A 62571-nucleotide genomic window follows, 5' to 3' on the forward strand; every position below is an offset into this window, starting at 1 on the left:
TTCTGTGAGCCTTTATAACCAAACACTTGTTGATTCGTGCTCATTTCATACTCTCGGTTCCAACATCATGCATATGTGTGGATGTGAGTGACTGAGGCTGACTCCCTAATGAATCAGCAACCTGTAATCATTCCTTCTACTCATTGCCCAACTATGGCCAGTTGTTCCTTCCTGCTTAGAGACTAAATGCAAATTCACACCAGTACCACTTGATTCCATGAAACCACTGAGCTTGTGGCATTCATCACCTCATCTATCATTTTTAGGTTGTTTGTCAGTCTACATGCCAACTGTCTGTCCATCTGGCTACACTTCCACTAACATCCCGTCCCACAGTTCGATCGTTTCCAAAAGAGTACAAGAATCTTGACACGTGACATATTTTTAGTTGTGATACCTGGAAAGCTTAAGTTAGACTTCACACAGCAGTGACATCATGGAGGATATATAAAGCCAACATGGCACCGGTGCTGTAACCTGGCAAGCTCCTGATGGGTGGCCGTCTGCCTGCTAGGTAAAGGACATCATGTCAGGGAGTCACTAACACAGCGCTACGTCTCTATAAACCCACCTGAGTGGACATCTACTGTATCTTAGTTCTATCTGCTGAAAGCTACAACAATTATAGCTCCACATCTACAGCATTAGCAGAGATGATATTAAGCACTGCTTGTAGACAGTCTGTTACTCAACACAACACAATCAGAGGCAGTTAAAAAAAAAAAAAAAGCTGTGTACTGACATATGCCTCCCTGTAGTTAACCAACAGCTTCTAGAGCGCCTGCTCTAATGCACCTCCAGGGACTTAAATACACTCCTGAGTGGATCTGTGTTACCTCACACAACCTGCAGGCAGTTGCCATTACTCACAAATAGACTTCACGATGAAAATGTCTCCTTACAAAAAGGATCCACGCCAGCTGCTGCTGCAGACTCCAGTCGCAACCGTTACACATCAACACAGCGGCTATGTTTGTGTCATTGTTTTAACATGGGTTGGATGTGGGTGCCAGTGAACAAGCAGCAACAAAACCTCATATCCATCTCTAATTTAAAAGCACTATTACAACAACACCACCCTGGAGCCATATCTAGTAATAACACAGGCCTGTGTGGCCAACTACAAAACCATTATACCCACGCTTACTTTAAAAAGCATCCTCAAGGGTGCTAGAGCCTTCTTCAAACAGCTGTCAGATGCATATATACAGTCCTAAAATACATTAGACACTAAATAACCTCATGAAAAGCACCAACAGACGTGCGCTTGATGATAATTAATACATCACAGTAGTTATGTTTATGGAATCAAATATACACGGACGAAGGGAACAGGCTTTTAGAATCTGTTCCATAGCCAGTTACAGACCAGACCCCTGCCAATGCAGTGCATTATATTCATATATTTATTACATTCAACTAAACTTTAACCTCAAACCTGACTCGGCTGCTTTTCAAAGGCATCAACAGGCAAAATGTTGTCTCGTGGTAACTTAGAAATCTGCTCACAAGTAGTCACAAGTTGTACTCTATGAAGCCAAGACAGACGCATGAGTGTGCATTTGTGGGAACCTGTGCTACAGTGAGGGGTACAGTGTGCTTTGGGGGAAAGTGGTATGTTAATATTGTAAATGTTACTATGCACTTAATGTGATTGTCCCACACAGACACACACACACACACACTCGCAAACGCACTTCCTGTGACAACATCCATAAACATTCCTCTGACTGACTCACATCCCTACATGCCTCTGTTTCTTAATCCATACCCTGTCTCTCTGGGTATTCCTAACTTCCTTCCGATCTTACTCATACACTAAACAAAACACACATTAGCCTCTCTGATTTCTAACTTGGTTGGTTTATTCACTTAGTGTCTTCACACTGCTCACATGGTCAGTCAGAGGTCCAGGCTACAGTAGTCCACATGCTGACTCACCCTCAATTAAACAGGAAAAGAGCTGTGTTCCCCACATAGAACCACATGCAACCTATTACCAAGGCATGTGCGTGTCCACTGTGTGTGTGTGTGTGTGTGTGTGTGTGTGTGTGTGTGTGTGTGTGTGTTGCTGGGGGATGTTTACAAAGACACACTAGGGTCTTTCACTCCTGCTGTTTAACAACCACTCTTTGTAGTCTCCCTCTTACGCGCCCTGAGTAAAACAGGGTAATGCTGATTGGTATTCAGACTTTAAAGTGTACGGTTCAGGCAACTGCTGCACACTCTGTGCGTGTATGTTATGTGCCTGTGTGCACTTTCCCTGTGTGAGCAAAAGGAGCCAACTTAATCCATCACACAGCTATGAAATTACAGCTGTTCTCACGGCCAGGCTTCCCCCAACACGTCCACCTGGCTCACACAAACTCTGCTTGTGTTTTTACTGACAAAGGGGTCGGATTCACTTCTTTATTCATCTGCTGTGCGATACCACAAAAAAAACTGAAAGTGAAAACGAGACAACTCTATTAAGGAATTAGCTATTTGCAAGCTTCCTCATGAGACAAAATACAACCAGAAGAGCAAGTACTGCTCATTAATATGTTTGTAAAGTTCAGTATATACTACTACAGTAGTACAGTAAAGTGTGTCCTGTTGTGCTAAACAGTGAAGATAGCATTTAAAAGCTTTATAGCTGAGATTATTACTATTAGGGATACAAATGAATACCTCCCATGTTATCCTTCCAAATTCTTCTGCCTCATGGTAAGAGCTGTTAACATGTGTTTTTGTGAGTCAGTGTTCTGTGCATGTTTCCCTCTGTGCTGATGTGTAACATTTAAACCAAGTTAAAAAAAAAGAAGCCTCCTAACTCTTTGTTGATTTTGGTTTTGATCCAAACTGTCTTGTCTGGTTTGCACAGGTTTTATGCAAATGAGTCTTCCACCACTGTGGATGGTCCGCTGTGATCATTTATATTTTTCTACCTTGTTTACATCAGCATTTTTAAATGGTTTAGCTACTGTTTCCCTGCAGAAATCAATTAACTACAGGACATAACACACAGTTAGATCCACTCCATTTGCATTTTTTACAGGCTCAGGTATCTATTGGGATATAATGGAAATCTCCCAACAACACCCTAACACCACTGGCTGATTAATGTCAACATTGCAAAATTGAACATTTCACCAGTGGAAAACACTGAAATGGGATTTCCCAAATCATCAGTGTCTTGTTCAGTTTCACTAATGTTTTTAATAAACTACCGTTTAATAAACTAAAGCCAAATGACGTTAAAGGGATGTTCTGTGTGCTCTATTGGTCTGCTTTGTTTTTAATACATAAAGGAAATCCCTGGGTGATGTTTATAGAACCATGCCCTGGAAAATAATAACCAACCAACTGTAAAAGGAGATTTGAGAGCACAGAAAAACCTCTCCTCTCCAAAAGACAGTACAGTGTTCGATTATTCATCTGTCGGAGGTCACTGAGTTGTTTTCAGAGCTCAATCACATGCTACAGCACTTCGAAAACTGAATTTTAGTGACTATCACTGTGTTTCCAGAGTGTGTGTAGCATCTAATAACAGGAGACAGTTTTACAAAAACACTTTCTCTCTGTGACATTGCTGCCAACTCCTACTACATTTTCCTTCTCTTGTTACTGTCCCCTTTAGTCCCCCCCACCGCTTCTCTTCCTCCGTTTATTGCATTCCTGCTCACCAATCCTGCCTCTGTTCTCACTCATATCCCCATCTGTGTGTGTGTGTGTGTGTGTGTGTGTGTGTGTGTGTGTGTGTGTGTGTGTGTGTGTGTGTGGCCACGTAGGATCCTGGAGTTTGGGGACTGCTCTGCCTACTCGCTCCACTGTTAACTGTGTAGCTACTGGTCAGCTCCACTGTACTATGAGAAAATATATCTTTACAGACAAATAAACACTTAACAACGCAGTTACCATGGAAATGATACAGAGACTGAATAAAAATGTTATCATTTTACTAGTGTTGAGTTTATGAGTCATTTCCTTTTCCTTAGAGAGAGCTTACACTCACTTAGCATCTTCTACACAAAGCAGGTTATAGAGTTAAGGCTCAATTAGAAATGCGCCTCATAACACTCACAAAAGTTATCTATCATTAGATCGTTATATCAGCCGTGTGATCAGAACTGCTGGGTTTACAATTTTAACTGTGAGACTGACAGGAACTGTGGGGTTTCCAGGCGTTCTTGCAGCACTCGTGGCTTGCTGATGTGTAGCCGCATGTCTACATTCAAGAGCCACCGATCTCAGTTGATCTAGAGTCGACGAGAAACCGAAGCTGAGCTAAAACCTGAACTAGCAGCTGGATGGTCAGTAAGCTGCTCTTGTTCTGTTGTCATTTTTTATCTCTCCACCCACAACTTGTAGCTCACAGTTTAGATGTCAACAACACCAAGTAATGTTAAAATGTTACACTGACTCAATATGTAAATATACTGTACGTTTTTAAATATATTTTCCACATATCTCTTACCAACTGCAGAAATACTCTAGACTATGTGGTAGGAAATCTCTGCCACCGGCTGGGTATGATTGCTCTATAACAAAGGGATTGTTTCATTAACAAAAGAAATGCCACATTATCATCCACTGCAGGTATTCACTAAGGCCCCGTTAATACAAGAACTGAATGTCTCTAATTCTGACCTTTCTTTGAAAGAGAATATAATACTGGGGCTCTTTGCATTATGCTTTCTATTACAAAATGGACCCATCTCTTCAATTGCATGGTTAACCAACATAAACATTTAACAGGCCTTGTTGCCATGGAATCCTCCTAAGGCTCGGCTCCTCACCATTACCCTTGGCGACTCTGACTGATAGGCTGACTAAATGGCTGGATGAAAATCTGACAAGCTGGCTGGCAGAAATGACTGGATGCCTGCTTGTAGCATGTTTAAAGGGATTATACGAATATGAGAAGGGCTCATTATAAATTCCCTGTTGAACAAACTATGAGTATTATTAATAGTCATAATTTACATCCGCAAAAGGAGAGGGAGAGAGAGAGAAGAGGGGCTGATAGACTGAAAATAATGAAGGAAAATGACAATATTCAGAGCAAAAAGACAGACATGGCAAGAAAAAGGATGAGGCAATGGAGGTGAAAGACAAAAGCCACATGCTGCTTGGTTTTCGTCAGTGAACAGGGTTCTCCCAGTCCTCGCTCTGCTCCCTGACCGGCTAAAGCTGCCTCTCCAGTTACACTGCTTAAGAGCACGTGCTCCACATTTCCCTGTCTAAGTCAGCCCAATGTGTCTCCATCAGTGAACCGACTGTAAATTAATCTCTTTGTTGTCTAACAGCCTAGGCAGGCACTGGATCAGGACAATGAAAAGGGGGAACTACTGTGGATGAGTGCCAGAAACGGGCATCGTTGTTAAAGATGTGTGTACAAAACTGTTAAATTATTAATATGCAATATACACGAGTATAACCTGATGTACCTATTGTCAAATCGTAACAAATCATTACTGCTCTAGTGTCTTACAACAACATACTGACCTTGTGTGTCCCTTGGCAAGTTTTTTTCTGCAATTTCTGACCCGGTTTACATGGTTGAAAAATAGAATAACAAAGCACAAGTGCACCAGTCGTGCAAGCACCTGAACAGGTTAGAGAATGAAATTAGAGGAATTAGCAGATGATGAATTAATAAATCTACACTGTGACAGAGAAATGTCTATTAAACTGAACACTGTACTATTAATAGCTGAGGGTAGTGGGATTATTCTTATTCCAAATCGATTCCTGATTGTCTTCTGATTAAATATACAGCTCATACTTGATTTTTGTCTCTGCGACTCTCCAACACGTAACATATTAATCCATTATTGGCAGACCAACAAAGCACAGTGATTTTTAAAATCCTCTCTAGGCCATTTAATCACCTCAGCTGGCGTGTCTGTCGTACCCCTGCTACTTTATTATTATCCACACCTCATGGGACATACCGGTAACTGCCAGAGAAACTACTGTGAATGTAGGAGACAAACTTAGCAGACTTAACAACCACGGACGTGGCTGACCTTCTTACATCACATGATAAGAGCGGTATCAGTTGTTAGCCGCCCCTGAGATCATTCACACTCTCTGTAAACTGTGGCTTGGATTAATATGTGGTTACAGTGAGTTACAGATAGACTGTGAATTGGATTTTGGACTTTCAGGTGCAACTGTGGAACAGATAGAGCCCCTGAAAAGTATTTGCCGTTGATGGCCAACATGTTTGTAACAAGAACACACGTTCTTGTTAGGCAGGCTCTGTGCAGCAGTGGAGGCGAATCCAGTCCTGCAACTACAAAAACGAACTCTTCAGTCTAAAAAGCATCGGCTGTGCTGGTTGCACGACTGCGCGTCCAACAAACAACCTCTTAGCATACTAGGAACTCTCCAAACCCGTTAAGTTGCTGTATTGCTCACACCAGGAATAGAATGTGGGTCAATGCCAGCTCAGTAGAGTTGACATGAGCTTACCAACTACTGACGCCAGCAGCTAGTCTACACCACAGCTGCCGCCTGGCTGCATTGGAAGTGTCCTGGGACTCAGTCCCAGTCATCACTACAACCTCATGACAAGATGTATGACTGAACCCCCACCTCCTCCCAAACAAATCAGTACCTCCTCCTCTGTCCCTTGTTGCCCCTCCACCCCTGGTTGATCATGTCAGTAGCTCCCTCGGCCTCTGCTCTTCTTTTCTTGAGATTTTGCAGTTAGAAGAACTTCAGTGTTGTAACCAAACCCCCATGTGCTGCATCACCACAGGTGGAAGTTGTTGTTTCCTGTCTGTTATCAATACTGGCTCACGGAGCAGAGGGGCTGTCTATTTCAAGATGAGCCTATAAAGCTGTGTGTGCTGCTTCTTCAGCCTACCTGTGGGTGGAGGACTGAAGTTTAACCACAAAGATGTCCTCTGGCACGGGCTACATTACTTATTATAATGTCCACGCAGCTTCCTACATTTCCGCCTCAGTTACTTCACACAGCTCAGATACTACAAGCTATAAAAAAAAAAAAAAAACACGCTAGGCCAAAAGCAACAGCGACAAAGGGCCTCTTGATGTTTCTTTCTGAACAGTTTGCTTCAACACTGCACACACACACACACACACACACACACACACACACACACACACACACACACACACACACACACAGGCCCGGAGCAGATCAGCGCACTTGGAGCCCTATTACTTAGCAGAGCCGCCTGATCGATACTCTCGATCGGTTTATTGTTAGTGTCTTTACCTCACAGTCGTACAGATCCGTTAGCTGGTCGATAATCCACTCCTCCAGGTTCAGCCTCTTCCTCAGCTCCTTGCGGTCGTATTTGACGGTAACGCGCCCCTGCTTCCGAACGGGGGTCTCCGGTTCCTCCGTGGTGCCGGCCGGCGTCTGGAAATATACCCGGGGCTGAGGGCTCGTCTCCGGGCTCGTTACAGCAGCCATGGTCGCTCGGTTTTGGGGAGAGAGGAGTGGGGGGGGGGGGAGAGAGAGAGAGAGAGAAAAGAAATCGCCCCGGAGGTGTGAAAGTATGAAAGGGCGGCGGAGAGGAGGCGAAAAGCGGTGTGAGGACGCGCGGCTGCTCGCTTCTTCTTCCGCACTGGTAAACCCCGACTGAGCGACGAGGGAGTTAAAAAAAAGCGCCGAGCTAACGTCGCTGGACCCGCTGCTATTGTTGTCCACAAACAGCTCAGAGGGACTCAACAAAAAAAGGGGGTGGAAACGTGAAGCGGAGTGTGCAGCACGCAGACCGAGCTGGAGCTGGAGACGGTGCCGGAGCTCTGCTCAGACTACAAAGACGAAGCTCGCGTCCCGTCGCCGGAGCTGCGTGCGCGCTCTCTGCCTGGACGTAGCGCACCAGAGGAACAGACGGGGAGAAACGCACATGTCGGCCTCTCATTTTATTTATTTATTTTAATTTTGTTACACTCTTTCGTTTATTCCCCCCTCTATTGCTCCTCACTTTCATCCTGTTGTCATCTGATCCACAGCCGTTCACCACAGTGCGGTCATCAAACACTAAACTTCAAACACAGACGTTTGGCCCTCTCTTTGTGCTCTTGACCCACTTTAAATGACCTTTTTAGACCTAGACAATAGCCTGACGTTTGACACACGTTTTGAACTTCCTAATAGCCCATGGTTTACTATTGTGTCCAACTTCAGGCTGCTACAGACAAACTATTATCTACTAAAGACCTGCTCGGTTTTCATTGTGCTGCACTGTGTCCACACACAGTGTGCAGAGAAACCCAGGGGCCCTTGAATGTTCATCTGACAACAAACAAAATGTCTCTTCTGTAACGTGTGAAATGTATACAGGAAAAACAAATTCACACCTCGATTTCACAGTTTCTGAAACTGGAAGAATATATTTCACCATATTCAGAATGTAACTAAGGTTTGCAAAGATTCATTCTTTCTCTCTCCGCTTCACACGCTGTACTGAGCTCTAGGTGGAGAGCAGCTGGAACAGCTGCATTTTCTAGTTTGTGATCGATTTCAAAATTGAACTTTTATGCTTCGTCCCCCGGCTATGGCAGAGATAAAACTACTGAAGGTGTTCCATTAACAGGAAGCCACTCGCATTTTTTCACAGTCTGGCCATTGTGCTGGAACAGCAGGGGTCCCCACACCCCGCCGGGCTGCTTAATAACAAGACTTTTAATAAGAATAGGAGTGAGAAGTGAAGGGGAAGGTAAAGGCAGGGGAGCGAATTCCCTGTCTCTCCGTCGTTTGGAGTGTGTACGGGGGCGTTCACATCTGTCAACATGCCCCTATATTGGTGTGTGTGTGTGTGTGTGAGTGTGAGTGAGGGTATGTACTGGTCTGGGCAACCATTTCACCATCAGCCATGGCAACAAGACATAAAAACCTGAATTATTCAGAGAGCATGTCTGAAACTTACAGTTGAGTAAGCACAGACAGACCAACACACACACACACACACACACACACACACACACTGTGGTAGCATAGACGATAGTCACACACACACTCTCACTATTGCACAAAGCCTATGTGTCACCAGGTAGAAGAATAAAATGCATATGCAAACAAGCTGTGTGCTTCTGCATCCGTAAACCAAGTGGGCTTGAATGACCTGTCAGTGATTTCTGGGTCTTCGTGTCTGGCGCAGACCTCAGGAGGGGAAAAGTCACGATCATGTTAGCATGGAATATTAAAACTGTGTTGGCCTTGGGGAACACATAAAGGCACGAGAACAGTTTGCAAATAGCAGGAGAGCTGAGCTTAGTGGAGTCTGCAGTGAGAAGAAGGAGCAGACATTGTTGCATGTGTTTGTCAGCGTGTTGCAGAGTGTAAGATGTTCAGCTGTTACCCCAGGAGGATTTAAACACCATGGGAGTCCTAAGCATGACGCAGATCTGTTGTCGCCCAAAAACTTGCATAGCTGTGTCATGTGCAGCATTTTCTGCTCAGTTCGTGGTGATGTGGTGTTCATGTCGGGAGATTAGTTAACTCCAGTGAACACCTTCTGGTGTAAGTGCACGACCCAAAGTATTAAAAATGCTGCTGCTATGATGTAACAACAAACACAGGTTTACTTTTGCTTTGTTTGCACAAATATGAAAGATACAAAGTGCTCTTCCTACTCTAACATCGTGATGTTTAATTAGCAGCAACATGTGCTTAATGGAGATAAGTAAGGCCAGTCAATCTAAATACTCTGATTCAATGCAGTTTTGGGGAACTACTTTTATATTTCTACTTCAGTATATTTCTGTGAATATTGCCCTTTCTACTCCTTCTATTTATTTGAAGAACATTAAAAACATGTAAGTGTATGAGCTCATTATCAGATTATAACAGTGGTTACCAACTTTTTTTGGTTTGTGATCCATTGCAAGATGACTGTATGTGCATGCAAGACATTGGCCTATAGCCAAAAGATGTTAAAAGTTAACTGTATTTATTTTAAAAACATCAACCATGAGGGAATATATTTTTCCATTTCCTACCCTTGCCTGACCCCTAGTTTGGAAATGGAGGAATGCAGTTAAAGCCAGCTCCACAGCACAATGCAACATGTTCACGCCACACTGGCATAGGTTGACTGTAGAGTGAGTACTTTTACTTTGAGGTGTATGTGTTTTACTGCTAATTTCCTGTATTTGTACTTTAGCAAGTAATATATATTTTCACATTGTTACATTCTGTATGTAAAAGAGAATAGAGGGGAAGAGAGTGATGCCTGTTGTCTGCTCTCAGTCTCTACTTCGACCTCCACTACGAACATGTACCAACGCTACAACTCAGTGAAAGTGGCTTTATTGATGTTTATATTTGCTGATGCACATGGACTGAGTGAACTCTCTCTGAAACAGACTCATTTTACTACAAGGACACAAGAGCTTTCCATCCACATGAGGGAGCTGTTGATCTATTTCTCTAGTGTTGTCAATCTGTTAAATATTGTTTCAGTGAATTCGCTTTCACTTCACTGTGTGATATGAAGTCAGTGTCTTGCCTTTGGATATTTTTCCATAACTAAGATTAAGGTCACATTTTATTGGCAACATAATTATTGAATTTTGAAAAGGAAGTCAGAGTGAAACGTCCCTTGAGACCAACCACATCAGATAAACCAAAATGGACACTCACCATAACAGATGATGTTGGCAACAAGAGAAATACTCAGGAAAAGAAAGTATATCCCATTTCACACATCGATTGCCATCAGACCACACTTCAAATCACTTTTTCTCTTTCTGTGTGCCTTCCCTCAGTGTAATAAATCAAATTGTACCTCTGTATCCTCTATTGTACATGTGCTGTTATATACACAATGGTTTTACCCTAATTGACTTGTGCAAATAAATCAGATTGCTGTGACTGACCCATGTGCACATAGAAAGGCAGGTTACACCCGCATTGCTCTCAAGTTCCCACAGCCGAGGACAACCGATGCAGAGCTCAAACTTGTATGTCCACATTCCTAACTGTTGCACAATCAAGCCAACACTGTGCTGAGGGAGAAGGGTAGTGGCACCCCACAGCCCTTAGATGGCAGTATTGGATCACACTGCAGCTCCACAGGGGCAGTGGCTGTGTAAAATAATTAAAACCAATGGTCAGCAGGAATACGTCAACCATGTGAAGTATTTTGGGGCTGTAGGGGAACAGCTAATTTCACTGGAAAGGATGTGGACTGTGATCGATGTAACTATGACTACCCTTTCTAGAGGGAAGATCTACAATCAGCACTTCGCCAACACGCCCACATGTTCGCGTTTCTCCAAAACACATGAACAGTAACCCTGCAAAGTTAGACAGACAGATGGATCCAGTCAGCAACTTTGGGCCAAAATCTGAGCAGCGCTGTGGAGAATAATCTGATCAAGTTTCATGGCTACTGTTCACTGAATCAGGGCTTTCTCATTAAAGCTGGTGTGCTACTGTACATGTATGTGCCTCGTGTCTGTGTGTGTGTGTGTGTGTGTGTGGAGAGTGGGGGCAGTGTGTGGACAGACAGTGAATGTGCCTGTGTGTCTGCATACAATGTGTCTTTGTGAGTCCTTGGCTTTGCGTTGGAGAGAAAGATCTGGCTGTTGGGAGAGAGAGGGAGAGATAGTGAGAGATGAATGGTTGGGGGGTCTTCCCTTGCTCCACAACATCTTTTTCATGTGTCTCTGTGTCTCGCTTTGTTCCATTTTTAACCTCTGCGTGCCCCTTCTTGTGTCTTTAACCCTCTTTAGTAACATGACATTAAGAGTCCTCCATTTAGAATAATTTGGAGCCCTTCTCCTTCGACAACTCTTCGCCTGCTTTCCTTACTCACTTAGATTTCTTCCTCGTTGCACTGAGACCACAAAGCTTAATGCCTGGACACGATTAGATCTCTTATTCCTTCGAGTCCCATTTCCCATAAATGTAAACTATGTTCATTTCATTCCCCCCATTCTCCTTTTAAATTCCTATCTTTTTCAATTTCTTATTTACTAAAAGATACTTCCTTTGGCTCTGTTGCAATCCCACAAGGGATGCTGTGAAGTAAAAGCAAAGACGAACCCAGTTTATGCTGAACATTTTATAATGGGTAAACTCAACGTGCTTTACGTGAAATTGCCACCAGTAATAAGTAAGGTCTAAAGATATACTAGCAGAGGCTATTTAGCTGAGGGCTGTGATTTCAACTAAATGCTAAAAGTAAAAAGTGAAGCTAATGCTAACATGCAGTATAAGGTTTATCATGTTCGCCACCTTAGTTCAGCATGTCAGCATACCCTCTGATTAGTGCTGAACGTAAGAACAGCTGAGGCGATGGACACACTAGTCATTTTGCAGCCATCTTGTGTGGACCATATTTCATGACCACCCACCCAGAACTTTTAACCTGTGCTACAGGAAAAGTCCTGATTCTTCAGTGTCTTTAGGCGTCATCATCAGCCAACCATGCATTTGAGTTAAATAAAGTGGATGTTGAGATAGTTGACAGGTCGAGTGAACTCTTTGGCCTGATGTGTTGCATAAAGAGGCCCAAATGCAGGATGTGCAAAAAAACACAAAACAAAGGAGGTCAGAGGGGGTAAATGTAACAGAGAAAGGATGGAGAGACATACAGAGAATATGAATCGAGAGAGAGAGAGTGAACAAGAAGAAAGAGAGTGAGGGGGGGAGTGGAGGGAGGAGCTGGTCTATTGACACCACAGGTGTGTGCACTTCAGATGCAGTGCTCACCAACATTGTTGTGTGTGTGTGTGTGTGTGTGTGTGTGTGTGTGTGTCACCATCTTATCACGCATCAGCGAAACACAATATGCGTCTGTGCTGTTCAGTGGATGAATATGCATGTGTCCATCTTGTTTTTGTTTGTTGCCATCTGAGAGGTTGTGGTTGTGTGTCTGTGTGTAGTTCAAGATCAGATGAATCAACAGGTCTACCTGGACTCAGTTACAGCTCAAATATACTGAGGCACAACACAAACACACCATTGTCAGTCTGTCTAGGTGCTAAATTGTTTAACGATCTACCTCCTCGGTATCATGTAACGCTGACACCAACGCTTTCTAGACACAATTATGTAGCTGTGTGTTTGCGATGGAGCGTTTCGAACTACATCACGCGGATTGTTCTTTGGATCTCTCTATGGTTTTTGTGAAGGAAAAACACACCGGCAGTCAGTCACTCAGTCAGCGGGCTGCAGCATAGCAGACATTCCTGCTGGGTGTAGTTAGGGAGTTGGAGAATGGCCCTAGTTGCCAAAAAAATCTGTTGCTCTGTAACATTTTTTATGAGAAACCCAAGTTGTAATGTGCTTGGCAGGAGGCAAGCAGGATTTTAGGGAGGCAGCTGTGGCGCCTCCTTTGCTCTCACACTTCTTAAAACCTGATACGCTGCCACTGACCTGGATGATGCAGGGGAAAGTTACCCGATTACTTTCGGTGGCTATCTCAGCTCACCACACCCTCTAAATGATTTCCTCTGCATGTAATGCAGATTTAATGTCATCGTTTTCGAAGAAAAAAGGATATCTTTGATCTGACAAGCTGGCTGCATGAGCATCACTTATCTCATTTTGCTTTAAAATGACCACTAAGTTGATTACTGTGCATTTCCATTAACTGTGATAACTGCTAGCATGCTTCTGCCATTTTCAACGTCAAGGGATATAATATTAAAGCAAATAAAGGCAACTGTAATCGGAATAATTAAAATGTTTGCACCCTGCAGTAAGTTACTCCAGTAAGTAGAAATTACTCTACTAGAAATTGACTGTACATTTCAATTTATATCATGGTTCAGGGGTTCACAACCTTTTTGACTAACTTCCTCTTAAAGGAATAGTTTGGCATTTTGGGAAATACACATATTTGCTTAATTGCAGATGCAGATGATTCTGTTGGAACTGATGATACCACTCATATCTGCTCTGAGCCTACAGCTACTCGGTTAGCTGTGCTTAGCATCAAGACTAGAAATAAAGAAAGCAGCAAATCAAGTGCTGTGTTTTACACTTTATGTAAAGTTGAAATAAACAAGCTGGTTTTAGTATTTGGGTTTTTTGTAGCCTCCATGCAGGTGAGATGTTTCCCTTGTGTCTTTACGGGAATATCATGTGTAGACATAGGGTTTACACTGAACAAACAAATAGAAATCAGTTTCTCTGTAAATGTTCTAACTTCTTTTAAAATAAATGTGCCAAGTGTCATGATATATTTGTGAATCAAAACGAGTAATTCTTTATTCACTCAGATGCACTGATGGACGGTGGAAACATGTCCACGTTTCAGCTTGTTTATGGGGAAAATAGACATTGGGAAAGGAAAGGTGATGTAACGCATTGGTAAACTTGTCTGTCCTAACTTTCTTTTGCAGGCATCACACTCAAAATTTGCTTATATCCAGGATAAATTTAGGTTGGTCAGTGACTGAATGACAATGGTAAAGGTCACTAACGTTCTTCTATTAGCGTCAGACAACGGACTTCTCTCTATACTCGTCATGTTAGATCTTAGTGCTACATTAGACACTATAGTTCACAACATTTTATTACACAGACTGGAACATTTTGTAAGATCTTAAACCTTAAGCACTGTAAAGCACCTTTAAATGACCTCTTTTGCGATTTGACACTAAATAAATAAAATTGGATTGAATTAAAATTTGATTTTGTCAGAAGAAGGTTCAATCTAAGTATATATAGTAGTATATTTCTACATGGTTTCGTATATTGCTACTGAACTGGTACATGGGTTGTATCCTAAATAAGAGTCTGTTTCAGTCTGTTTTGCCGAAGGCACACAAGGACTCACCACAGACTTTACATGTCAAGGCCAGTGGAGCTGTAATGGGATGTAATAGACTATCTGTGAAAACAGTCATAGATTGTTCTCCCTGGTGCCAGAGAAGCTTTCAAAACCTTATCCTGTGTGACATCACCACAGTTAGCTCAGCCTGACCCTGTAGATTACACAATATTAAAGGAGAACGTGCATCCAACAATGTGCCAAAAGCCTTGAACGTTGGGAGAAGGGACTAACAAAATAACAGGGTTGCATCATGGGAAATATAGGTTCGTGTTTGTTTTCTTTTAGTTTGAATCCATATGGACCAAAAGTCAGGATATCTCTGCATGTGCGGCACTGATTCTGACTTTTTAGTGTAGCTTTAAGTTGCAGCAGACAGTTGTAGAGAAGCAAACATGTAAAGCAGTAGAATCACATACATGAAGGAGGCATTACTGTTCCAGAGAGATGGAGCCAGTACAGTGTCATGCTCATGTCCTGGAAGACAAGCACACCACCACACGAGCAGAGGAACACAGTTCAAACACACACGAAGGGAGGAGGAGGAGAAAAGAAGAAACGCGTCGGAGGCGACGAGAGAGAGAGAGAGAGAGAGAGAGAGGAAGCAGAGAAAGTTGGTAGAGGAGCGAGAGGAGAGAGGTCGAGCAGAGCAGATGGGAGGAAGGAAGGAAGGAAGGGATATCTCTGCGGGCTCAAGTGCGCAATTAAAGGATTCGGCACAAATAAACACATAAATGAATCAAAGCCTGTTATAAGAAGAAGGTGGGGGGGGGGGGGGGGCGCAGAGGCACGTCACCGCGGTGCGTGGACGCGGAGCAGGCGGCGGCGGAGCGCGCCGACAGCAGCCGAGTCCCGTGTTTCTCTGCGTGGATCTCGCTCCTCATGTTCTTCAAAGTCTTCGGGGAACTTCGCTAACTTTTGAAGCCGCCGTCCGGGAGGGGGAACAAACCCCTCCCTTCAATTGACTTTCTCCCCGGAAAAGAAGAGGAAGCTCTGGGGTGGAAGTGGAGCAAGGAAAGGCGTTTTGGTGTCTTTCCGAGGAGTCCAGCTTGTCGTAGCCTGGTTTTAGGAGTTGGCACCCGGGCTGGGAGTCCCTCGCCATGGCTGGGGCCAAGCCGGGAGTCCACGCGTTGCAGCTCAAACCGGTGTCCGTCCACCCTGAGCTGCAGAGGGGGGGCAAGTTCATCAAATGGGACGAGGTGAGAACCAAAATGCTTGAAACGTGCTTTGAACTCGGGACAGGACAGGACGTGACGGGACGCGTCGCCGTAACGCGCGTAAAGCGAGGAAAACGCGTGAGAGGGTGGTGGTGAGGTGGTGGTGGTGGTGGTGGAGGAGCTGGAGCTGGTGATCTGTAGAGGGACAGTAGAGCCACTGTGTCCAGGTGACACGGGAGACGTCTGCAGCGTGTCTGCGGCGAGATACGAGCTCGGATAGTTGACGTGGGCGTGCAGGTGTGTGCACCAAACCTGCGGCCAGCACAGGAGCCCACTGTATTTGCGTGTGTGCGTGTGTGTGTGTGTGAGTGTGTGTGTGCGCGCAGCAGAAAGTCCCACAGGGCTGCCAGCAGGCAACAGAGCTTCAATGCGTGTGTTGTGTTGAATTGTTGTCGAGCCGGTTTTCCTCCAGCTCGGGTTCAGCTCAGACGCCCTTCTTCCACCCTCTGTCTCCCACTTTTTGTTGTGTTGTACTTTCCCTTCTCTTCCCCACGGATCACTGAGGAAAAACACCTGAGTGGGAGTGAGGAGAAGTGGAGTGCAGGGGGAGCTGCAAAGCACCCAACTGAATGTTGTTGTTTATTTATTGTTTTCACTCTAAATCACGTCAACACTAATCTTTGAATCATTTTTGCCTTCAGTGTATTTCTGCACATGTCTACCAGTGTTGGTAATAATCATATGTGTGTGTGTGTGTGTGTTGGTTTCTGTGTGCGGCAGGAGTTCTGCAGTCTTCTCCACAGGGGAAAGTAGGGGTGTGTGTCCATGTGTCTGAATGACCATCAATGATTAACTGAGTGGCTGACAGACCCACTGTAACGGTGTCTCTCATTTGGAGCTCCAGGGTTGACGATACAACCCCAGTACACGAGAGGTGTGTGTGTGTGTGTGTGTGTGTGTGTGTGTGTCTGTGAAAGTGTGCGGCCTAAGAAGAATCTTACAAGGAGAGGGATTGTAGTTTGAACTGGCCTCTTATCATAAGTGTACTTTGCAGATATGAGGTCAGGTGTGGTGTGTACATACACACACACACACACACACACACACACACACACACACACACACACACACACACACACACACACTACAACTGCAAAGAGCTGCTAAGAGCCAGAAAAAAACATGAGTGTTTGAAAATAAAGCAACTTATCAGCAACAGAGTCTTACACACATTTTAATGATGACATGTTGTGTGTGTGTGTGTGTGTGTGTGTGTGTCTCTGGCCTTCGAAGAACAGTCTTGTCACGCAAGCAGTGAAAACCATCCCTTCTGATTAGATTCCTTTCTCTCCGTCTCTCACACACACTAACTCTCCATGCATCTCTCTCTCTCTCTCTCTCTCTCTCTCTCTCTCTCTCTCTCTCTCTCTCTCAAAGGGAATACCCAGGAAATGGTTGTGCTGGTGATTAAGCGTGTGAACACTCAAAAACATGTGCATGCTTTCGCCCTATCTTTCGTTCCCATTTCCCCCTGATTGGCCATTTCCCCGATGAACTGTGGAAAATAAGAGGATCCAGTTGTTTGTGCAAATTTCACACTATCCAAGAGGTTGGAGTGTGTGGTGGCAACATCGCTGCCTTCCATGCAGGAGACTGGGGTTCAAATCCCATCTGTGGTCTACCTCCAGTAGGCAAAACCTCCTTACGCTTACCCTGCCTGCCTTTGTACTTTGGATAAAAGCGTCTGCTAAATGTAAATTTATGAAAAATCGACAGCTGAAATCTTTCATTCAGGCATTCACACAGTTAATTCAGTCCTGTGTAGAAGCCCCTTGGGCAGTAATTACAGCTCCGAGTCATTTTGGTTGAGTCTCTACAAGCTTCTCACACCTGGATTTGGGAGGTTTACCCCACTCTTCGTGGCAGATCCTTTCAGGCTCCGTCAGATAGGTTTGAAAGTTTCTGAATCACACAATCTTCTTCTATAAGCCTGGAACTTGCTTCCTGTCACCGCGTTATTATTTCCAGGCGGTGTTGCGGGTGCTGACCAATGAACCAGTCACCAACAGGCAGGGACCTGCTGTCTTGACGCAGTTTCAAAAAAATGAGAGGCACATGCCTGACGTGGCCACCGAGGCACCGGCTTCAGCGACGTAGTAACAGAGGTCTGCCTTTAAATACGGCTTTCTGTGGCTTTTGTCTAACTAGTCTGTCAACCTCCTGCTTTGTGGAGTGTTATTGAGCAGGTTCTCCCATCTCTGCAGAAGAGTTTTAGGTTTCCGGTCACCTCCCTGGTCTTTCTTGCCAGGTTAGTCAGTTTAGGTGGACGACTCGCTGTAGGAGGAGTCTCGGTGCTTCTAGACTTCTTCCACTTCAGTTATTGACCCTGTTCTGCTCCTTTTTGTCTCCTCTGTGTGCTTCTGTTTATACTCTTGTCTTGACTCATTTTTATCGTGGAGGTCTACAGAGAGCTGCTTGGTTTCCCGCTCTGACGCGCAGTGTAAAACGTTTGCTACAGGTGGACTCCTGTGATTGGATAATTAAAGCAAACAGGATGCGTCTGAGAACAATTTGGAGTGCCAGAGCAAAGGGTCTGAGTGCTTTTGATTTTTAATAAATTAGTATTCACTTAATCACTGTAGCGTGAAAGGCATTTCAAATTAAATGGACCACACAGTAAAGTGTGCAAACAGTTAGGGAATCTGAAACGTTGGTTTGCTCCTTCAGTAATAAAGACACAGTCACCAGGAAGTGCCTGAGGGCCGTGCACTTTGTTGACATGAAATCCCCACTTTTGACCCAATCATTCATTTTTTTTTTTTTTTACCCCCTTCTCCATCTTGCCATCCTCCCTTCACATGGCTATTTTCCTTAAGTCTCCTGTTCTGTCTCGTCCTACAATCCCCTCGTGCTTGACTTGAGTTTATTTTCTTCGTTCATTCACTCCTCTCATGTCCAGTATTCACGTTGTCGTTCAGCTGCCACCGTCATGTCTTTCATGTCTTTTGCTTTCACAAGCAAATGTCTGTTTCCGTATGCTCCTCTGTATTCTACTGTAGGTCCATCAAATGACACACACACACACACAGCCATGCACTGACTCATGCCGGGAGGTGGGTGGAGGAGGAGGAGCACATTCCAAATTGACCCTCTTTCTTCTGCATTTCGGCTTGTGTACACATGTGCGCTCATATGTGTGTGTTTGCATGTGGGGTTGTTTTGTCCTGGCTGTGTGTTTCGCGTCAAATGACTTCCTGTTTGAGCTTGTTGCAAGGTTCCAGAGCCAAACCATTTTCCTGCTCTCTCTCCCGCCCTGTCTTTGCTGCTGCCGCTCCGCCCTCTGCAGCTCGCCCGCAATTCAATTTAGACGAGTTCCTACTGGAATTCAGTTAAAATTCCTCCTAGACATCCAATTAAACAAACACACAGACAGTTTGTCTGCAGCCGGCTCGATGTCAATGTGCCGCGGACTGTCTTGATAAGAAACTTAGTACACACATGTTAAATAAATAATCAGCATAACACTGGCCTGTTTGTAGGTTTTCTGCAGCTGGATCATATTTGCCCCAGATATTCAAATACACTGTGTGTACATTTTCCATAGTTTAATTTGATCTGTTTATATCCACATTGCACAATTACAAGCAACCCAAGGCTTGTAAACAAAGTCACATGGGATCACAAGCTGTGCAATTAATTGGGCAGAGGTTTGGGAATGTTGCATCCTTTTGAGATTAGAGGTTTTGACTCCGCTTCAAATCCCTGTAACTTGATGGGCCATAAAACGTTGCAAGCCAGTGGTGCTTTCTGCAATTTGGCCGGGATTATTTTGTCCGACCCTACAGACGGTCCCACTGTTCACTTAGAGGAGCTAAAGAGCTAAACACTAAAGACACTCCAGCGCTCCTCATGCCAGTGTTTATCAGTGCTCTGATGTCAAATCACACTAACAACAACAGTTTTCCATTCACGAATAGCCTGTAGAGGCTTTTTTGCCTTCATTGTTTTTCCTACCTCCCCCTGTCTTCTTAAAATGTAAAAACTGCTGCTTTGAGGTGTCATTCTGACCCTTGGTTTCAATTTATTGATTTTTTTTATCAACAACCTTTCAATTTGATTTAGTGATAAAGCTCTTCAAAATAAAACACCTACGCGCCCTCATACAAACTTTCTTCCTGTATGCGTTTTTTCCCCCTGCACGCTGGGACTTGCTGAGCAGCTCTCTTTATTGTCTTCAGTTTGTCCCCACTTTGTTTTACTTGGCTCTTGCAGTTACTCTTTTTTATCATTCTTTGAAACGTCTTTATCATGCCACAGCACTGATAAAAAGATCCATTTTGGCAGCCTTCAACGGTCACTGCCCTCCCTAAACAAGATAAACAAGAAAGCTGTTCACATGTCAGCATGGACTGCTCACACAACATGCACTGCTTTGGATTTAGGACGTATAAATAGGTGGAAATAACAGTTTGGGAAGCATGCAGTGTGACAGCTATTGTATCATACTGAATATGCTTCCGTCCTCAGACACTGATCTTCTTTTGTAAGCGGAGGTGCTTTGTCTACTAAGGTTCTACTTGACTTTATCTGGCTTCTGTGTGCCTCTATTTTCAGAAAGTGGATATTCTGGTTTGCCATTGGATAGATGGATAGATGAAGGGGAAAGATGTTAGGGAGGAGGAGATCCGGAAACGGAGGAAAACGCAGGCTCTTGTGTGTGTCTGACACTGTGTCGTGAAGCACTGCTGAAGTGCTGATGGGGTGGTGAGAAACGAGGCATGGGACGGCTAGAGGGAAATACGTGAAGAGTAAAGAGAGGAGAGAGGTGGAAGGTCAAACACTGCCACATGTAAAGTGTGGCTCTGACATCTGGATTGCTCCACGTTGCGCTACGCGTGTAGTCTGGTTGTGTGTCTGTATCTTACATAGGATCTCTTCCCCATGCACTGTTTGGTCATCACTCTCTTCCTCCTTCTGCTCTTCTCTGTCTGCTTCCTGCTTTTTTGTTTTTTCTTTTATCATTGACTTTTAGTTTTGTTTTCTCTGTGCTCTCATCTACAGATCTGCATTCCTGCATTGCATAACTAAACTACCCTTACCCTTCCTGAAGTGCGTGTGTTTTTTTTTAATTTTTTTTATGACTTTTTCATTAAATGCCTGCGTTCAACACGAGGAACAGATTTTGATGTTTCATTCTGTCAGTAAATGCCTACTCATGACTTTTACGTATCTACAAAAAGTGGTTGCTAACAAGCTGAATTGCTAAATGAAACGTCATCTCACCTGTAATCTATACTTTTTAGATCCGGTCATGCTAACAGGAAAGGCTTTTGTAAAAGACGTACTCCTATTGTTCGCAGTTACAATATAGAAGCTTAGTGATGGTAACACTGAAGACCGTTGGTGTGGTTCCTAACAACAGCTTTAGACTTCTGTCCGAAATCATATATGTGGATTTTCATTTATAAAGATGATCTATTTATATTTATATTTATATTTATATTTATATTTATATTTATATTTATATTTATATTTATACCACGTGTGAGGTTCATGGTTAGATTCCTGGCTTTTGTGTCATGTTGAAGTGTCCTTAGGCAAGACACTGAACCCCAAGTTCCTCCTGGTAGGTTAGACCCAACTTCATGACAGCTCTGGCATCATTGTGTTATTGTGTGTGTGAAAGAGAAGCAGTGTAAAGCACTTTGGGAAAGAATAAGATAGACAAGTGCTATGTAACTGCAGACCGTTCCCCATTTACAGAGCTTATTTTTTTTTGCAATCATTTAAAAACTAACACGTTTGACTTTTAGTTTTTTCGTAAGCCAAGTTAGCATCACTCTGGTTGCGTGATCCTAACTTGACTTCATCCCTCCAGCATTGAGTTATAATATGAATAGAAGCATGTGCACAAATGAGGGCAAACAAAGTATAAATTGGCATTAAGAGATTTTAATAAGTTTGCTTTAGTTAATCCAAAGTCTTTTTGAACTGTTCATTTAGCTAAACATTATTACGTACACTTAAAATGATATTTAAAATTCAAAGAAGGCTAATGTAATTATTGCTGTTTTCTCCATTTTGTAATATACTAGACACCCGGTGTGAGATCCCACAGACACACCAAGGTATCACCATGCTCATGTTACTGTAATACTGCACAGATTTACAGCCGGGGTTTCTGGGCTGCAAACAGATAAAGCATGTTGTGACACTGGACACTCCTAGCTCTGTCAGACATCCAGGTACTGAGGTAAGACAAGTGGCTACAAGCTCTGTGTCTAAATGTCATCAGGACTCATATTGCACTTACTTCACATGTCCCAGTCTTGTATTAGTGCACAACATAAGCACTGTATTAACAGTTTTAGTTTGCCATTGCTGCACTACACAGCGTATAAACAAACAGTCATTCATAGGCCAGCACTGGACTGGAGCAGTGAGGAGGCTTATAGTGCAGCTGGATTTGGAGTCCCCGTTGAGAAGTGGGGGGAATTGGAGGGGGAGATCAGAAAAGGATCTTACCACTTTATTTGACTTAACAAACCCTTTATACACTGGGGTATTGTTAAGTTGTTACAGCATAGCTTTACTACTACCTGGGTTAGAGGTTCGTTTCCTGTGTATAAGGCCTGATCAGATCTAAGTTAAATGACGCCTGTGGAGAAATTAAATGGTGCAGCACCTGAGTGCAGGATAAGGATCGGGCACATAGAGAGTACTGAATTAACTACTGAACAAGACTCTCAGAGTGGCCTCGAAACGCCGGATATGTTTCCACCTGTAATTAAAAGTATCAAACGGGATTTGGATAAATTCGTTTATCAAATGTCTTCTATCACTACACCAGATACCATCTTTACGGACCTCCTCGGCCCCACTCCTCCCTCCCTTCTCTTCGCTCTCCAAAGTCCAAAGGTTACCTACTGTCATCAACTTTTACCATGTTGCCAAAGCAGCAGCTCAAACACACTCACACTAAGTGCACACTGGCCTTGTTTCTTACACCACTCCCATAAGCTGTCACTGAACACACAAAGTACGGCTGACCAAAGGTGCACTCGGAACAGCCACATTTACGAGTTTCTCACTAATGGCTTCCTTCTGGATGACATTATACAACACACACATTCATTTGTGGTGAGGACCGTATGTAGGAAGAGAAGCAGAGTGGCTGTGTGTTTGTCTTTCTATACGCTGAGGCTGTCACGTGAATGGGATGTTCAGGAGCTGATGTCTGTATATGTAAAACCTCAGCCTCCAGGGGTGGTCCATCCACCAAGTGTGTAAATGTGACATTACTGTAATGAAGGCCTTTGTCAGAGGGTCACAGCATCTGGAGGGGGTCTGGAAAAAGAGACAGAAAAGGAAGAGCAAGGACTGAAAGTGTTGGAAAGAGAGTCAATTAAAGTAATAACTTAAAGAGAAAGAAAGATGCATGAAGGAATGAAAAGAAAGGACAGAAGCAAGAGGAGACTTCAGAAGGGGACTATATATAGCAGTTAATTAGGGAGTAGGGTGAGGGCCAATTATAGATGTACCACCCAGTGACACACAGAAAACACACCATGAGACGCGTGTTGATGGTAAACAAGAGGTGTGTGTTTAAGTCTGTGAAGGGCACGCGCTAATGATTTCCTCGTTAGGGTTGTAACATTACCCCTTATTTTCATTTGCTAACTGAAGTGACCTCTTGTGTTATGAAACTCATTTTATAGAACATTTAGAATGACCTTCAACAAGAAAAAGTTAATAAAGACTACATTAATTATTATTGGTTTACTTCAATAGTGACCATTAGAATTATTTTTTTACCTATAAAATGTCAGAGAGTGATGATAAAATTAAACTACTCCTTTTGTTTAACCAACAGTTTACAACCTAAAAATATTTTATTTACAATAATAATAAAATGCAGCGGAGCCTCACATTTGAGATGCTGGATCCAGGCACCACCCAAAAATAATCTGACCAAAGCAAAGAGTTGCTGAACTATGAAAGAAAAGGGAGAGAAAGGCAGACATAGGTGCATAAAACAGATTTGTGTGTATCAGTGATGAAAAGCAGCTCTAAAAACACAGCGAATGGCAGGTGTGTAAAAGTAAGTAGTTGTAACATGCAAATACAGTATATGTGACCGCAGCCCTCCAGCCAGTGCTTACTTTACAGCTAAATGATCTAAATGGGAGAAGATCACAAGAGCTCAAAACTCAGGTTAATAACATATTCCCATAACCCATGCTTTTTATTTCTACTGTTTCCTTTCTGGAATCTAGGGAATTTGCAGCAGGATAGCGGTGCCTTCCATAATGTAGGCTATATTCATCCAACATGATAACAATCAGTGGTAATTCAATTAATGTTGCTTAGCAAGGCTAATGGAGCATTAAATAGCTGTGGAAATGTAACTTGAGATTGTTACTGTTCCACTTACATGCTGCCATTGTCATTTTAAATTAAAGTCAGTGAAGATGAATGGAAACTGGCTGGTTTGGTTAAATCGGACTTCTTTTCAAGCAGCCCTTTCTGAAAGCTGCATTTGCAAGTTAAGCGTGTATATTGTGGCCCATATCTTTTTCTGCACGTTGACCAGCTAGGTCAAGGTTACCTGGAATTTTAAACAACGGGCTAATTTGCCTGCATCACCCAAACCAGTTATTTTGATTTGCAAATACTTTGCTGCGTATGTTTTTATTAGAAAGCACAGTAGTCTGCTGACAAAGGTTGACGGTTATGTTTCCAGCACTCCGAAAATGGGAAAATCTGGAGTGTTTGCTGTTTCTATTCTTATTCATATGGGTTGTTTCAGAGACCCGAGCCTAGCAGATGAAAGATAAGCAGGTATAAACCATTATGGCTGCAGATTTGCAAGCTGTAAGCGAAAGAACCGAACGGTGCTGACATTTGCGGCACAAAAATCACCAGCTAAACGGAGCATCTGACATCGGGTCACACAGCCTTGAGATGTAATCACAGCATGAAATTTAAGTTGTACGGTTTTCCACTGGTTCCAGTGAGTAAACACAGGTCACAAGTTCAGTAATTTATAGTGTAGAGTCAAATACAGTTAAGCTGACATTTGTCATCGAGCTTTATATGAAATGGTTGGTGTTTGGTCTCCTGCTGTGGTTGGACACAAGACTTTGATTTTATGCTGTCTACTCCTGTTTTTTATGTCCTGTTCTTTTTCAAGCTCCATCCTTTCCTATAACTTTACCCCTATCCATCCTCCCTATTTTCCCCTCTCTCAGACTAACTCTCTCTGTTCCTTCTGCCTTCTGCTGACCTCTCTCGTGTTAGGCAACTCTGGAGCCTAAACTCAAGGTATGTTTAACATAAAGTGCAATATAAAGACACATCTCCTATGGAATAAGACCTTTTTAAGGAATAACCTCATTTTATTATTTAGTCAAATGAGAAACCTGCTTAGCATTAAGACTGAAACAGACATAAACAGATACAAATGCCTACCACAGCTAAACTATACCAATTCACACATGTTGTTTCTTTAATCCCAGCATAAACTGAAGTTGGCAAAAAACAAAGTTACGCTATTGCAGGAGGTTATGGCCCATATATCTTGGTCTGGAGCTTTGACTTCACCACAAGTTGTTGGTTTTTCGACTGTCTTTGGTCTGAATTAAGAGAAAGAATGTTAAAGTTTGGGTAAAACTGTAATAAATATGTTCTCAGTTTGTTACTCCACAGAAAAATATGTTCATAACCACGCAGCCAAATGTGAATGATTAAATACATCTGCAAGTGTATAAAATTAAGATTCAAAATCATGGCAAATTAATACTGTCTGCTCTCGAATGCTGGGGGACAGAACAGGCACCTAACGTGGGAACATGGTTTTATCCACATACATAAAACTCTTCTAAAGTTATTTTAGAGTTGTAGCTGTGATCTCTTGCAGCGTTCAGTCCTCTCTGTCCTGCTTTTATTCCAGAGAGCGATCCAAAGGCCATACATCAGCATCAGTGACCAACTGATGCTAGTGCTGGTTCAGAGTAGAGCTGGTTCAACTTTCAACTAGTTTCTGTTTGTATGAGCTCGAGAGCCGGGCACAATCCAGCTAGTACTGCCACCTGTTTTCAGTCTTTATGCTAAGCTGAGCCCACAGACATGAGTCTGATGTTGGTCTTCTCATATAACTCTTGGTAAGAACATGAGTAAAACATGAATGAACTTCCTTTAAACCCTGTTCCAGTGCCCGTGCATGTTTAGTGGTTTCTTATGGGAAAGATCAGTGTCGAACTGTTCAACCAGATGCAGCCTACTGTACATCAAATGATTGTGCAGGCAACCATTAACCATTTTGGGTAAGATTAGCCTGCATTTTGAGGTAATTAGTCCTTTATTGAGTCAGTATCCCAGTCCACCGAGGTCACTGTGAACTTAATTAGCTTGAGTTATTTTGGACTATGATTATGTCTGTTAAGCAGGATTTCATACCCTCTGTATGTGGTCAAGTGTTAGCTGTTTGTGTGTTGTGCTGTTGTCAACCTATTTCCTTACAGTATGGATGTTTTCTGTGGGTTGCCGGGCAGATCTCTCTTTTTATTCCCATCTGATCATCACGATGCTCATAATGATGCTCATCATGACATATATGTATGAGTCATCTGTCGCTGTACTAACAAACAATCTGTATCATCATCGCTTTTTTCCCAGGATGTCTGGATGGTGTGTTTGTTTGTTGGAGTGTATTACAGGATTACAATAACAGTACGAGTGCTCAACACTGTAATTACAGAGCCAGTGACTGAATGCGTGTGTGTGTGTGTGCGCGCTCAGACATGGTATCTTAGTATCTTGCATATGAACCCATAATGATGATGGTAATGACATGTTGATGAAGGCTACTGTTTCATCATTATGCTGCACAAGAATGAGATCTTAATGCTGGCCAAACTACGTGGTTTGCAGCATCCAAACACCTGTTTTCACGACATGTGCATAACAACATGTTATCCCCGTCTGTCTTTCTGTGCGTCTACATCCCCATAATAGCAAGGCATCATTAACAGGTTTGGCCACTGCTGCCATAAACTGCTAATTTCACATCACACCCTAAGTATTACCATGGGACTACTATAAAGAACAAGAAGGAGAGTAGATGCTTTATTACAGTATTCTCTTTTATAGACATAAACAGAGGGGGTGGGTCAGAGGACTTTCACCTTTTCCCTAATTAATTGACTCTCTGAGGTCTTGGCATTTCTTTTTTTTATTCTTAATGCCTCGATCCTCTTGGAATTCAGTACTATTAGGTACAAGTAGGTAATATAATAATAATTATATCATTTATTTATGTTAGTTAATAATAACCTTAGTTTGTACTTTTCCCTTATTAGATAAAGTAGTTAAAATGAAGGGAAGGTGACAGCCCAACATTGTACTTTCATTTCACAGGCCAACGTTTCAACCTTCATTTTTTTTTTTATATTTTGCTTGTGTTGTACATCACTTGTTGCTGTGGATAAAAGCACCTGCCAGATAACTAAATGTAAATCAATACTTGCCTTGTTTACTTTACACACAGTTTTCTTGTATAGTAAGGGTTTACTGCTCACCTTTCAGGTTTAGCTCCACAAAGAATATATTAACAACCTTTCTAATTGTCTTTTTCTTGTCTCACCTGTTGTTCCTGTGTTCCTCAGCAGTTATTGTGGTTAGGATAGTGGTATCATCCACAATGCAAATGATGAACGCAAAATTGTGCAATAACCTGATAATCCCTCTAGTGCTCAGTGAGTGTGTGTGACAGCTTTAATATATGTTCGTCCTTGTAACAGTTTTATTTCTGTTGTTGTCTAGGACAACAACAGTGGGCCTCCCACCCTGGTAACACTGAAAGTTGACCCAGAAGGATTCTTCCTCTCATGGTCTGGAGGGTCCATGGTAAGAAAACACACACACACACACACACACACACACACACACACACACACACACACACACACACACACACACACACACACACACACACACACACAGGTTGGTCTTATTGCAGGCTAAATGAACTGTCACCATCTTACAGACAGAGATATTACCTAATATAAATGGTCCTCACTAGAGTAGACCACAGTGGATTTCTAATGTAGCAACATACACTAGAGCACACTGTCCACTCAGTGTCCTTGGACAAGACACTGCACCTCAAGTTGCCCCAGCGCCTGAAAAACATAGCAACTTTGCATAGCATTAAAAAAAGGGTGCATAAGTGCTTTAGAGTTGGCAAAAGGTTATCTGTGGAAAATGGTGTCAGTGAGGGACACTGCATGACGGATGGCGCACAGAACAAATACATCATTCAAATCAGCATGATTTAGTTTTGCCAAAGAAAAGGAAAAAAAGCCTGATAAATAAATTAAAATAAAATAAATTAAATTTGATCTGGGTCAGGTCCAGGTCCAGCATGTTTGCCAATAACTAGACTAAGACCACCACAGCGACCATCGTCCGACTGAAGCATGGCGGTGACGGTGTGCTGATACAGTTGAATTTTATGTAGTCAGGAAATCTCATAGATAACGTGCTGTCTTATGCAAGAGAGACCTGATAAAAAATGACTGGTGTCATGATTATGAGCGTTGAACTCGTCTAAGGATGTCAAATATCTTTGGAGCTTGGATAGCAGTGGTTTAAAGACGCCCAAGGGTTTATGAAGCAGCATTAGTGGATAAGGTGTAGGAGAGATAACTAAACTAAATTATAGATGCATTATGAGCATGCGTTTGTTTACCCAAATACTGAGGGAGAAGCTTGGCAGGAGAGGAATTTAATTTGTACAAGGTGATCAAAGGTAAAAAACAAATAGAGAGTTTTATTGATGTGGACCATGAGTTCTCTCTTTTGTTCTATGTGAAGTTCTCGGTATCACAGTTGTTATTTCTTTGCTTTCAGTATGTCAGTCAGCCACACCTCGTCTATTTTTAGCTATTTTGACTTGGTTATCTAAGTAGTTTCTTCTTCCTCTCTCTTTGTGTCTTTGTCTCTCTTTGTGGTTTTAGCCAGTCCATTAGCTTAGCCAAAATGGGTTTCATCAATTTGTTCCCACCTCCTCTTTATTCCCGTGCCTCCACCTCCCTGATGTCTTTGTGGTCTTCATCCTTTTAGTCCTCCGTTGCCTTCACTCTGTCCATCCGTCTTTATTTCCCAACAACCATCCTCTCCCTCACATCGCTTCTGGGCTTAAGCAGTTAGTTTAGAAACACTGGACTTTAGCTAATGTATTAACAGGGTTTTTAATATTAGTTTTTAATATCAAGTTATCAAAGCGTTGATCTTAACATGTAAACGTTTGTAGAAAATATCCAGTATTCAAAGCAAACTCTAATCCTCTGCCTCCTCTCTACCTCTACTGTATCCTTCCATTCATCTGTCTATGTATAAATATCTGTGTGATGTTGACCTGTGACCCCAACTTTCTCATCCCTCCATCCTAAACTCACACACACACACACGCACATGCACACGCACACACACACACACACACACACACACACACACACGATTTCTCCCTTTATTTCTGGCTGTCTATTTATCCAAAAGGAATGTATGGAATCACCTGTTGATAGCCAACATTATCACTGCGTTGTGTCTGCATGTTTTGGAGGGTGTGTGTATCTGGACCAGAGCACACGTCATCTTGTCTGTCTGCACATGTGACAGCATGTGCGCACACATTCACGTAACAGACAGAGGCTTTAAGTGCTGCATGCGCAGGCACATATGCACAAGTGTTCGTGTGCGGTGCTGAGATAATAGGCCATTTGTCGCCCGAGGTGCAGCTGTGACACTGTTTAGCAAAGAGTCGGCTCGTCAGCCTTTAACTCTTTTCGGCATCGTGGTGCAGCCGCTCAACAATCTTTAAACACTTTTCTGAAGTCTCGCATCTTAAGACTGACAGAACATCCTCTCAGTGAAGCAGCTGACACAGACTTGAGTCGTTGGCTTTTTCTATTTTCTTTTTCAGATGCAGTAGTACTTTACCTCTACCTCTAAACAGTCTTTGATGTGTGAAAATATTGGAGATCCCCTTCACGTCATGATTTATAGGCTAAGTGTACTCAAACCCTACCTTCTGCTTAAGCAGGTTAGTCCAAGTCACTGCTGTTATGATGAAGCCCTTAATGTGGCTGGAGGTTTTCGAAAGCCCTAATTTCACATAGCCTACAAGTTCCCTTTAAACAATACCTGTTGGTCCATCTTGAACTCCATTGTAAAATTAACAATGTTCTGTCCTTTAGCTTTGGACTAGAAAAGTACATTTTAAGCAATTTCAACGTTTGCAATCATTAGTTGCTTAATTGTTAATTAGTATTTTGACCTATGCGTTGTTCACTGTAGCTAGCATACAATACCTGTAAAGCCCTGATGAGTGTTTGGGATGTGTTTCTGTACAATATCTGAATATAAAGTTTCTACAGCGACACAGGCTGAAATCAGGAAGTGTCCCCTGCTCGACCTCACACCTCGTTTTGGTCCGTTAGAGGTACCTCTGCACCGATCCAAGGTGAAAATAAGTGCACTCACAGAACTGGCTTTGCAGAAGTCCTATTTCAAAGTGTCTGTGTAGTGATTCCAGCGATCCCAGAGCTTTAATTCAGCGTTGTGGCTCCCCAGGAGATTTCATACCAGAGATGAAAAGAAAGAGGACACTGCAACACAGATCTCCAGTTATTATTAATGGGAACAGTTAATACGCCTTTACACAGACGACAAGGGTATTCTGGATGGAACCCATTTCTCTGAATAGAGGTACCCAAAATATTTGATCTCCAGTGCAGTTTTTATTTTTGCTGCTCTGCTCTTCTTACTTATACATGCTGATGAGTTTTCAGCTATATTTCTTCTATATAGACATAACCAAGATTTACCATATATGCTGTGTAATGCTCAGGGTGCCCATGGTCAGAGTGGAACTGGATCACGATCAGTAAAGTCATTTTTAGAATCTCAGCAAAGACATGCAAGGACGCCCAAAAGGCTGTAACCCAGAAGTGTCAAAAGCACCTTTTGTAGAAACGTTCAACTTAAGAAAAGAGCAGAGAAAGTGAGTTTCACAAAGTTCAGCCCCTGTGGGTTTGACTTTAGAAGGATTCGCCACATGAAAGACTCTTAAAACACACACTCGCTCTTTTGACCCAATATCCAAACTACAGTTGAAGAAATCACTGTGAATTATTAGTAGTCGTCCTCTGTGTGTTGTGCATTTCCTACCAGATCACCTTATATATTGTTAATGAAAGTCTGCAGTTACAGCTTATTCAGTATTCTGAAGGGTCCAACCCACACATTGAAATCTTAGCATCAAGCTGATTGATTCATCTTTTGTTGAAAGGCGGGTTGTGTTACATTGGGTTATATTCACGAATCTATACGGCACAAAAGAAACTAAGAGAAGCCAAGTGAACATCTCTTAACATCCTGTGCATAGACCTTGAAACAGTATGTTTCCAGCCTTTTTCCAGGCTACATCCATCATCCTTCTCGTAGCCTCATTTAATTCCTCTCTGACTTTATTTGGATCACATGTCTCCTCTTTCTCACCTTTTTCTCGTCACGCTTCCTCTTTTTCTTTATCTGGTTTATCTCATTCCCTCTTTGGTGTATCCATCCGAATACATGTCCTTTGACCTTTTCTTCTGTTGGCCTTCCTCGACCCGACCTCCGTCTATTTTTCTTCTGTTCACTTATCGCCTTCTGTTTTGTGTTACTTTCTTCTACAGGCCACTTTGTTTAACATTCTCCTTTCAAATATCTCTCCTTTTAACCTGTGATTCATTTGTCTTTGTCTCTTTTCTGACACCTTTTCCAGAACAAATCTATTCATCCTTTAATAATAATCTCCTACATCTCCCTCTCTTCTCTCCCCCCTTTTCCTCCATCCTTTCCTCCCCCTTTTTTCTCTCAGTTATCTTTTTCTCTCCATCTTTGTGTAATGTTCAGAGGTTTGGCTTACACGACCTCTGACGTGTGTGTGTGTGTGTGTGTGTTTTTGTGTGTGTGCGAGTGTACTCAGAGCCCAGAATTTCCCATAATGCTTGAGTCAGTGGCGATAACGACCAACTGTCGCTGACAGACACACTCACACACACACACACACACACACAGTGGCTTGGCAGTGAAACTAGTGAGACACACCCCACCATGCCCCAGTCTGCACAGTTTTTCTTTCTCTTCCCTTCGCTCTCACTCGCTGTCCTTCAGAGTTTCCAGCCTTAACTCTTTAAGTCTCGTCTGAAATGAAAAAATAATAAAAGGTTTTAAAGGTAAAACTCTTGAACTGAAGTTTACACTGTACTGTTATTATGGGTTTTCTGTAAATCAAGTAGTACACAGGGGTTACATTTTGTGAAACCATTTAAAGATAATGAAAGCAGATTGAGTGCAAAATTATCCCAAACTTTGAAACAGTTCGTGCCATTATGGCACCAAATATTGACATGCTTTAGACATCATTGTTGTGTTTGTGTATCGCTCTATTTATTTGGCTCTGCTGTGACCCCTTGGATTGACCCCTGCCATCTCTAAGAGCCAGTGGTAAACAGTAAAGCATCCATTTTGGTGCTAGGAAGCAAAGTGCATTCCAGTGACTGCGGGTTACACATGCACATCACAGATCCACACATCTGCTAGAACATATGTTCACAACCTCCTGCTAATGCAGCTGCAAACTCACCACCTCCTCTTTACATCTACAGCCTACACAGTGAGATGCTTTAGGTTTGTAGCGGGTGAGATCAGACACTGAGGGGGACCTGCCCGAGACAAGGAGGCAGTACAGTAGCTGTAGTCGACCCACAACGGCAAAAGTGAATTCCACTAATGCCACTTTTCAACATGAACAGAGCTGCTTCACCTTTTGTGAACCGTCTAAGCACCAGTTTCCACACGTGTGACGTATTGCCACATCAATACGTCATGGTGTACATCTCCTTTTTCACAACAACAGCAGCTGACAGTGTCTCTTTAAGTGTTGCTCCAAAGTGGAGCCTACACAGGCATCCCAACATGACTGGTCCATAGTAATTGCTGTTTGTTAGCCTTAGCCTTTAACTATCTACCTAGCATTGACTACGCTGCTGGTCATCGCATTTAATAAATGATGCACTGATCTAAATCTTTACAGCAGCGTTTAGTTTATAGTGCTCATGATAAACCAGACCCAGCTTCTGATGCAAGCAGATCTTGGTTCTAGACCAGCAGCTCTGGAACCAGTTTTCTTGGCTGACAGCCAGTTCTGTCCTCAAAATATCTCCAGAAAGTTGTTAAACCGCGCCTGCAGCGCAGTCCACCGCTCTCCTACTGATTGCCCTGCTTGTGGGAAGTGTCTGTGCATTTGTTCTTGTTTTTTTTTTTTTTTTATGCCACCACATTTCATTATTTGATTCTCAAAAGATACAGATGAGTGACACATTACTAAAATGAAGTCCAGTACTCTTGGTTATCGTTTCCTTTAGGTGTGCACAAGGACAGTTTTTTCCTTTGCCCCTTGTTATCTTAATCCAGAATTGATGTAAACTGAGTCTGCTCAACATCTCTACACATCAGACTTTTTTTTTTTTTTTAGGAGCTAAATGTCGAATCAAAATGATTTTTACAAATTTAATTTTGTTCATTTTCTAGCAACTCTCACTCAGCAGGTTTGCGCATGTGGGTTTCCTTTTTATTGCTGTCGATCACATCTCCATCGTAACTTCCTTCGTTGGAAAGCGGATATCTGGGTTACAGAGAACAGACGCGGGATCTGAGTATGTGGTGGGATTTGATGATTCGTGTGGTTTTTAAAGAACAACACCATGTAAAGCCTGGTTTCCACCGCCCAGTCAAACTGTGCTCGCCAGGCCAGCTATTATTCACTGCGCCTTGTTTCTCTGTTGAACATTTCTGTAATAATTCTCCACACTCTCTTTGCCAGCTCAGATGATTTGACAGCTAAAATGTAGTTTCTTGTAAACGAACGGGAGCGTTTGATTAAGTGCTGCTGAGCTGATCCTGGCAGAGCACATCCACACCTGCCACAGCACGATGAGTTGAAATGCACCTGGCACTGCAGCTAATCCTCCCCGCCACTCTGTTTTACTTTGACTATTCTTCATTTCACACTTTTGCTGTTGCCCTGTTTCTACGTTGCTAATCCACCTTCAATTTGTCTTTCTCTCCCTCGTTTTCCTTTCCCGTGTGTCTCTGTGTCTCGGGGCAGCTGGTAGCCGTCAGACAGATGAGGCAAAAGTTGTTCTTCTAATATAAACTGAAGGATGACATTTCCTCCCCCTCTGCTCTCCATCTTTCCTCGCTCGTCCACGTCGCTACATCCACGTTTTCTTATTCTCTTTCTCAATTGTACTTATTTCTATCTGTTCTCCACCTCCCGTCTTCTTCTTCTTCTTCTTCTTCTTCTTCTTCTTCATCTGGTCGATGCTTCTTCCCACGTGGTCCGGTCTCTTATTGCTCCCTAATTTCTTGCAACAACACTTCTAATCTCTCTCATTCTCTCTCTTGGCGTGGGAAAGTGGGCAGGAAGTTGCTCAGACTGGGGAGATGGGGGTTCTGGGGAATTTCGTTGCCCCCTCTTACCTCCTCCCACTCCTCCTCCACATTTCCCCTTTTCTATGAATTCTGCTCCCTCTTGCTGTCCTCCCTCCTCCATCTCTATCTTCGCCTAAAGGTGGGCAGCTCATGTCGATAGCACTTAAATTTTTAGACATTTGCCCCCAGGGGTGTAACTGAGTTGTAACAGAATCGAGCCTCTAATTGTGTTGAATTGATTGGACCTATTTTTGACCACACTGATGTGGGGGCGGGCACGCACAAACCACACAAACTCGTATTTATTCCAACCTGTCAGGTCTTTCCTGTGATGGGATCTTAACACCCCAGGGTGCTCCAGTGTCACCGCATACCACATAAACGGAGTTCTAGTTTTTGGAGTTCAACATGAGAAGCAGGCTTAAATGAAAGTTACTAATTAATGTTGAGTAATGATTGATGTGCAATTTATTATTATGCGTTTTCAGAAATGCACTTGCTCTCTAAATGACAGTTAAAAGGTCAGATACAACTTCCACATCTGTCTGCTGAGCACAAAGCTACAGCCAGGAGACAGTTGATGTGGCTTAGGAACTTGAAGCAGGGGGAAACAATATATTAGATTATAATATATTCATATGAAGTACTAAAAAAATAAATTGATCAGTGAGTGTCCTCACTGTGCATGAATGATGGCAGGTGAAGTAGAGCTCTAATTAAGATGATCTCCCTGGCTCAAGTCAAACATCCACATGGAATTAGCTTGGAACAAGGAGTTTACATGCATTTGCACACACAAACACAAAAAGCACACACATGCGCCATTCTTGCGCACGTACACCCAGTGAGCGGCTCGCAGGGGAAGTTGAGTCTGTCAGATGATAATGTGACGGCTTCCTCTCTCTTTCTCCTCTCTTTTGGTTTCTTTATGTTGCCTGGCTGTTGACATTATCTGTTAGCAGCAGAGCAGCCTTCATGTTCACACCGCACAGAAATTCACTTCTTCTCTGTATGACGAACTGAGACGCTGCATAGTATCGAATCCATTGTCTGAGCAGATGCTTCCTCCAAAACGTCTTTAGTCTATGGGTGTGTGTCCGTTACAGCGTCCTGTTTTTCTGTCTGCGTAGTTAACGAAGCTCTGGCAGTGTTGAAAATCAACGCAACATACATGACATGCGTAACATGATGACAAAGCACAATTCCTTTCCTTGGATCATGCTGGGAATATTTCTATCAAAAAAGAAACATTTCTCAGGAACACATAGGGGTAATCGACAGCAGGTACAATCACAGAGTACGAGCTGGACACAAAACCTCAGGTTAAATACAGTCGAGAGTCCCACATTTGTAATTTGCAGGGATGTCTTACTCTTATATTTTGTAAATACAAAGCACAGTATAGTTTTGATATTTGTTCTAAGCTGTTGACACGTTTGCAACCTCATTGTCTGACTCTCACTTTTTAAACGTCAAATAACTGGTGTGAATCCCTGTTCTAGCAATAACTGTTTATCAACCCTGCACATCTGCTTGGAGGGATTTTATCCCATTACTCTCTACAGAGCAGCTTCAATTCAGGGATATCGGATGGTCCTTGCACAAACTGCCTGCTTCAGATCCATCCATAGCATTTCTATAACCGCATAAACTGCTTGTTTGGTCGTTGCCAAACCTAACACTGGTCATTCAAGTCAAAATGTTCTAGTTTCAACTCATCTGTCCATAAGACAGCCTTGCAGTAACCTTCTGGCTTATTCTGTAGATGGGCAGAAGTGTGTTTTTAGTGGGGAGTGACTTCTGTGTGTGAGTGAGTTCTGTGCAACTTGGACATGCACACCATTGATCCTCCTGATGATGGACCTTGGGATGAACCACTCCAAAAGAGGCCTTTAGTTCCCTGGACTTTACACTGATGTTCTTTGTGATCTCCCAGAGTATTACATGCCTTCCTCTTTTTAGGATCTTTGTTTGTCTACCACTTCTGGAGAGACTAACGGCAGCAAAGCGGGACCAAATTATGTTTTCTCCTACATACTTTACAATTGGGATAATGTTCTCATGATAAATTATGCAGTGACCTTTTTACTGTGTATTCTTTCCAAATAGTTCAATATAGTTTCATCAGTTCACAAAACATTTTGCCAATATTGCTGTGCAGTGTCAATGTGCTCTTTGGCAAACTTCAGGCGAAACTCCAAAAGTTATTGTGATTTGTCAGTCGAAGTAGCTCTTGTCCACAACCTCCAAACTAATTTTCTTAACTTACTCTAACACTTGACTCCAATTAGCTTTTTCGAGGAAATTAGGGTTGTTTACATCAACAGTTGCTTGATTTTTCAGACTTAATTGGCGTGGGAATGATCGCATGTAGTCTGTTGTGTGGTAAGGAAACTGTTGCGCTGCATTATGGGAGTTGTAGTTTGTGTGTTATCGGCCCTTCAAATCGCTGGGCCATTAAAAAAAAAAAAAAAAGATATATAAAATGATCTTGTAGGCTGGATATAATCGTTTTCAGGGCCGGATGTTATCTGCAGGCCTTGAGGTTGACACATATGCTGTAGACAGACAGCAAAACTACATTTTTTATGTGACAGACAATTTTTTAATGTGTCACAACAGCTACCTCTTCTTGCCTTTTCCTCCAGTGTCCTCCGTTTTCCTCTCGTCTCCACATGTTTATGAAGTAACACTAGAGTCATAAATCCTCAGCATAAGCTCAAATTGCATGCGTGTTTGCCTCGGTTACACAATGAACCAGGCAACCTGGTGTCTATTTGTGCCTAAATGTGTTTGTCCGTCAACTATGTCTGCTGTTGAACCATGCCTAAAATTCACTCAAACTCTGTCAGGATTCACCAGAGTCACTAATTAAGACCTTTTGTTTCGTGTTTGTTGCTTTTGTTATCACTGTGAGGTTGCACTTACACACCACTCTACTTTCTTCCTGCCTTTCTTGCCTTTCTGCAGGTTTGTACCGTATGTAGGTATGTATGTGTGTGTGTGTTTGCAGCTGCACATACAGATATGTGTTGCAACCTCACCCCCACTGATCTATGTCTGTTTGCTGGTCTGAGAATGTGTGTTTGGCCAGTTCAGCCGGTATCTATTTGCACTCCGAGACATGTGGTCTGACTGTTCTGTTTATGCGTGTGCTCGTTTTATTGATGTTTTTGCTTTTCTTCACATCTCATACATGTGGAGGGACCTAACTTCTCTTTCATGTTTCGTTGTTTCTCCCTCTAAATTGTTCCATCATTTTTTTCTCTGTGTAGATTTTAATAGCTTAATGATTGCAAATCACTCCACATCACTTTGTCGGCTAAGTGGCTAAAATGAGAATGAATGTGTTGTTGATTTTCACCCTCCCCAGATCTCAGAAATATGAAACAACCGGGGGAGGAGGAAAAAGACAAAAAGCAAAAGCAATGAAGGAGATGGGAGAGAAAGGCAGCGCGGGGTCCAGCTGATATTGTATATACAGAGAAATGATTACAAGGTGACGAGTTATGGCGCTGCCTCCTGCTTCACAGGGGTATTAAGTGCTTTCTCTAAACACCTTGCCAACTCTCCTATTGTAGTCATAAAACAGTTTGAGGCTCTCTTAGTTCTGTGACATATCTGTGTAAAGTCGCACAGGGTGGAGACACATGCTGTCCTGGCCCCGCGTCTTTTAGTGTGTATGAATGTGTTCTCGGAGATCGGTTTCCTATATTCCGTCATCATGAGCCATTGGAGCCACGATTGGACATTTGAGACATATTTAGCTGTTGTGATCTATCAAACACACAGGCGCGTCACAGGAAAGGAGTGGTGCTGTCTGGATTGTTCAGTTGCCCTTTCATATTTTTCTAATGTCAAGAAAATGAATTGAAAAAAGTGGCAGGTTAGGAGGGAGGAAGGGAAGTCAAAAAGCCATCAAAGAAGTGAAGGAAGGAAAGGAGGAAGTGAAGGAGAGCCTAATCAAAGCATAGGTGCAATAAATAACATTCACTGTGCTGGTGTTCAGTGCCTAAATATAACCTAATCTAATAACCACTGTTGTATCTAAACCACACAACTGCAGAACAAACGTGCTTCTAAAGTATCTATAATTTAAACTCTAGAAAAGTGTAAGTGTGTAAGAAATGTATTTAAATATATATATATTAAATATGCCTTTTCACCTTCTTGATGAGAGTTAGATGAGATGATTGTTGGCACTTTCACATCTGTCCAACAAAGGTGTACAACCAGCAGCTGGTTAGCTTAGAATAGCCTGCCTAATGTACTACACAGACTAGTACTAGTGATGTTGTCTTGCTCTGATCTGCCATTACTGATGATACGATTGGGAAGCTAAAGTGCAGTGTCGACTGTGGTCAGACAGCCAGACAACAAACTGGGATAACTGGCTACTGTTGAGGAGACACTGCTGGCACAGAAATGACAGATTTGAGTGATGTCATGAAGTCGAAGGCAAACCGGCACTAGTGCTGATGATCGCAGATCAAGGTGCTTCAATCACATCAGCAGGAAGTATAAGAACCAGGTTCCTCTGTTCCATGTAAACATCCGGAGTATGATCACAACTGGGTTTAAAACTGGGTATGTTTACTGGTACGCTAGTGTACGTGTGCAGTAAACATACCGTGATTTGCTGGTGATTTGATTAAGTGGACTAACCATAAGCAAACATCTCCATTTACAGTTCTGGTTTACTCAACTCTATCAAAATATAAATCTACCTGTGCTGTTTGCTTTCCTTGTAAATTTTTAGCCCACTCCTAGCTGGCACTGTTTCAAACATGGCATCCATTTCAATTGTTTACACTGGTATTTTTGTATTTAATTCCTATGTAAAAGTGCTGGTTTGTCTGGTTTGTACTCAAACAGCTTGACGGCTTTCGATTAGTTAGTCAGCTAATTGTTTGAATGTGAACCTGAATGGCTGTGCGTCTCCGTGTGTGGCCTGTGCGATAGGTTGCTTGCTGCGCCGTGGTTGCTGTAGAACTGAATAATCTAAGAACATCAGTAATGTGTTTGGTACCACATCCTTAATCTCAAAGAAGCCCAGTAGACCAGACTCCACTGTTATCTCTACCTGCCCATGTAAACCGCAGCTGAACGCAACAAGTTCCCCTTTAGTGTCTAGAAAGGAGTATAGGAGTGCATTCTGGGAAATGTAGGAAGTTGCTAACTGAGGCAGAAGGCAGGCGGTGAGTCCACCAGAACAGTAAATTACAGTAAATTATAGCGTTTTATCACAACACGACTCTTGGACAACTCTCTCTCTGGCTCATTTGGAGCAATAAGGATCCTGCTGCTGAGTCTGCAGTGATAAATGGAGTGAGCTGTGTTTGGGCACAAAGAGATGAATGGAGCGCTACAGCTGCCATGGCTAGCTAAACATTACACACGGAAACACACAGATACACACATGCTAACTGAGCAGAAGGACGGAATATGTTAGGAATGTGCTCGCGGAGATGACTGACCTTCACACGGACACACGCATCGCGTTGCGCACTCACTTTCACAACCATGTGCCAAAACACACACATTTTACTTCACATTTTTTCTGATCACATGCTGACACATTTGTACTCGTTGTAAGGACAGACTTTGTTGTGAAGAGTTTCTTTCAGTTTTGTGTCACATGCATTCAATGTGCACTGACTTCTAGGCCTTATATATGCGCACACACACACACACACACCCTGTCTTGCTCAACAGGTCAGGATGTTTCACAAGTCAGGACCTGCATGTTGCTGCGTTTGTGTCTATGTGTTTTACTAGTGTGTGAATGCCAAAGACACACACACACACACACACACACACACACACACACACACACACACACACACACACACACACACACAGCGTAGCAGACAAAGTTGTAGTCTCATTACTGTGGTCTCCAAGGAGTCACCATAGCAATGGCAGAATGAAACCACGGCCTGTGGGAGTGGTTGTGTGTGTTCATGAATGTGTGTGTGTGTGTCCTACAGACCCAGAAGTACCTCATTCCCCCAGGAAGTTAGTTATTCTCCACAGTCCAATCAGAGGACAAAGTTTGGGACAGAGTTTAATCCAATTGGTCCAACACTTTAACCTTTTATTATTTGCCTCCAATCCTAGGGGAACAGACAGCCTGCAGGGCGATGACATCACAACCAGAGTGAAATAACAACAGAAGGAATGAGGAACAAATGAGTTTCAATCCTAAAGCCAAAAGTAGTGACTTTACTGGTTCGTCTTGTTGTTGTTTTTGGAAAGAAAACGTCGGTAGAACATGAGGAAAACGAGGAGAAACAGCTGGCTCAGACAAAGAAAAACAGGATGAGAGACATAAACAAGAGATTTTTTTATTTTATTTTTATAATTAATGAAACATAACACTGAGGGAAAATTTTAATCTGTGTCCTAAAAATGCACAAAATGCAACATCAAAGCTGCTCAGTGATGGGGAGAAAGACGAGGAGAAAAAGACGATGGGAGATGAATGACATGGAGTCAGATAGCTTAGAGAATGCGTCCGGGGCTAAACAAATATTTACAGTGCATCCTCCTCTGTGTTTATGGCTGGGTTTATGACCACACTCTCGCCCCCCCCCCCCCTCCATCCCAGACTTTTTCATTTCTTTGATCTCTACTAACAGACAACACTGTCCTCCAGGTTCAGAGTGCTGTTTGTCCTGACTTTCTATTATGCACAACAGTTCTTTTGCTATCCAGTGTATGTGTGTGCGCGTGCGCAATCTTCTCAAAGTTTTCTCTACATATCAACGATTCCCTCGGTCTCTCTCTTTTCCACTGTCTCACACACACACAGTTAATGTCAGTGCTTGTGTTCTATGTCTAGAAAACCAAGGGAGTCTGTTAGAAAGATAAAAGAGGATTTAATGGAAGGAGGAGAGAGAGGCTAGAAAGAGCATACGCTTTTGGCCTGAGGAATTAATTTCTCCACAGACCTTTGTTCAAGGTTTTCAACGCTCTACAATCAGACTTCTGTTCCGTCTACATAAAATAAAGTAATAAAGCCTAGAAGAGTGGAGTTTCATGCTAAAGTAATGTAAAACATGCTTGTCACTGACATCAGTGACTATACATTACCAAATATTTAACATGTAATATCTAATAATATAGTGTTTAATAGTAGTAATCTTCTTCAAGCAGATCAGTCACTTTTCACCATAGCATTACCTAATCACACAGTTTCCTCTTCTCCTGCATTTCAACAAGGACAGTGAAAAATATACCAAAATAATATATTCATATATGCTAATGTTGAAATTCTGTCACACACTCCTCCATTTAACAAGCGATCTTAGCTGGTCTTCTGATATTTTGTCTTTTAGGAGGCGGATATTCTGGATATCAGCACAATCAGGGACACGAGAAGAGGAAAGTACGCCCGATCACCAAGGGTTGGTAATGTGTGTGTGTGTGTGTGTGTGTGTGTGTGTGTGTGTGTGCATGCACACGCATTAGAGAGAGAGAGAGAGAGAGAGAGAGAGAGAAGCTATCATCTCCTGCTGCTGGCGACTCCGACCAGCCGTGTGATGCTCAAGTGTAAATGTCACCCAAAGATGTGCATGTGTCTACTGTATGTGTGTGCTTCCTCTCTCAGCTGATGGTGTAAAGGTGACAGAGCGCTAATGAGGCTGCTGACAGATGGACTGTCAGACAGGAAGTGATATAAGTGACTGTTGGCAAGGAAGTCATTGTGTAAGAGGGCTCAGAGTTCTCACTAGTGGTGTCTACCTACAGTGTAACTTTGGTTGGGTTTGACCAGGTTCTTCCTGTACAGTGTTTTCTGTAGTTGGGGCGTTCAAAATGAGTCTAATGCTGCTGCAGTTAATACACTGCCTGTCCAAAAAAAGTCACCTGGATTTAACTAAGCAAATGTGTAAGAGCCTCCCATTGGATAATTACTGCATGGATGATTATTTTCCAGCTGCCAATAAGTTATTTAACCCTAACTGATGCCGTGGGTATCCTGCACATCCTGCAGTTGTAGAAAAGATATTAATTAGTTTCAGAAGGTTCAAACTATTGGCATGCATCAAGTAAAGAATTCAGTTTACTAGGAAGCATAAAGATTGGACTCTGGATCGATGGAAGAAGGTCATGTGGTCTGATGAGTCCAGATTTACCCTGTTCCAGAGTGACGGGAGCATCGGGTTAGAAGAGAGGCAGGTGAAGTGATGCCTAGTACCTACTGTACAAGCCTGTGGGGGCAGTGCTATGATCTGGGGTTGAATGAGGTCAGCTGACTACCTGAATATACTGTATGACCAGGTTATGCCATCATTTTTTATTCCCTGATGTCACGGGCATATTTCAAGATAACAATGTCCGGATTCATCAGGTTCAAATTGTAAAAGAGTGGTTCAGGGATCATGACACATCATTTTCACACATGGATTTACCACCACAGAGTCCAGACCTTAACCCCATTGAGAATCTTTGGGATGTGCTGGAGAGGACTTTGTGCAGCAGTCCGACTCTCCCCTCATTAATAAGATCTTGGCAAAAAATTAATGCAACTCTGGACGGGAATTGAATGTGCATTTAAAACTGTAATCTGAAAGGTGTTAAGATAATTGTCAGTCAACGCTGCAGGTCTCCAGCATTTAGCATCTTTAGACACATTGTGTATCCTGCAGTCTTGCTCTTTCTCTCTTTGGCATTATTGACAGTTTTAGGGGGCAGCTGTTTTTAGCAAAAACAAAACAATAAACTGCTAAAATGAGCTGACAGACAGATCAGAAACTAACTGGTGAGCATAGTGGATCATTTAGCAACTAAAGAGTGAAATATTTCCCTGAGGAGCTGCTAAAGAGCAGAGCTAAAACAAGAGCAGCCGTCGGACTTGAATTACTCAGATGGGCAGAAAAACATTCAGAAGCAAAGTCCCCAACACTCTGTAAAAGCCACAGAGCACAGGACAGTTTTACAAGGTTTATTTCTTTGGTAGAAAGCATTTCCAAAGAATATTGTTAAAGCAGACACTGTTTTTGGAAAGCCAGGTTGCTGTTGATGCATTTAAGTTGGTGTTTTTAGGCCTTCGCGTCTGCTCGGCCTGGACAGACATACTGTACATGTAAACTACAACGCTGCTTTTTAGCAGAGGCCTACACCCACAATGCCGTATTTTGTAATATGGGCAAGCCGATCCTTTAAACTGTTGTTTGTACTGTACGTTTTGTGCACTGTTATTAAACTGAAATGCGAGTCGCAGAGAGAGAGATGGAGAGAATTCATAATTGATAGAGAGACACTGAGTGGTAGAGAGAGAGCTGGTGGTGGAGAGAGAGCAGTCTAAAAAGGAAGAAAGAGTCATTTGGTTAATTAGATCAGAGCGCTGCATCATATTTATGATTCCCAAGAGACAGGAGATATGGACAAAGTCTAAGAAGGATGTAGAATTGGAAACTCGCGCCAATGTTGATTTCAATATGTGCCATGTTACTATCCTTTCAGTGCAGGGAGTATGAAAGTGTTTGTGTTTGTTAGGACATGCGATTGCTCGAACTGATGGGTGAAAACAGCGAAGGGAAAATGGTATCGATCGTCCATGGCAGTGACCTGGTCAACATCTCCTTCCTCAACGTAGTGGCCATGACCGAAGATGAAGCGAAGGTAACCATGGACACGATCATCCTGAAAATGAGGATTAAAAATATTCACAACATTTCTTCCTTCATAACATGTTTTATACTTCGTTTTGACCTCAAACAGATTCTCTCATTCTCGTCTGCGTGTGTGTATGTGTGTGTTTCCAGATTTGGACAGAGGAGCTCTTCACGTTGGCCACAAACATACTGTCCCAGAATGCATCGCGGCACACCTTCCTCCGCAAAGTGTAAGACGTTGCACGTGTCTTCTCTTGACGTTCGACTGCTGTAGATTATAGACCATCAACACTCGTCTCTCCTTCTACTTGTCTGCTTCAGGTACACCAAGTTAAAGTTGCAGATGACTCAGGATGGGAAGATTCCATTGAAGAAGTGAGAAACATGCACATCAACCACTGTCTAAACGCTAACCAGATTGTTATACGGCGCTGTCCTCAACTTCTTCTTTCTTTTCCTCTTTTCTGTCTTTCTTCCACTTTCTCTTTCATCTCGTCTCTACAGTTTACCTGTAGTTTATCTCCATGCGCTGTTGACTCTTCTGACTTGCTTTTTAAATCTTCAGATAAACTGCACCATGAATAGTTTGAGCTCAGTTTTGATGAAAATCCTTTTGAACTGTGGTTGTTTCTCTCCAAACTCTCTGTTTTGCAGTTTTCACAAGATGTTTTCAGATAAAAAGCGGGTGGAAATGGCGCTGGTGCAGTGTGAACTTCTCTCTAACAGGGTATGCATTGAAAGCGATCACCGACCACAGAGATGCATAAGATATGTGTGTGTGTGTATCATCACGGTTCACACATGAAAACAAGTTGAAAATGACCTCAGTCTATCACCTTTGTTTGTTACATAGCATTGAATGTTGTTGACTGAATTTACAGCTGCAGTGGTTTGAATGTGGGAAATTAACAGTCGCTCCCCAGAAGGAGCAAATAATGTTAAAACACCAAAACTTAATTCATTCATATTTCCTGAACTCTAAACTCAAAGCCTTGCGCATGCTTGTATCACCAATGTAAGGTAGGGCAGGCCGGTGGTTTGGTAGGTGAAACAAAGTTTCTTGTGTCTTGATCGGCCAATGCAATCTTTCCCAAAAATCAGTTTGGAGTCACAAGACATTTATTTTAGAACAAGAGACCAGATTGTGGACACTGCACTGTCAGCGTTTCTCCATGTACCGCTGTACTATGGCGCCTCCTGCTGGCTACATAGAAAAAGACATAGCAGGAAAGAGCTGAAGATCCGAGCCACAGTTATTAATGTTATTTGGTGCCATTCAACACAAGTTTAATCCCCGGAATATAGAGTGTATAATACTAATAGATTAGATAAGTATGTGTTCTGTTGTAAAAGTAGGAGTGAGTGGCCGTCTGACTGTGTCGTCCTCTTCACACCTCCACAGAGAAACTAAATCTGCAAATGTTACTAGTTCAGTTCTATGTCAGTCTCATAGGAAGGGAGGAAATCACAGGTTCATGTCCCACTTTGCTTTTCTGAAGGTTCATCATTAAACAGGAGTTTAATGACTTTGGGGTCCACGAAAAAGCTTTCTGCTCACTCCTCTTCGCTCTCTCTCTGCAGTTAGAGGGAATAAAGCAGGACGACTTCACGTGGGAGGCCTTCCAGAAGTTCCTGGACAGCCTCTGTTTCCGGCCTGAGATACAAAGCATCTTTGAGGAATGGTATGTGACATGTAAATTATGCTTTCACAAGCGTGCGCTGTTTATTCCCTTTTGTTCTGGCCAGAATAAAATTTCAACCCCAAGCCCAAATCCTTTAGTAATGATGCTCTAGATATATTTTTAGGATTCCTAGTAATGACAAGCGACTGTAAATAACAACGTGACATACACACTTTTGTCCTCGCTCCAGTGGCTCTAAGAAGAAGCCGTTCATCTCTATGGACCAGTTAACGGACTTCATCAACCGCAGGCAGAGAGACTCCAGACTGAACGAGGTGCTGTACCCCCCGCTGAAAAAAGAGCAAGTCCGGCAGATCATGGAGAAATACGAGAAAAACACCGGCCAGTTAGAGAGAGGTTAGTAGCCACAAGCGTGTCTGTCTATTTCAGTCTCAGAGCTTTAGAGATGTCTGTTTGTCCTGTATTGACAGTGAAATAATGCTGCAGCAAAGATAAATGTTGTGTTTATTACTTCTCAGTAATGAAGTCATCAGGAAACAGTGATTTATTTTTTACATTCCTGAATCTAATACCACTAAAAGAGACTGAAGACCAATAACACTCTACATTGCATCTGTTTGTCCTAAAGTGAGATTGAGATAATTCTAATTATAGCTTCTCTGTATAATGGATTTCCTTGACTTTATAAGACTTTAAAGTTCATACAGGTTATCCTCATATAAAATCCTTTGCAGTGGACATATCAAGTTCTTCTACTGTGCGGTTCACTTTTGTTACCAAACAACCAGAATGTGGGAATTAGTCACAAATCACATTAAATGTCTACATGTTTTGCTGTGGTCCTCTGTGAAGAAAATGTACACAACTTGCTGTAAGACGATCCAATTTCCAGCCCACAGTGTTTAGTCCTGAACTAGAGTTGCCCTCTGTGGTGGTGCCAGTACTAAAAGACCCTTTTGCTGTTATGATGAAACATATTGGACTGACCAAGGCTATCTTACTGTCTTTCTCTGTGTCTCCCCCTCAGACCAGATCAGTCTACAGGGTTTCAGTCGGTATCTGGAAGGAGAGGAGAACACTATAGTGCCACCAGAGAGGCTGGATATCATTGACGACATGAATCAACCACTGTCTCACTACTTTATCAACTCTTCACACAACACATACCTCACAGGTAAAAACACAGACAGTGGGATCTCAACATGTGTGATTGTTCATGAGATGTGTTCATATTTCCATGCTTCATACTTTTAAGTCCGAAAGTAGATAAAGAAAACCCAAAAAGACAAAATAATAATTTTTAATCATAATTTTAGTGAGGAAAATATTCTAAACTTATGTATTTGTGTGTGACAAATGATGTGAACCTCTATAGTGATCAACACCAAGATTACAGTGTGTAATAGTCATAGGGAAGTCATGACCAGCATCAGGACAATATTAAACTGAAGTGTGTGCGTGGCACAGTTGCAAGGAGGAAGCCGTCACTGTTCAAATAGAACACTGCTTCCCGTCTGCAGCCTGCTCCAGGCCATGTTGAAGCCGGCAGTTCCAGTAATTTCAGTGACCGACGGCTACTGGAAGATGTTCCCTAAATACATGAGTCATTGCACCAAAGAATGATTATACCAGAAGTTATGTGTAATTAGTTTGTCCCATTTGTCTAACTGGGTTCCCTTTGTCTAGGTTCAGGATTAAAATCTGATTATGTTTATGCACAACTAAAGAAAAACTCTACAACCTTTTACTGTCCACGCCTCCAAATAGACGCCCATAAGTAAATGTTTCATATTTATATGTAGCAGTTTGTAGTTAATCTTTTGGATCTTTTCCTTCCTTCCCTGTGTCTGTTTTCAGTGGGGCAGCTGACTGGCCTGTCGTCGGTGGAGATGTACAGGCAGGTGCTGCTGACAGGCTGTCGCTGTGTAGAGCTGGACTGCTGGAAGGGCCGACTGCCAGATGAGGAGCCCTACATCACCCACGGCTTCACCATGACCACCGAGATCCCCTTCAAGGTGGGAGTCGCTACATTTGCCCTGTCACTTGTGTCACTTTGCAGTTCATTCAGGTCCCTTTTCATTTTTGACAGATTGTGTTTAACGACTCCACTTTTAAGTCTTGTGACCCTCTCCCTGCAGGAAGTGCTTGAAGCGATAGCTGAGAGTGCTTTCAAGGCCTCTCCGTACCCTGTCATCCTGTCCTTTGAAAACCATGTAGATTCGTAAGTAGCATGAATGTATGTATGAATGTATCTCGGCATGTGGATTCAAATAGACCAATATCTTGTGTTATGGATCAGCAATTAGTCTGATGCATTCATAATCACACCAGAAGTTAAGACCAAGGCTTTGATTGAAAGCTTTATAACATAGACAGTTACATGAAAACTGATGATTGAAGGCACGTTGAGTTTAAATTTAAGGTTTAAGTAAACCAGACTCTAAGCTGTGTCTGTGGTTGTTGTGTTAGGGTCAAGCAGCAGGCGAAGATGGCAGAGTACTGCAGGACCATCTTTGGAGACGCCCTGCTCATTGATCCACTGGAGAAGTATCCGGTAAGACTAATCTCCAGGCACATCCTCCAAAGAATTCACTAATGCGTTACACATAACATTCGATTGTCTTCATTAGCACATACAGCATACCGTAGGTCCCAATTGATGCTGATTAATGTTGTTAACGTGTGTTTTTAATATGAAATGTTGTACGATCCTTTTACCAATCAGCCGTGTTGTTAATAAAACTGCAAACCATGAAATACGATTAAAACAGAGGGTGAAACGATCAGATCAGCTTCCGATTGTTGATCCCTTTGTATGGAAACACAGCCTCGTTAAATTACACAACACACAACATGGCTCTTACACTTACAGTGTGTTCCCTGATTTATTTCATTCTGTTTCTTGTGTTCACATTCCCAAGACTTGCTCGTATGCCGTGGTAATAATGTGCACGTATGTTTCCAAGTGTCATGAGTCATCCTCTCATCATTTACATTTCTGATACAGAAAACACTGTGATTGGCCCTGTATTAAATCTGGATAATATGTTGTGACTGCTGCTCTACCCATTTACTGTGACCTTGTTCACAGGGGCTTCCTGACTTTTAGTCCAGAACAAGTTACTCATCTCACTCAGAAAATTATAGGACGTGTGTTTCTTTTATCTTAACCCTTCATATGCTGGGTTACAAGCTTTCTAATATTCTTGTCATCCTAGTCCCTACATATTTCTCTCACCACATTTGCATTTGCAGCAATAAATGTCTTAAAAACACTGGTAAAACCCTTTCTAATGGCATCCCCTTGTTTGTTGTTTGGTTGTTGTTTGTATGCGGCTGTAGCTGGCCCCAGGTTATCCGCTCCCCTCACCTCACGAGTTGCAGGGGAAGATCCTCATTAAAAACAAGAAGAACCATCGCCACCGACCCTTGAGTGGCAGCATCCGACGCAGGGAGATGGGAGAGCAGTCGTCACCCAATATGGGTATGCAGACAAAGCTGTAGCGATGAAAGTGACTGTTTGTGATTGTATGTAACAATACAGCAGCTGATGTTGCTGGTTCCATCTCCTCTGTTTGTAATATATCACACCAGCCTCTAGTAACTACTGCACATGGATGTGTGTGATTATAGCTGATAGTGTGCTGTGTTTGTTGTAGACTGTCCTTTGACGGACAACGAGGGAGGCCAGCTCCTGTCCAATGGGGAGGAGAAGCTGGCTGAGAGGATGGTCAAAGATTTGGAGCCTCGCAAGTCCATCGGTTGGTTGAATTTAAAAACTGGATGGATGATTAGAAAGGGTGCCAGCGTGATGTATGTTTTACATATATTTAAATATTTTACATTCTACCAGGATGTGAGGGAGAAAGCGAGGAGGAGGAGGAGGATGATATAGTAGAGCTGAAGAAGTTAAACACTGACGAGGTGAGAACCATCAGCAGCAGGACAGCAGGACTGTTTGACTGGCTGATGAACTGATTAATGGATCAGTGGTATCTATCCCCTGCAGGGCACAGCAGGCAGTGAGGTGAAAGCCACAGAGGAGATGTCGTATCTCGTCAACTACATTGAACCTGTCAAATTCAAAGGCTTCGAAGTGACAAGCAGTAAGTCTTTGTGTGTTTCTGTCTGTATGTGAGAGAGAGAGACGGAGATAGGGCGATGTCTTCTTTTGTGTAGAGAGAAGACAAGCTGTGTGAGGCTTGACAAGCTCAAGCTTGTAAACGTCTATACAAACTTACAGTCACGTGTACCATCTCAATCAGCTGCTTGTTGGTCTTTTATTCTCCTTTTCCTCATCCTGTGTTTTTACTCATTTTCTGTCCCGCAGAGAGGAGGAAGTACTTTGAGATGTCTTCATTTGTGGAAACCAAAGGCATGGACATCCTGAAGTCTGACCCTGTCGACTTTGTTGAGTATCCTTGCAGCCTTGTTGTCCCTTTAAAACACCATCTTCTTTTGAGGAGTAATATTCATGGCATGTTTTCAAATGCCTGTTTTGTGTTTAGAGCCTTCATGAGGATGCAGACTAGTGACTCCAGGAAAACAAAATAGTAGTACTGTTGATTTCTAACCTAAACTAAACCTGGAGACGTTGTTAGCCCTCTATCTGCAGGAATTTACAGATTGGCCTGAGCACACATTTGCCACTCTGCATCTGTGTGCAGCATTAATCCTTAACAGCACTAATCCAGGTACAATAAGAACCAGCTCAGCCGAATCTACCCTAAAGGCACGAGGGTGGACAGCTCCAACTTCATGCCTCAGATCTTCTGGAACATCGGCTGCCAGATGGTGGCTCTTAACTTTCAGACTCCTGGTGAGTCTTTGTTTATGTCAGATTTATGTATTTCAACATTTCTTCATTTGGTCTGTATTTTTACATGCTGGTCTGCTATCTCAGACCTCCCCATGCAGCTAAACATGGGGGTGTTTGAGTACAACGGCCGCAGCGGCTACATTCTGAAACCTGAGTTCATGAGACGGACGGACAAACACTTTGACCCATTTACAGAGAACATAGTGGATGGGATTGTCGCTAATACAGTGAAAATTAGGGTAAGGAGGCGTTCAGTGTGTGTCATCGTGTGATTAATGTGATCTTTGTAAGTAAATACGAAACCATTAAGCGTTTCTAGAATTAATATGTGCACTGTAACATCCACCAGGTGGTCTCGGGCCAGTTCTTGTCAGATAAAAAGGTGGGTGTGTATGTGGAAGTAGACTTATTTGGACTTCCGGGTGATACAAAGAGGAAGTACAGGACCAAAACATCCAATGGGAACTCGCTAGACCCTGTGTGGAATGATGACACGTTTCTCTTCAACAAGGTAATTCATGCCTATACCAGGATTTCCATGCCCTTCATCTTCTGTCCTTTAACTCCTGTGGCACTAACTCCCGTCTCTTTACAGATTGTCCTCCCTACTCTGGCCTCTTTGAGAATAGCAGTGTTTGAGGAAAATGGCAAGTTTGTTGGACACCGGATCCTTCCTGTGTCGGCCATAAGACCTGGTTAGTACAGACGCGCACACACACAAATACCCATGAGCACACCATCATATTGTCAAGCATTTACAGAAGTTAATTTCCTGTCATGCCTCTGTTCCTTTTACTGATCAGCACCAAGGTGCAGCAGGTATTTACTTGTTTCTTTCTTCCTTCTTCCCTTCCGTCCTGCTAGGCTACCACTACATCAACCTGAAGAATGAGCTAAACCAGCCTCTCCTCCTGCCCTCTCTGCTGGTTTACACTGAGGCTCAGGACTACATTCCCAATGAACACCAGGGTAATTCTCCCAGCTTTTTGGGAATTGGCACTGAAATTGATAATGTAATGGTTTAAATGATTAGCTTCTCAGCTGAACTGACTCTTACCTCAGCTGTTTTCTCATTCATCTTATTCTGAGCATGGAAGTGAATGAGCATGTTTCCTTAAAAGTTGAACTCTTCCTTAGTGATTAGACTAAAGGCTTGAAAGCAAATTCATTCAGTTTAGATCCAGTTACCCAAGAAACCATAAACACTGATCTTAGTCAGAGCAATATCAGTTTTTAAAAATGCGTTTACTTTGCAAAAATCTCAGTCAAGTGTTGAGATCTTATATTACAACTCTCTGCCACTAATCCAAAATGAATGAACTTGTGGACCTGTCATTAGGTTAGGCTACTCTTTGTTTAGTCTTTTCATTCTATGTGTTAATGTGAATCCTCAGAGTACGCAGAAGCTCTGACCAACCCCATTAAACATATCAGTATGTTGGACAAAAGAACGACTCAGCTGGCTGTTTTAATGGAAAACAGTGAGGTAAGAAGGTTTGGTTACTTTGCAGTGTGTGTGTGTGTGTGTGTGTGTGTGTGTGTAAAGGATTATATATATAATATATATATATATATATATATATATAACATACACACAGTGAGGAACAGAAGTATTTGAACACCCTGCAATTTTGCAAGTTCTCCCACTTAGAAATAATGGGGGGGTTTGAAATTCACATTGTAGGTGCATTGCCACTCTGAGAGACAGAATAAAAAAAGAAAATTCCAGGAAATCACATTGTGTGATTTTTAAAGAATTTATTTGTCTTGCACTGCTGAACACAAGTATTTCAACACCTGAGAAAATCAGTGTTAATATTTGATACAGATTACATGATTTGAAACCATGATGGCGTAGTGATCTACCGACAGTGACCTTTGAAGCTGTCGTCCCAGCTCTCTTTATGTTATTGACCAGCTCCTCCCTTGTAGTTCTGGGCTGATTCCTCACCTTTCTTATCATCAGTGATACCCCATATGTATATACACATACACACACTCTGTATTTAATCAGTCCTAACTGTCTGATCTATTGTTTTTTCCCAGGATGTCCCCGCAGCGCCCAAAGAGAAAGAGTCCAAGAAAGAGACTGAAGCCATCCAAGGAGGTCAACTGCCCTCCACCTGCAACCCTCCGCCCCCGAAACCTTCAGATGATGCCCCTGACATGATCAAACCAGCTCTGCTTGGTAGAGGCACACACAAATAATTTAACTAACGTCATTACACGCGTGCAATACATGTACACTTTACTAGTAGCTATACTGCAGCGATCCTTCAACCTACTTTCCACTTTTTGAGCGTTTCCCAGAAAAAAGAACCCCACCAGTAGAGTATCCATGTTGTTTCTCAATGAAGCAATGTTACACTAATTTGACACATGCATTACAGTGCTATACTAATGCATTGTAACACTGCCAGTCCATGTACCCTGACAGAACAGAAAACCATTAGCTAGTTTGTGTTATCACTCTCGTCATCTGTGTCAGTTGTTTTGTTGCACAAGCTCTTGTTTTTTACCCATCATCCGTTTGACACATACTGTCTGTCTGCTTCCTTCCCTGTGTGTGTGTGTGTGTGTGTGTGTATGTAGCATCATCTCATAGGGAAGAACTCATAGCCATTGTTCTGGGAGGTAAGGTCATCCCATCACAGCCATTTCCACATAGAAATAAATGAATTCATTTCTGAGTGTAGAAAAGTTCTTTGCTGGTTATTGTTTTAGGACCTAGCAGTCAGCAGGGTTTACATACTGTAAATCAACTGGCCATAATGCTCTGTCTGTCTCTCAGACATCCAAGTCCAAACCATAGAGGATTTGAGGCAGCATAAGGACTATGTGAAGCTGATAAAGAAACAGAAGAAAGAGCTCAAAGAGCTGCGGGCCAAGAACCTCAAAAAGGTACACACACAGGCAGACGCCTACTGTATTCAGCTTTTCACTGTGCGGTAGAGTTTTTCAGTTCTGCATTGAAAATAGATGTGAAAACTACGTAACAAACTGGTTTCTCCTGCTGTGTGAGCAGGTGTGGAATCTGAGTAAGGAGCAGAAGAATCGGAGTAGCCAGCTTCAGTCTGACACCCAGAGGAGACGCAGTCAAATGGAGAAACATCTCAAACGTAGCATCAAGAAAAAGTAAGGATGGGAGATGGATGGTGGAGGGGTCAAAGCTTCAGAGGAAGTAGGAAAAGCACATGGCAGAAGAAGAAAGGTTTCTTAAACTTGCATAAATGCAGACGCATTGTCAAGTAATAGTGTGTGTGTGTGTGTGTGTGTGTGTGTGTGTGTGTGTGTGTGTGTGTGTGTGTGTGTGTTTGTGTGATCAGCGAGCCCCATGAGCCGGTGCAGCATCAGCTGAACGCACTGGATCACGAGCTTGAGAAGCAGACGCTCCAGCTGAAAGAGGGGCAGATGCAGGAACTGTTGAAGCTTCGGCAAGAACTTCACATACAGGAGAGAGAGAAGCAACATGCACAGCTGAAAGAGGTAACAGCAACACACACACACAAACACACACACACAAATATACACACCTGTTAACTGCTCCGGTGTTGTTTTGTTTTGTTTTTTAGGCCTTTGAGAAGTTAAAGCAGACTGCAAATGAACGCTACGCATCTCAGCTGAAGAAGCTCAAGGAGACGTGTGAGAAGTGAGTGCAGCTGTTTCACCTTGGAACCCAGAAATCATAGCTAGAGTGACTTTTTCTGCTTTTGATAAATGTTATGAAAGATGTGAATATGTGGCCTTTGTGTCCGCAGGGAGAAGAAAGAGCTTCAGAAGATCCTGGACAGGAAGCGTCAAAACAGCATCAGCGAAGCTCGGAACCGTGAGAAAGACAGGACTGAAGTGTAATTCATTTGACTTGTTTCAAAGCAGAGGCTCTCAGCATTACTGGATATGTTTGGTGGCCAGGCTTGTTTGCTTTATTTATTTATTAATTTTTTCATGTTTTTCCTTTTCTCTCACTCGCTCTTTCTCTTCATCTTTCTGCCTGTCTCTGTAGAGACCTGAACGACATCAACAGAAAACACATTCAAGAGTCGGTTGCCTCAATCCGTGGGGTAAGTACAGACTGTAGCACACACACACAGCACACACTCTCTCTTATCACTAGCAGTCCTCAAAATGTCCATAATCTGCTTTATAGCACATTTTTTTGCTGTTGTCATCAACTTTTCTCCACTCCTCAAACAATATCTTCTCCACTCATAATCCACATTGCCATCCTTCCTCCCCTCATCCTAATTTCCCTTTTCCTCTGGTTTCCCACCGTAACCCTCAATTCCTCCTTCTTATATTTCCTTCCTTGCATCCTAGCTGGAGCTGGCTCAGGACAGAAGAAAGGACAAACTAATTTCAAGACAGAAAGAGGTGCTGAAACACATAGACGAGGAACTTTTTCCACAGGTGAGCAAATACGCACAGTGACTCATGCACACAGTGAGCAGTCTTTTAATAACTGTCCGTCAGTTTTGTTACTGTAACACACCATGAACACAACAATCTGTCACAGAGAAAGCAGCCGCTGAAGGCTGCTAAAGCAATGGAGACAGGTCAAAAGCTAGTTGGCCCCAGCTAAACTGCTAAACCTCTGCTACAACTACCATTAAATCACATATAACATATAAAAAGGTAAAAAAATAGAACTACAGCCTATCGAGTTGTGACACATTTTGCCAGCCTAAAAGATACTGCTATCTGGCACTGTAGTGCAGCAGAGTTCTTGTATATAAATGTTATGGTTTTGGGAAATATTAGTGTTAGGAATATTTTGACATTTCAGAGTCAATAACTATTCCTTTAACACTAATATTTCCCTGGTGTTTCTCATCTAGATGAAGTCTCAGCTGGAAAGGGATCTGGAGGAGGAGTACAAGCGTCTGCCTGAGGAAATCTGTCAGCACCTTAAGATGGAGCTCCAGAACAAAGGTCTCGAAAAGGACGCTGTGTTGTCATTCTTACCCAATCACAGCAGCCCCAGCAAGGGCTCGGACCCGCCTTCCAACTGCTCCACGCCTTCGTACCCATCGACGCCCAATCAGAGCACCTGGAACAGGAGCATGGACAATAGCACCGTTTCACTGGCCGACTCCAGTTCCTCGTCGACAACCCCAGTCCTGTCGGAGGGGGAGATGTCGATCAGTTAAAACTATTACTTGTAAAAAGGAAAATGCATACATGCATTCATCTAGGGTCTATAATTATTATAATGTGGGAAAGTAATGATGTAGATTATAAACTAATTTTATTCCTTTTTTTTATCACGGACTGTTGTCTACAGAGCACACACAGATTTTTTATTTTGCTGTTTTTGTCAGATGACACATGACGACTTTTGTTGGAGGGTTTCGTAGAATCGTAATCACTATGTTGTTTTTTTAAAATAGATTTTAACGTCTTTTAAGAAAATGTTTTGTCTTGCTTTTAATGTCACATCTTTCAACCTTTCTTGGCACAAGTTGCATTTTTTTTGTCCGGTCAGTAAGCTTTGCTGTGGATTTTGCAGCATTGCAAGCTTTACGCCAGTAAAGTTAATGTTGTGGCTGGTCGGTGTATGGTCACACAGTTCATGCTGTAGCTATCTCTACGTGCAACATTTGTAAAAGTTGAGGAGTTTTGTTTTTGTTCAGGAAAACTAACACGAGAAAAAGTCTTTTCACTACAGGTTTTTAATATTTAGTTCCTAGCAACAGTTGACCACTGACATTTGTTTATAATGGTATTTCCTTTATAAACTATAAGTGTGCTGCAGGCACATTCAGCAACCACATGGCTTTTACACTTTAGCAAGTGAAAGTGATCAATATTGGCAAAAAGCTGAATTTTCATCCTGATTTTAAGAAAATGGCTGTAGTAATAGTAGCTGTCCAGCAAGGGGTGCTGCTGCCTGACCAGTTTTTTGGTGCTTTAAGCTGTCCATTCATCTAGCCTGGTTATCCTATTATACTGTACCCCAGCATGCACACACATATGCACACACACACACACACCTGCCCTGCCAAGGTTTGCAGCATCTTTAGTCAGGATAAACTCTCTGGTCCTAAAGCTCCAATCAAAATCCAGCCAAGGTTGCATGGGGGTCAGTCAGCAGACATCCATCTGGCTATAAAACTGTGTGGTTGTGTGTGTTTGTGTGTGAATGCTAGTGTGTGTGTCTTTCAGAGTAAGTGAGGAAAGATTTAAGTGATGTAACAATCTGACTTGGTAAATGCATATGTGAGGAGACATCTCTCTCTTGTTCAGCTTGACGCTGTGTTATCTACCGATGCATCTGTAGAATATCTGTCTTCACAGACACAAACGCACAGACACAAACACAGTTCACTAGTTCAGAGGCTATAATTTTAAAATCTGGAAAAGAAATCCTCTAAAATCCTCACACCATCCAATCTACCCCCCGTTTGAAAAAACTGATGTGCACACACACTCTCACGTTTTGCTTTGCATAGCTGTGGGGACATTCATTCACATAATGTTTTTCATATCTTCTTACAGTGACTATAGCCATTAGAACTAAATGCTTAATCCCAACCCTAAGCTAAACCTAAGTCTAACCTGAACCCTAAAACCAAAGCGTAATCTCTGAGACGGCACGTTTGAAGTTGTGTAGTCCGACAGAATGTCCACACAATGATTGTACTGAACTAATATTTGTTCACACAACCACAGAAAGACACACACTTCAGGGATGGAACTCAATAATGTAAGTAACTTAAAATAACTCTAAGAGGGAATTTGTGTGTGTGTGGCCAGAAGTTAATCTCTCGATGAGACATCTGCTTTTGAGGACACTAATACTTCCTGCTTAATGGAAAGAGTCTGCTCAATGTGTGTGTGTGTGTGTGTGTGTGTGCCTGTGTGTGTTGGTGCAGTTAGTTTGCCACTTTGGCGGTCTGGCCGACATCAAACAGTGCTTAAATAGTAACACCACTGTAGGAGAGAGTCTGTGGATTATGACTTAAAGCTGCACTATAATATCTTAATGTAAAACTTTTTTTCGTATTTTTAAGTCTAACTTGCTAAATGCTTGAGAGTATGCCTTCCCCTTGTCACTGAGGACATATAGATCGGCTCTATCTGCCTAAATGATTATGGGTTTCCAGTTGGATGTTGTGGCGATGAGTCCACAACTCAGTAAGAGATCACTGAGGTCGAATCATTCACAGGAGTTACAGGTTTTTTTTTATTTTTTAGGTTGCCTTATCAATGAAGCCTCAAAATGTAATTGTGGTAAACATAGGAACAGTTAATGTCAATTTATTTTAGGGTGAATATGTCCTTAAGATGGCCCACACAAGCTTAGTGGGTTACAATGATCATTTGAAGCCAAATATTGAATGTGGCATTTCGAAGCACAAACTAAACGGTACTTTAAGTTAAAAATGTGTCTTTGTCTCTGTCAGTACGTCCTGTAAACGACTGTATTTATTTCTTGGCTTTCTTTTATCCATTACCAGAGACATGGTTCTTTTACAGCAAAATGTTTGTGATTTAATTTTTTCTGTCTTACGTTGTTTGGGGGTTAAAATGATGCACTCTTTGTAAATGTTTTCTGTGTATATGTTTGTTGTATATGAACTTTACTACTGACCATAAGTGCTGCAGAGAGAGATGAGGTCGGGTGAGGTCGAGGAAAGAGTGAATTCAATTAGTGGTTTCTCTCTATGAAAGTCCTTGCTTGTGCTGTCTTGTCTGTCTGATTATCCCCCTGCACAAGCGTACACACACACACACACACACACACACACACACACACACACACACCACCCCTGTAAAGTATCATCTGTAAACTGAGCTTAAATTACTTTTTCTTTTGTTTGTTTATGTTTTAATTGATAGAACTATGTGATGCACGCTACTCCATAGAAAACCCCATATATCAAGTCCCCATGACAAATTCTTTATGTGCATATTTCAATGTGTATTCAAATGTACCTGTAATAGTTTAATAGTAAGAGAGCAACAACAATAACTCACTGGGGGGGGGGGTCAGCACTTTGTTTAAATGAACACACTGACCTCTTGATCTCTGGTATTATAGCAGCCAGCCTGGTCGCCTCTGGCCGTCCTGCAACTCGGCGTGCTTTTGCTCATGTATGGAATTTTAGACACTAATGTATACGGAGTATTTACTGTACAATGCACTCGGAGGCGAAGCCGCCCTGTCTTCTTGGATCAAATGGTTTTCATTTCTAGACAAGGTGATACATTCCTCACAGGATGTCTGCTTTTCAGGTCAAGGTGGTCCAAGCCATTCCAAGTCCAAGTTGGAAATATTCAGAGGAGCTGTTGTCTTTGTGAATGATTTCTACTTTATTAGTAGGTACTTGAGACTTTTGTAGGTGGTACTTCCATTTTTAGCTGACTTTTCATGCACTTTTATCACCGTTTTCACTGCTTGGAACAGACGACTTGTAATCCTGTGACATAGACATCAACACAACCACTGCTAGCGAAAGAGGACATGTTGAACAGAAAGGGAAGAATTTACTGTAGTGAGGAGCTGGTTGAAACCAAAGCAGAGCAAAAAGACGACTGGATGTGGGATTTCTAATCGGTGCCTACAGATGAACGCTAATGTTGCTTTCTGTGTAAGGTTGTAAATAAACAGTGGTTTGCTGACGAGTATTAGCGCTAGTAGGCAGGAATAAAGAGCAGCACTATCTTCAGTCTTTGGGTTTTACTGTTTACATGTGATCGTCTGGCATTTCTTATCATACTACAGGTTGGTGTAAATCGTTAGCATGTGCACTTTACATGTAGTGCTGTATGCGAAGGTCTCAAAGCTAATCCCGGGGACAACGCTGTTCTCACAGTTTGTGCAAAATGAATCAAACTCACAAATATAGTCTCTAAAAACATATTTGTAAGAAATTTAAACTCTGGCCTGTGCTGCCTTGGCACACACACACACACACACACACACACACACGCTTGTTTCATGTCATCCTTGAGCTTTAACCTCTGTTTATTTCTGTCCTGTTTATGTAGAAAACACTCATTTAAACAGACACCCACAATATCAAACTCTGACACCAACACAGCAGCGTACTATTAGGAGCCCCGCTCGCTGTAGCGTCACAGAACCACTCCTTGGTTTTTTCCTCTTCATGGACTTCTGGTGTGACTAGTGTCCCTCCGGCCCACCCCGAGGCCTGTAGCTGTCATGTCTCCTCTCCCTCTCTTCCTCCTCCACACTGTCCCATTTCCTCGCCTTCAGTTTTGACCATCTTTCTCTTTCGGGCTAGTTAAATGAATTAAAAGCTGTGTTCGTACACTTCAGATACAGTAGTGAAGACGGCATGCGATATACATTAGACAAGATACGTTGTTGAGATTTGTTGACGTTGTATATGTAGTGTATATGATTGTTGGACATAAAGGGAATACTGTAAAATGATCCAGATGTAATATTTGATTGTTCCATAATTAATATAAAGTGTGTGACTGAACATTCAGTAATAAACTTCCAACTTCCTGTTACGCAGCTGAACTTTGGCTGTTTTTTTTTTTTTTTGTTTTTTTTACCGTTCACCATCTTCAAAAACTTTTCACAAATGCAACACATCTCTTCTTAGTTTTACTCGTCATGACTGTGTTTTTTCTGTGGTTGATTGTGTAATTTTTATTTTTTTCCAGAGGCTTTTGGGGCACTTGGCCTCCATTCATTTGTAATGAAAAGCGTCCATTATTTAACACCTTTTGCTATATAATGTGTTTTGAGTTCATTCAGTCTGACAGACTGGGTTTGAATGCAGAGACGTGCTTTCACACGCTTTAATCCAGACACAGCATTTGCAGAAAGACTAAACTGCAAATCATTCAGCTTGCTTAGGTACTACTGAGCAGAAACTAGCTGCGTCTGCACTGTTTTTACTGCCCTGACAGTACGGAGAAAGTTATTATTATTATTATTTTAACCTAAAAGTGAGAACGTTTCAATAATGTGAACACTAAATCTACAAATACAGGTTCTTACTCCACTGCGTTCTGGTCGGGTGATGTTTTCTAAATCATATGTGTTAGTCTGAACTGTACAGTAAGTCAATGGATGTGATGTGGAGCAGGAATCCTGATGGACCAATTGCACAAGAGGTGAACGACGTGGAGACTTGGCTCACCGGGGTAGTGATAACACAAGAATACTAGTGGAATTCAAGGAACGGGCCAGCCATTACTCTCAGTGAAACTATCTGTCTTCGCTCAAAATGGCGCACGCACACACACACACACACACACACACAGTATGCATGACTCTGATGTATCATCACGAGAAACAAGTTTCAAATCTTTTCCCCTTAACGTGAGGTGTTATAAGGGAACTGTGCTGTACACGTGTCTGTGCTATTGTGCTTGTGTGCTCCCTGCTTGTCGATCTGTAGCTGCTGGGAGGCTGTCTTTGTCTTCTCAATCAATATGGTGATGACCTACTTTCACTTATGCACACTTGCATATATGCTCACATGCACACACAAGTGACACCATTAGCTTGTGTAGTATCCAACGAGCAGCTTACCGACCAGACGACAGCTTTATCCTCACACTCTCATCTCTCCCTCTTTCTTTCTTTTTCTATCTTATGCTTCTTGCCATCCCTCTCTCATCCCTCGCTGCTACCGCGCAGGGTCGGAAAGGTTAGTTTGAGAATATAATCCACCACAGATCACTGATTACCTGCTGCAAATCCGCAGTAATCTGTGATACAGTAGAGTTTCACAGGAGACAATAGGTTTGGGAGATTATGCAGATTTTCATTCAGGCTCAGGTATTTATTGTGATTACCACCTGCGTCATTTCACAATGTCCATAACTACGTCTGTGTCATCTGTGAAATCTCTTCCAACTACATCTCTCTTTCTTCTTCTCCTTCTCTCCACCCTTTTCTGCATCTTCCTTTTTCAGATGTATACAGTTCTTCTTTACTACCACCTTTATCCAAATCTTCGTCTCTCTTTCTACCTGCCAATCAAATTTCCGCCATACTCCTTTATCCTTCCTGTTTGCCTAAAGTCCAGTCTATCCTCTCTCAGTTGCAGCCAATACTGCCCACTCTCTTTCTTTGATTGCATCTGTCTCTCTCTTTTTTTTATCCCCCCCCTCGTGATCTCTCTTTATCCCCTTTATCCTCTCACTTCAGTCTGTCCATCTCTCTCCCTTTCTCTTTCTCTACATCCTGTCTATATCCTCGCTGACATTGCTGTTTGATTTTTATCCTTTCACAATACTCTGAACTGCACTCGATCACCTCTGTGAATCTCTGTTCTCCTTTCTTGTACAAGGTCAGTGTCCATTTTAAAGTCCCCCACCACCAAAATATACAGTTTGCTGTAGAAGCAGAATAAAAAAACATTTAGAATCGAACTGAGTTTTATTGGTCATTGGTGCGACATGTTTAATGGGACAGGTGTTGAGTTTCTCTGCTGGTGAATCCACCAGCAATTGTGTGAGTGCTTTAGTCACTTTCAGCTCATTGTTTCGGTTTTGTGACCTGCAACCTTATTTGGGTTCATTCATTCTTGTCACTCTCAGCAGCATCTGTTTTGGACACAGGCCAGTTGTTTTGGCCAAACTATTCACTTAGATGAGAGGGCAAAAACATTAGAAACACCTCTCAGTAAAATGCACTCCAGTATGACTCTGCCAATTACAGTCTGTCAATCGATAATAAGCATATAATAACATAATAATATTTGTGACAAGTTTCCCTTGTGAAGGGACATATATAAGTAGAACTCCTCCAAAAGTAATAATATAATAAATTGTCTTTAAAGAGGATAGTCCTAAAACAATGCAAGTGTACCCATTCAATACAATAGTGCACCAATGCAGTCATATGTTCTGTTATTTCTTAGTGTGACTATTAGAATAGTTTCAGTGTTGAATTAGTTGAGTTATTGTGCAGTTATGTTAAATGAGGCTCTCATCATGATCTGACAGAATTTTTCTACTACGATATAACAGGATTCATTTCAACTAAAACTATTCTTCTTTAAATGTGCATTTTCTGTCACTGAGAATTAATTTTCATTTCATTCT

The 62571-nt window shown here is 42.3% G+C and overlaps 2 protein-coding genes across 2 annotated transcripts in view; one reads left to right on the top strand and one right to left on the bottom strand.

Annotated features, from left to right (window-relative positions):
• ppp1r14bb (protein phosphatase 1, regulatory (inhibitor) subunit 14Bb) overlaps window positions 1-10507 on the bottom strand; it is a 24005-nt gene extending 13498 nt beyond the window's left edge. The window contains exon 1 of the mRNA XM_026353015.1: window positions 7232-10507. Coding sequence (XP_026208800.1) covers window positions 7232-7432 — 201 coding nt within the window. The 5' untranslated portion in view covers window positions 7433-10507. The remainder of the gene's footprint in view (window positions 1-7231) is intronic.
• A 4858-nt stretch (window positions 10508-15365) lies between these two features.
• Window positions 15366-60028, top strand: plcb3 (phospholipase C, beta 3 (phosphatidylinositol-specific)). The gene is made up of 34 exons (XM_026352344.1): window positions 15366-15952; window positions 27734-27817; window positions 41794-41862; window positions 43955-44080; window positions 44224-44303; window positions 44395-44448; window positions 44728-44800; window positions 45655-45755; window positions 45946-46112; window positions 46744-46890; window positions 47574-47731; window positions 47855-47937; window positions 48186-48270; window positions 49059-49200; window positions 49376-49477; window positions 49570-49640; window positions 49726-49822; window positions 50047-50131; window positions 50411-50535; window positions 50620-50774; window positions 50885-51046; window positions 51131-51230; window positions 51400-51504; window positions 51930-52021; window positions 52582-52723; window positions 53128-53169; window positions 53327-53436; window positions 53561-53670; window positions 53862-54021; window positions 54108-54184; window positions 54294-54383; window positions 54539-54596; window positions 54853-54942; window positions 55371-60028. Exons 1-34 carry the CDS (start codon window positions 15854-15856, stop codon window positions 55680-55682), a joined length of 3753 nt encoding a protein of 1250 aa, XP_026208129.1. The 5' UTR covers window positions 15366-15853; the 3' UTR covers window positions 55683-60028.
• Window positions 60029-62571: the final 2543 nt, after the last annotated feature.

The sequence above is a fragment of the Anabas testudineus genome, chromosome 18, assembly GCF_900324465.2.
Source record: "Anabas testudineus chromosome 18, fAnaTes1.2, whole genome shotgun sequence".
In the NCBI taxonomy this organism is placed as follows: Eukaryota; Metazoa; Chordata; class Actinopteri; order Anabantiformes; family Anabantidae; genus Anabas; species Anabas testudineus.

Coding starts and splice junctions, on each gene's coding strand:
- plcb3 (XM_026352344.1), top strand. CDS start 15,854: ATGGCTGGGGCCAAGCCGGGAGTCCACGCGTTGCAGCTCAAACCGGTG. Junction 46,113..46,743: donor CACCGGCCAGTTAGAGAGAG/GTTAGTAGCCAC, acceptor TCTCCCCCTCAG/ACCAGATCAGTCTACAGGGT. Junction 51,505..51,929: donor CATTCCCAATGAACACCAGG/GTAATTCTCCCA, acceptor GTGAATCCTCAG/AGTACGCAGAAGCTCTGACC.